The sequence below is a fragment of the Pleurodeles waltl genome, chromosome 10 (assembly GCF_031143425.1).
Source record: "Pleurodeles waltl isolate 20211129_DDA chromosome 10, aPleWal1.hap1.20221129, whole genome shotgun sequence".
Taxonomy (NCBI): domain Eukaryota; kingdom Metazoa; phylum Chordata; class Amphibia; order Caudata; family Salamandridae; genus Pleurodeles; species Pleurodeles waltl.
Window position 1 is genome coordinate 18801860 of NC_090449.1, and position 72089 is coordinate 18873948.

Genomic DNA, 72089 nt, shown 5'->3' on the forward strand with positions numbered 1-72089 from the left:
CTTTCTTTCTGGTGGAGTGTTGCTTCGGTTTAATAGGCAGATCTCTTTTAGCTTTAACATAGCAGGTTTGAATACACTTTACTATCCATCTGGCAATGCCTTGTTTGGATATTTGATTCCCTGCATGAGGTTTTTGAAAAGCTACAAACAATTGTTTTGTGAAATTGTTTGGTTCTATCAATGTAATACATTAGTGCTCTTTTGATGTCTAATGTATGTCATGCCCTTTCTGCTACAGAGTCTGGTTGTGGGGAAAAAAACAATAGTGGGAGTTCCACAGTTTGATTTAGGTGGAACGGTGATATAACTTTTGGTAAAAATTTGGGATTTGTGCGTAGAACCACTATGTTTGTGTATTTGTATAAAGGGTTCTTGTATGGTAGATGCTTGTATTTCACTTACTCTAAGAGATGTGATAGCTATTAGGAAGGCTACTTTCCATGTTAAGTATTGCATCTCACAAGAGTGCATGGGTTCAAATGGTGGACCCATGAGTCGTGTTAATACAATATTGAAGTTCCATGAAGGAACTGGTGGTGTTCTTGGGGGAAATTCTTTTTAGACCCTCCATAAATGCTTTTATGACTGGGATTCTAAAAAGTGATGTTGAATGTGTAATTTGCAGATAGGTAGAAATTGCTGTGAGATGTATCTTAATGGATGAAAAAGCTAGCTTAGATTTTTGTAAGTGTAATAAGTAGCTTACAATGTTTTTTGTGGACATATTTAGTGGTTGAATTGGATTATTATGACAGTAATAAACAAATCTTTTCCATAGCAATGTCTTGTAGTAGGTTTTCTAGCTTGTTTAATGACCTCCATACATTCTTGTGTAAGGTCTAGATGTCCAAATTCTAAGACTTCAGGAGCCAGATTGAGCGATGCTGGATTCGGGGTCTGATCTGTTTGTGTTGAGTTAATAGATCTGGTATGTTTGGTAGTTTGATATGAGGTACTACTGACAGATCTAGTAGTGTTGTCGTGCCCAAGTTGGTGCTATTAGTATTCGTTTGAGTTTGTTTTGACTCAATTTGTTTACTAGATACGGAAGGAGAGGGGGGGAAAAGTGTAAGCAAATATCCATGACCAACTCATCCATAACGCATTGCCCTTGGAGTGAGGGTGTGGGTACCTGGACGCGAAGTTTTGGCATTTTGCGTTTGCTTTTGTTGCGAATAGGTCTATTTGCGGTGTTCCCCAGTTTTGAAAGTAAGTCTGCAGTATCTGGGGATGAATTTCCCATTCGTGGATCTGTTGGTGATCGACTGAGATAGTCAGCCAACTGGTTTTGAATTCCTGGTATGTACTGTGCTATTAGGCGAATGTGATTGTGAATCACCCAATGCCAAAATTTTTGTGCTTAGAGACACAGCTGTGATGTGTGTCTCCCAGTTTGTTTAGGTAATACATTGTTGTCATGTTGTCTGTTTTGACAAGAATGTGTTTGTGGGCTATTAACGGTTGAAATGCTTTCAATGCTAGAAACACTGCTAGTAGTTCTAGTTGATTTATATGAAGCTGTCTTTGTTGAGTGTCCCATTGTCCCTGGATGCTGTGCCGGCTGAGGTGGGCTCCCCACCCTACCATGGAAGCATCTGTTGTGATCACGTATTGAGGCACTGGGTCTTGGAAAGGCCACCCTTGGTTTAAATTTATAGGATTCCACCATTGAAGCGGGGAGTGTGTTTGGCCGTCTATCAACACTAGATCTTGAAGTTGACCCTGTGCTTGTGTCCATTGTGTTGCTAGGCACTGTTGTAAGGGCCACATGTGTAATCTTGCGTTTGGGACAATGGCTATGCATGAAGACATCATGCCTAGAAGTTTCATCACAAACCTTACTTGATATTGGTTTGGGTGCATGTTTAGTATTACGTTTTGGAATGCTTGTACCCTTTGTGGACTTGGAGTGGCAATTCCTTTTTGTGTGTTCATTGTTGCTCCTAAGTATTGTTGTATTTGACACGGTTGTAAGTGTGATTTTAGGTAGTTTATTGAGAACCCTAGCTTGTGAAGAGTTTCTATGACGTATTTTGTGTGTTGACACTGTTTGAGTGCTGGTTTTTATTAACCAATCGTCTAGGTACGGGAATACGTGTATGTGCAGCTACTACCGCAAGGCATTTTATAAATACTCTTGGTGCTGTTATCCCGAATGGTAACACTTTGAATTGGTAATGTACTCCTTGGATTACAAACCTTAAGTATTTCCTGTGGGAAGGATGTATGAGTATATGGAAGTAAGCATCCTTGAGGTCTAATGTTGACATGTAGTCTTGTTTGAGCAAGGGAATCACATCTTGAAGTGTCACCATGTGAAAGTGATCTGATTTGATGTAAAGATTTAATGTTCCAAGATCTAAGATGGGTCTGTGTTTTGTCCTTTTTTTAGTATTAGAAAATACAGGGAGTAAACACCTGTTCCTTTCTGATGGTTGGGTACTAGTTCTATTGCTTCTTTTCGTAACAACGCTAGTTGTAATAGATCCAAGTGCTGCTTGGACATGTGTGCTTTTGGAGGCACATTTGGTGGTAATTGTAGGAATTCTATGCAATAACCATGTTGGATAATGGCTAGGACCCACGAGTCCGAAGTTATGTCTACCCAATTTTTGTAATAATCTGTGAGTCTCCCCCCAGTGTTGGGGATTTGGGACATTGGAGTCACTGTTTAGTTTGTGGGGTTTTTGGGCTTTGGAATTTCCCTCTTGTTTTAGGGAACTGTCCACCCCTATATTGTCCCCGAAAGCCTCCTCTTTGGTATTGGCCCTGGTATGTGGGTCTGGCCTGTGAGGTTGAAGGTTCTGTGCTTTGGGCCCAAAACCCCCCTCTAAAGTATGGCTTCCTAAAGTGCCTCTGCTCTGTGGGGAGTAGAGCGCGCCCATGGCCTTGGCCGTGTCTTTCTTCAGCTTTTCTATAGCTGTATCCACCTCGGGCCAAACAACTGTTGTCCATTAAAAGGCATATTCAGCACAGCCTGCTGGATCTCTGGCTTAAATCCGGAGGTGCGCAGCTATGCGTGTCTCCGAATGGTGATCGCTGTGTTACTGTTCTGGCGTCTGTGTCCGCTGCGTCCATAGCCAATCTTATTTGGTTGTTGGAGATACTTTGGCCCTCCTCAACCACTTGTTGTGCACGCTTCTGAAACTCTTTGGGTAGCTGTTCAATGAAATGTTGCATTTCGTCCCAATGAGCTCTGTCATATCTTGCCAATAATGCCTGTGAATTGGCAGTGCGACATTGATTGGCTGCTTGTGCTGCAACTCTTTTCCCTGCTGCATCGAACTTTCAACTTTGTCGGGTGGTGGTGCATCCCCAGAAGTCTGAGTTTGCCCTTTTCCGGGCTGCTGCTACTACCACAGAGTCAGGTGTTAGTTGTTGCGTGATATACACAGGGTCCATAGGGGGAGGTTTGTACTTCTCCACCTTAGGTGTGATGGCTCTGCCTTTGACTGGGTCTTGAAACACCTGTTTCGCGTGTTTTAACATGCATGGTAACATAGGCAGACTCTGGTATTGGCTATGTGTTGATGACAGGGTATTGAATAAGAAGTCATCCTCTATAGGTTCAGAATGCAGTGCTACGTTGTAAAAAGTAGCTGATCTGGAAAACACCTGCATGTAAGCAGTAGTCTTCTGGTGGTGATGGTCTTGCCGGGTAGCAATCCGGACTATTGTCAGATACTGGTGCATCGTATCGATACCATGCATCTGGGTCATCTTGGCTCATCCCTGTGTGCGTTGGTGATTGCATCATTGGGGGTGTTGCCATTGGGGACAGTTGCAGTGAGTGCTGTGGAGAAAAACGTGGTGGAGTTTTCTTTAGCCTCTTTTGCTTTTGGCTGTTTTTCAGTTTCCTGGAAAGCGAGTTTCCGTTTCATTTTAATTGGGAGAAGAGTTCCTATTTTCCCTGTGTCCTTTTGTATATGGAGCCTTCTTTGTGTATAGTCTGGCTCTCCCGCTTCTAGTTCTTGTCCAAACTTATGGCCTTGTAGTTGTAATGAAAGTCCTTGTTCTTCGGTACAGGAGCTTTGTTTCGGCTCAGAGGCTGGATGTTTTGGCACCGAAACCTTTTCAGCAGTCTTTTTCGGCTCTGAAGCCACCTTTTTTGGTTTCGGTGTGCCGATATCTCGGTGCAGAGTTTGGTCGGAGCCAGTATCTCGGTGCAGAGTATACTCTGTGCCGGTATCTCGACCGGAGTCAGATGTCTTCAGCATGTGTGTGCCCTTTTTCAGTGCTGATGCTTGGTCACTGTGCTTACAGGTTAAGCCATGGCCTGTCGCCGGTGGCGTCCCCTGGGCTTTCATTATTTTTGTGTGAGTTTTGGCCAGGGCTGTTTTACTCACGGTTTGTTGCCTCGCCGGCTGCTCACTCTCTGGCTCGTCTGAGTCCGAATCAGGAATGGAGAATGTCTCCTCGTCGACGTCTGGGTGTCCAGCCGGTGTCGACGCCATTTGAAGCCTTCGAGCTCTCCGGTCCCATAGCGTTTTCTTCGACCGAAATGCCCGACAGGCCTCGCAGGTATCCTCTGTGTTCAGGGGACAAACAAATTACAAACCAAATGCTGGTCTGTATAAGGATACTTAGCGTGGCATTCGGGCCGACCAGGCCCTGCCAGGGAATGAAAACCCTGAAGGGCTACCGGAGCTCTTTTCTTCGGTGCCGATGTGCTCTTACTAAACAGATACCAAGCGCAAACAATACCATCAAATTTTCCGATAGTTAACTAACTTTTCCGAACCGAAACACTGAGCAAAGAGGAACACATCCGAACCCGATGGCGGAAAGAAAACAATCTAAGATGGAGTTGACGCCCATGCGCAATGGAGCCAAAATGGGAGGAGTCCCTCGATCTTGTGACTCGAAAGACTTCTTTGAAGAAAACAACTTGTAACACTCCGAGCCCAACACTAGATGGCAGGATAATGCACAGCATGTGTATCTGCAGCTACACATGCCAATGAATATATATATATATATATATATATGGAAAATGTCACTTACCCAGTGTACATCTGTTCGTGGCATGAGACGCTGCAGATTCACATGCTTTGCACATCCCGCCATCTAGTGTTGGGCTCGGAGTGTTACAAGTTGTTTTCTTCGAAGAAGTCTGAGTCACGAGATCGAGGGACTCCTCCCCTTTCGGCTCCATTGCGCATGGGCGTCGACTCCATCTTAGATTGTTTTCCCAGCAAAGGGTGAGGTTGGAGTTGTGTATTATAGTAATAGGGCCCATGCAATGGAGTAAACATGTATGTACATGATGTAGTGATATATTTACAAATGTTCAAGATCAACTTCGAAACTGCTACAGGCTCCACGGGAGGCAGGTGGGCGCATGTGAATCTGCAGCGTCTCATGCCACGAACAGATGTACACTGGGTAAGTGACATTTTCCGTTCAATGGCATGTGTAGCTGCAGATACACATGCTTTTCATAGACTAGTAAGCAGTTATCTCACCAAAAGCGGTGGTTCAGCCTGTAGGAGTTGAAGTTGTTTGAAACAAAGTTCGTAGTACTGCTTGTCCTACTGTGGCTTGTTGTGCTGTTAACACATCCACGCAGTAGTGCTTGGTAAACGTATGAGGCATAGACCATGTGGCTGCCTTACAAATTTCAGTCATTGGAATGTTTCCTAGAAAGGCCATGGTAGCACCTTTCTTTCTAGTTGAGTGTGCCCTCAGTGTAATAGGCAGTTCTCTTTTTGCTTTGAGATAACAGGTTTGAATGCATTTAACTATCCATCTAGCAATGCCTTGTTTTGAAATTGGATTTCCTGTATGAGGTTTTTGGAAAGCAACAAATAATTGTTTTCCGAATTAGTTTTGTTCTGTCAATGTAGTACATGAACGCTCTTTTGATGTCTAATGTATGTAGTGCTCTTTCAGCTGCAGAATCTGGCTGTGGGAAGACCACTGGTAATTCTGTTTGATTCAAGAGGAACGGTGATATGACTTTTGGTAAAAAATTGGGATTGGTCCGTAGAACTACTTTATGCTTGTGTATTTGAATAAATGGTTCTTGTATGGTAAATGCTTGGATTTCACTGACTCTTCTTAGAGATGTGATGGCAATTAGAAATGCAACTTTCCATGTTAAATATTGCATTTCACATGAGTGCATGGGTTCAAATGGTGGCCCCATGAGTCGTGTTAAGACAATGTTGAGGTTCCATGAAGGAACTGGTGGTGTTCTTGGTGGTATAATTCTTTTTAGGCCTTTCATAAAGGCTTTTATGACTGGTATCCTAAACAGTGAAGTTGAGTAGGTAATTTGCAGGTAAGCTGAAATTGCGGTAAGATGTATCTTAATGGATGAAAAAGCTAGTTTTGACTTTTGCAAATGTAGCAAGTAGCTTACGATGTCTGTAGCAGATGCGTGTAAGGGTTGAATTTGATTATTATGGCAATAATAAACAAACCTTTTCCACTTATTTGCAGAGCAATGTCTAGTGGTTGGTTTTCTAGCTCGTTTTATGACTTCCATACATTCCTGTGTAAGGTCTAAGTGTCCGAACTCTAAGACTTCAGGAGCCAAATTGCTAGATTCAGCGATGCTGGATTGGGGTGTCTGGTCTGTTGATTGTGTTGAGTTAACAGATCTGGTCTGTTTGATATGAGGCACTACTGAGAGGTCCAGTAGTGTTGTGTACCAAGGTTGTCTTGCCCAAGTTGGTGCTATGAGTAGGAGTTTGTTTTGACTCAACTTGTTTACTAGATATGGAAGGAGAGGGGGGGAAAAGCATATGCAAATATCCCTGACCAACTCATCCATAACACATTGCCCAGAGACTGATCTTGTGGGTACCTGGATGCGAAGTTTCGGCATTTTGCGTTTTCTTTTGTTGAAAACAGGTCTATTTGTGGTGTGCCCCAATTTTGGAAGTAAGTGTGTAGTACTTGGGGGTGAATCTCCCATTCGTGGATTTGTTGGTGATCCCGAGAGAGATTGTCTACTAATTGATTCTGTATCCCTGGAATGAACTGTGCTATTAGGCGAATGTGGTTGTGTATCGCCCAATGCCATATTTTCTGTGTCAGGAGACACAACTGTGTTGAGTGTGTTCCTCCGTTTGTTTAGGTAATCCATTGTTGTCATGTTGTCCGTTTTGACAAGAATGTGTTTGTGGCTTATTGGTTGAAATTCTTTTAATGCTAGAAATACTGCCAATAGTTCTAAGTGATTTATGTGAAACTGTTTTTGCCGAGAGTCCCATTGTCCAAGAATGCTGTGTTGATTGAGGTGTGCTCCCCACGCTATCATGGAGGCATCTGCAGTTATTACGTATTGAGGCACTGGGTCTTGAAAAGGCCACCCTTGGTTTAAATTTACATTGTTACACCATTGAAGCGAGGTGTATGTTTGGCGGTCTATCAACACTAGATCTAGAAGTTGACCCTGTGCCTGTGACCATTGTGATGCTAGGCACTGCTGTAAGGGCCGCATGTGCAATCTGGCGTTTGGGACAATGGCTATGCAGGAGGACATCATGCCTAGTAGTTTCATTACTCTTTTGACTTGTATTCTTTGGTTTGATACATGACCTGTATTACATTGCGAAATGCTTGTACTCTTAGTGGACTTGGAGTGGCAACCGCTTTTGCTGTGTCGATTGTTGCCCCCAAGTATTGCTGTGTTTGACACAGCTGAAGGTGTGACTTTCTAGTCCTAGAAGATCCATGTGTTTTGACAGTGTGTTTTCGTGGGAACGTTTTGGAGGGAATCTGAGAAATTCTATGCAATAACCATGCTGGATAATTGCCAGTACCAAAGTGTCTGTTATCTCCTCCCAATGTTAGTAAAAATTGCTTTGTCCACCTCCGGCCCAAACCACTGCTGTCCATTAAAAGGCATATTCAGCACGGCTTGTTGTATTTCCGGCTTGAATCCAGACGTACGCAACCATGCGTGTCTCCTTATTGTTACTGCAGTATTTACTGTCCTTGCAGCTGTATCTGCTGCATCCATTGCTGACCGTAACTGATTATTTGAGATACTTTGTCCTTCCTCCACCACTTGTTGTGCCCTTTTCTGGAACTCTTTGGGTAAGTGTTCCATGAAATGCTGCATTTCGTCCCAATGAGCCCCATCATATCTTGCCAGAAGTGCTTGTGAGTTGGCAATGTGCCATTGGTTTGCTGCTTGTGCTGCAACCCTTTTCCCTGCAGTGTCAAATTTGCGACTCTTCTTGTCTGGAGGTGGTGCGTCTCCCGAGGTGTGAGAGTTTCTCTTGCGAGCTGCCCCTACTACCACAGAGTCTGGTGTTAATTGCTGCGTGATACACAGGGTCTGTAGGTGGTGGCTTGTACTTTTTCTCCACCCTTGGAGTTATGGCCCTGCCCTTCACAGGCTCCTGAAACACCTGTTTGGAGTGTTTTAGCATTCCAGGTAGCATAGGTAAGCTCTGGTATTGGCTATGAGTGGAGGATAGTGTATTAAACAAAAAGTCATCTTCTATCGGTTTTGCATGCAAGGTGAGATTATGAAAAGCCGCTGCCCTTGAGACCATCTGCGTGTAGGATGTACTGTCCTCAGGTGGGGACGGTCTCACTGGGTAACAGTCTGGGCTGTTATCCGATACTGGCGCATCTAGAGGTCCCATGTGTTGGGATCGTCCTGACTAATTGCAGTATGCGTTGGGGATTGCATCAGTGGTGGAGTGACTACCGGTGATGTAAGCATTGATGGTGGTGGAGATGGTGGCGGAGTTGTCTGTCTTGCCACCTTTGCCTGTGGTTGCTGGTCCTTTTCTTGAAAGGCAAGTCTTCTTTTCATTTTAATTGGGGGAAGAGTGCTTATCTTGCCTGTGTTCTTTTGAATATGGAGCCTTCTTTGAGTGTAGTCTGGCTCCATGGATTCTAGTTCTTGTCCGAACTTATGTCCTTGCATTTGGAAGGACAATCCCTTTTCCTCTGTGTAGGAACCTGATTTCGGTTCCGAGGTTGGATGTTTTGGAATGGAAACCTTTTCGGCAGCCTTTTTCGGCTCCGACAACACTATTTTCGGCGTCGTGATCTCTCGGTGCCGACCCATTTCGGTGCCGCTGCCTCGGTGCTGAACTTGCTCAGAGCCGCTGTCTCGGGCTCGAGATTGCTGTGTGCCGGTATCTCGACCGGAGTCTGATGACAACACAAGCGTGCCCTTTTTCGGTGCCTATGATCGGTCGCCTATTTTACGGGTTAAGCCATGGCCTGTTGGCCGTGGCATCCCCTGGGCTTTTGTGGTTCTCTCGTGAGTTTTATGTTTAGACGTCTTACTCACGGTTTTAGGCGTTTCTTCGGGATCGAGCTAGTCTGAGTCAGACTCCTGGATGGAGAAGCTTTCCTCTTCCTCCTCCAAATGCCTTTGTCCTGTCGGCGCAGACGCCATTTGCAGTCTTCGCTCTTCGGTCTCTTAATGTCTTTCTCGACCGAAGCGCTCGACAGGCTTCACAAGTATCTTCTTTGTGTTCTGGAGACAAACACAAGTTACAGACCAGGTGCTGATCTGTATATGGATACATGTTGTGACATTTTGGGCAGAAGCGGAATGGGGTCCGTTCCATCAGCCTTGGAGACACGTGGCCGGGCCGACCAGGCCCCGACGGGGGAAATAAAAAAAAACCCCGAAGGGCCACCGGAGCTCTTCAAAAGTCGGTGTCGATCTGTAGTAACTAACCCGATCCCGAACGCAAACAATACCGCCAAATTTTCCGAGATTCTAACTAACCGAACTGAAACACGGAGCGAAAAGGAACACGTCCTAACCCAATAGCAGAAAAAAAAAAAAAAAAAAACAGATGGAGTCGACGCCCATGCGCAATGGAGCCGAAAGGGGAGGAGTCCCTCGATCTCGTGACTCAAAAGACTTCTTCGAAGAAAACAACTTGTAACACTCAGAGCCCAACACTAGATGGCGGGATGTGCAAAGCATGTGTACCTGCAGCTACACATGCCATTGAATGAACACACACACACACACAAACATACACATTTTTGACTAGTCAGCATCTTGTGGCCAACTTACAACTAAATCATAATTTTCTGTGGGCTGGATTTAGCCATTATACAGTACAAATACCACACCCAACATTCATCCCTTCATACTGCTTGCTGACGCACACATTTTCATTGCCTTTCAGCCATTCATCCCCTTTGTCCCATAAGTTTGCATCAATTTTAAGATCAGTTTCTTGTTGTATACACCCACAGCCGTATTACTGTACACCACTTTTAGCCATGCTAAATTGAAGCCACACTGTTGTACAACATAGCTAAGACATTGGCAACACCAGTAGTTCATACATGCCAACGTTTTACAAGAGTAAAGTGGGAGATTCCAGATAATTCGTCTGAAAATGCATGCCCTCCTTTGGCTTCTTCTGGAGCAGAGTTAATTTCAACTGGGAGACAGCCAGAAATCATAATTTTATGCTACCATAAAAAAAAAAAATTTTGGAGGACCATGTCTGAATCTAGTCTATTTGCATGTATGGTAGTTCTCATATTGGAGAGACCAATTGGCTTTGCCAGTGCTTGTTCTCAAAGACTCTGGTCATTTTAAGAAAACCACAAAGGACAATGTGGATATGTGCCAAAGCAGATTTCACAGTACTAGACTAGAAGGTCTAAGCAAAATAAGCCCAAAATGCCCGTTAAGCAGCACTGCATCACACAAGAAGTCCACAAAGCAAATTAGGGTATTCACTATTTTGGTTTAATGGCAAGTGCAAAATTAAGTGCAGCAACATTGTGTGGTCCGTAAAACATTGGTTGTTGAACATGGATCCGACAAATTACTTCAGAGCAAGAGGCTGCAACGTTTTTTTTTTAAAGATAAAGACAGTGAACACTAGCTAGTTGTTCCTACTACCAATAACCGTCAAGTAATACCCCGATTTTCCTTCTGTTACAGGGGCATCAGCATGATCACCTTTGGAGGCAGGTTCGAAGCACCTTTGCCATTGTTCATGAAGGCATGAGGAACATGTAAACTCCTGTAGAGGGGAAGAGACCAGCGCAAGCGACAATGTCACCATTTAAGCTACTGGTATGTAAGACTCGTTACAACAGCTTTTTAGCCCCCTGCCAATGAGTTCTCAGGTAGGAAATCTAATGTGGCTGCCACATAAGGGCAATTTATTGAACCCATAAGACATTACCCCCAAAAGTGTACGGTGTCAAGAAAGCGCAACATTCTTGCTAAGGTTCCCCTATTTCTTGATTTAGCCTTAATGTACAAATGGCTTTGGAATGGTCAGTATTCAATCTAAGTGCTTGTGTAGGCTTGAAAGCAGAAAGAACTGGCAGCAAGTGCTACATTGCTCTGTATTCACATTAGCCAGGAACCAATGAAGTAATACTTAAGTTTTTGATTAACTTATACGATTGCCTACAGTAGGAGAACTATTTGGACGCCATTTACAAGGGGGGAGGGGGAAGAGTGTCTTCAATAATTGCCTTCTACCAGCCACTACTGGCATACTAAATGCCTCCTTCCTTAACACCTAATTACAAGACTTCAGTTTGCAAAGGTAGACTTCACAGCTTCAACTATGCATTTGGCGCTGATGCCAAACATGTCCAAGAGTTCATTAGGCTTCCCACTTCGTGGCACACGGTTCACACCAAGTTGCTGAACAAGGATTCCAGGCTCTCCAGAAACCACTGCAGACACAGCCTCCCCAATGCCGCCTAAAACGAAAGAGCAAGTGTTAAAGGGTATCCTGAACTTTGTGCTTCCCAAATCAAATGTTTAAGTCAAACATGTTGAAAATGAGCACACAAATAGATTGTCTTGTGGAGCCACACTTACAAACCCAACCAAGTAAAGGTTCTGAACTCTAGTCTGCGAGATTCAGATGTTAAATTACGTGCAAAGTGAAAGCCAATGTGCCCCCACTAAGAAATTAGATCGAATAGCTGCACAATCTCATTAAAAATAGTACAGAAAATGCCTAGACCCTTCTGGGTCATTACTTGGGTAGACAGACATGATGTTGTCCACTATAGCATTAGCGTAGTCCCTTCTATCCGGTCACCTGAAAGAGTGCAGTAAAGCAAGTATATTTACAGGTGACAGAAGGCACCTACCTTCTCTGTAGTGATCTTCCACAGTGATGATTCGACCTCCTGTGGCTCTGGCACTAGATATTATGGTGGCAGCATCTAACGGCTTGATGGTGAAAGGGTCGACCACACGCACATTAGTACCTATAGGGAGGGAGAAAAAAATAAAAATGAATTAAAAAAAAATTAAGGGATATGGGATTGCAGGTGCATCCTTCATTGCACAGCATAAAGTGTTGTGCTGTGTTTACATAACATTTCTAAAGTGAAATTAAGCAGCCCTTTTTAAAGTGAGGCACACTGTAAACCCAAGTAAAAGTACAGGGGAGTTTCTCACAATAGGGTGACATTTTGGAACTGGACGCAATGCTGCCGGAGGGACTCACCAGGAACTGCCATGGACTGCTGCGCTGACCTTTGGTCACTTTAAGGAACTGCCAAATGCCTGCATTCACCTTGTGCTGGCCTGCTGCTGGGCCCTGTCGCACTGTGCTCCTTTTTGGTACTGTTGGCAAGGCAAGCCCAAACAAGGGCCACAAATAAGGAGACCTACGGTGCAGGGGACCACCGGCAAGGCTTCCCACGGTCTCAGGGAAGAGAGATATGGGCAAGCCAGCACAAGGTGAATGCAGGCAGTTCCTCAAAGTGACCAAGCAGGTCACAGGTCAGTGCAGCAGCAGTCCATGGCAGTTCCTGGTGAGTCCCTCCGGCAGCAATGTGTCCAGTTCCAAAATGTCACCCAATTGTGAGGAAAACTACTCTGAAACCCACTGTAAACCAGAGTATAAGTACAAAGGGAAGGGGAGAGGAGGTTCCCGCCAGTTACAACTGGTTCTGGAGGTGTCCTCTCCTGTACAGGCTACAAACAGTTTTTTTTGGGGGGGGGGGGGGGGGGGGGGGGGGGGGGGCGCGCGGGGCGCTAAACAACCCTGTGCACAGGCTGTCTGAAAAGTATGCACAAAGCCCAACTGTCACTCTGCCCAGACACGGATTGGAGTCGAGCTGCTAAACACCAGTGTCATAAAAGAGAAATGCTCACTGTCTAGAAGTGGCATTTCTGTACAAACACACCATCAAGCAGCATTTTTTACTACCATACCAAACATGCCTACGCTACCCCTCATAAATTAGACAGTACCCCTTACACATAAGGCAGGGCATTTCCAATGCAATCCTATGAAAAGGCAGCACTCACAGCAGTAAGAAGACAGATAGGCTGTCACTACCAGGACAGGCCACATTCCTAGGCACGTCCTGCCTTCTACATACATGGCACCCTGCCCATAGGGCTAGCTAGGGCCTACCTTAGGGGTGACTTACATGTAGTAAAAGGGGAGTTCTGAGCCTGGCAAGTAAATTTAGATGCCAGGTCCCTGTGGCAGAAAACTGTACACAGGCCCTGCACTTGCAAGCTTGAGACCAGGTGGGGCAAGCAGCACTGCAGGCCCACTAGTAGAATTTAGTTTACAGGCCCTGGATATAGGGATACCACATTAAAAGGGACTTCTAGGTAAAGTAAGCATGGCAATTAGGTATAAGCCAACCATACCAAGTGTAAAAGGGGGAGCACATGCACTTCATCACTGAAAGAGTGCTTAGCCATAACATCAGCCAACAAGGCTGAGAAAATTAAAGAGGAAAAAAGGCTAAAGGTTTGGGGTAATGACCCTGTAAAAGGGCCAGGTCCAACAGTGTGGCTTTAGCTATTCAGATGCTGTGCCTACTCCTGCCATCTAGTGTTGGGCCTGGATGGTTTCAAGTTGTTTTTTCTGTGGTCTCTTGAAACAGGAGGTACTGAGACTCCTCTTGCTGGCAAGGCACACAGTCATCTACTCCATAGTTACTGTTTCTTTCTGACGTCTGGTTTGGATGAGTTTTCTGGTTCACAGTCATGGTGCTCTTTTTGGTTAACACTTGTTCCTTCCTCCATCAGTATTGTAGTCGATCAAGTCTCACTCTTTCTCCATCTCGTGTCAACGTTTGACTTTGCTAGAGCACGATTTGGGTTGACTATGGCTCCCTCTAGGGCCTATGCCTTCAGGGGGTCTACGCCTGTCTCAGTTGCAGCTCTCCACCATGCCGGGACAGTGATGGAACAGACACCCTCACAGTAACGTCCTCACACAGATTCTTGTACTAGGTCAAACCACTGGGCCACCAATGCATTTTGCCCAATGGTAGGCACCAACAGTCACCTTTTAATGTACAACCCCCCACCTCCGGCACCTAGGAAATCAGGGGAACCAGCCACTTCACAGCAGACCACACCTGCATTGGCTCAACCTTCAGTACTTACTGCTTCCACTTCTGTAGTGAGAGCTAAACCACCTCTGGGGCGGAAACACTCAGCAACAACCATTAAGTCCAGCACTGTGGAACCCATTATACACAGACTTAGAGGGGATGGATGTTTAAAGACATGGTTAACCCTCCAAACATCCACTGTCCTGCCAAACCCACTGAAACAGTGGAAGGAAGTGGACAAGGCTACTAGCTCCTCACCCTTCACACATACATCCATCCATCAGCCCACCCTCTTCCTTCACCTTCCTGCATGCTTCTCCAGGGGATTCACTTTGTCAGTACGCCTCAAGGGTTCTCATTCTGTACAGGTGGTTGGGGTGGGCTACACTGGGCTCGCCTCTGCAGGAGAGGCCATTGGACTCCAATGTAGAACTGCATTGGGGTGCAATTAGGTCTGCCTCCTTCCATAAGTTGGATCTTCAGATTTTGGAAACACTTCCTTTTTGAAACACTCACCTCCACCCACCACTCCCATAATTTCCCACGCTCCGCCACAAAAGACATATTTCAAAGCCTAGTACGTAGAGTCATATCTCCTAGGGTTGACAAAAAGTACAAGGCCTCTCCTACTGACCCCATTTGCATTTGTGGCCAGCTCACACCTGACGACTTAGATGGTCACCACAGCCCATAGGAGGGCTAGCTCTCAGGCTCATGCTGATACCCCTCCACCAAACAAGGATTACAAGCACATAGATGCTGTCGGAACAAGAATAGCGGCACCATCAGCCAAACACACTCCTTGCCAATTCCATCAGGCTATTCTCCAGGCAGGACCGCACCCACTAGGATGAAAAGGAGCTCCTCCATCTTCCAGAGAATCACAGGAAGAGATAATGAGATGGTCTGAGGGGAAACAAATTTCCAAGACCTCTATACATTGTGCATTGGATGCAGCAGACACTACCACCAGGAGTGAATGCTGGTCTCCTCCTGCAAAAGGTATGCTTGGCTTCACATTTCAGAATTCAAACTGGAGGTTCAGCAGCGCCTGCTCCACATGCTGTTTGCTGGACAGTATCTACTCTGTCCACATGTAGACCAAACATTAAACCCTTCAGGGAGTGAACCAGGGGGTATTGAACATTATCCGGCATCATTACCTGAAGCTCATTTCCATGCCTTCCACCGTGCTACCTCGCAACCACAAACTCTAAACCAAAGGTTATTCAGGGAAAGGTCCAAGCATTACAAAACCTGTCTATCATCACCAGGAAACAGTATTAACACTCTGGATCAGTGGTCCTGGGACATGACTTATTAAATTAATATTGACATTAATAAAGTGCATATTAAGAAGCAAAACTGAAAGTCAAAATGTTCTGTAAATGTGAAGGAATTTGGAAGCTAAAAATGTAATGCTTGACAGCGCAGCCTGATGGCTATGCCCAAGGCTAAAACCTCAGTGTCCAGACTGCACTTCATCGGTTTGGTGACATCCAGTCACTGACAGACTTGGTAAAAGGCTTCGTCCAAGAGGCTGATCACCTGGATTTTTGCCAGTTCCCACAATATTTGGTCATTACTCTTCTCTGGAGGCAGTCTGTGTTAGCTATACAGAGGGCGAGAATGCCAGGCTTTACAGTCTATAGTGTAAAGTTTTTTTGGCTATCGGGAGTTACTGGGGGCAAGGGCATTCAAATTTAGCTTTGAGAAAGAAGCGGACTACCAGACTTTCCAGTAAAGAGTGGTGATAGAAAATGTGATTCACCCAGGGTAGAATAGTGTCCTGCTAACCATCTGGACTAGAAGTGAAGTGGTTAGTCTATAAAACCTTGGGGGAGGGGGGGGGGGGGGGGGGGGGGGAAGAATACATGCCACCGCATTAAATGGAAACAGGGCTTCTGCTACAGAGATCACATGATCTGTCACAATATTGGATATTGCCTCCACAAAAGGAGACAAATAAGGCCTCCGCTGCCTTTTGTACTATGAAAGTGAATGCAAGGGGGATTACGCTGAACGCTGCCCAGAGGGAAGCAGGACTTTCACAACTGGTACTAGAGGTGTGGGGCAGGCAAGCGATGAGCAGATCAGCCTCTGAATCATAGGAGCCTAGATACTCATCTAGGCAGGGGTGGAGAGTAGAAGTGCATTTAAGGTGTCATTAAGAGAAGCAATATGATATTGAACACATCACACTGGTGTAATATCAGCATTCCATCACTTTGGAAACTTCAAACTTACACCTGTACCCACAACATAATGGAGCAAAAAGCATTCCTGCCCCCCCCCCCCCAAAAAAAAAAAAAACCACACACACAACCAGTGGGAATTCATATTAATCCACGTCACCAACCTTGCTTGGCAAGCTCATCAGCAGCTGCCAGGGCCTCATGCAAAGTGACTCCAGCTCCAATGATGGTAACTCTGTCGGTGTCACTTGATCGGACAACCTGTAGGAGAAATAAGTCAGCTACACGTTAGGGACCTGCTGGCAGAGCAGCTTCAGAATGTCCAAGTCAGCTATTTATCTGCCACCCATGCAAATAATCTCTACCAGATTGTGAATGAGCCGATGCAACTGGCATAGGCTCAATGTTTGTTCCCTGTAAGGAAATGCCTCCTTGGCATGGTTACCCCTGACTTTTTGCCTTTGCTGATGCCAAGTTATGATTTGCAAGTGTGCTGGGACCCTGCTAACCAGGCCCCAGCACCAGTGTTTTCCCTAAACTGTACCTTTGTCGCCACAATTGGCTCAGAGTGCCATGCCAAACTCACTGCCTGTGGCATAGTTAAGTCTCCTGTCTAGCAGGCCTTACAGCCCTAAGGCAGGGTGCACTATACCACAGGTGAGGGCATAGGTGCATGAGCACTAAGCCCCTACAGGGTCTAAGCAAAACCTTAGACATTGTAAGTGCAGGGTAGCCTTAAGAGTATATGGTCTGGGAGTCTGTCAAAAACGAACAACTCCACAGCATTATAATGGCTACACTGAAAACTGGGAAGTTTGGTATCAAACTTCTCAGCACAATAAATGCACACTGATGCCAGTGTGCACTTTATTGTAAAATACACCCAGAGGGCATCTTAGAGATGCCCCCTGAAAACATACCCGACTTCCAGTGTGGGCTGACCAGTTTTTGCCAGCCTGCCACACCAGACATGTTGCTGGCCACATGGGAAGAGTGCCTTGGTCATTCTGTGGCCAGGAATGAAGCCTGTACTGGCTGGAGGTGCTTCTCACCTCCCACTGCAGGAACTGTAACACCTGTCAGTGAGCCTCAAAGGCTCACCCCCTTTGTTACAGCACCACATAGCATCCCAGCTAGTGGAGATGCCCGCCCCTCCGGGCGCTGCCCCCCCCACTTTTGACGGCAAGGCTGGAGGAGATGAGGAAAACAAGGAGTCACCCACCAGTCAGGACTGCCCCTAAGGTGTCCTGAGCTGAGGTGACCCTTACTTTTAGAAATCCTCCATCTTGTGGGTGGAGGATTCCCCCAATAGGATTAGGGATGTGCCCCTTCCCGCAGGGAGGAGGCACAAAGAGGGTGTAGCCACCCTCAAGGACAGTAGCCATTGGCTACTGCCCTCCCAGACAAACACCCCTAAATTCAGTATTTAGGGGGCCCCAGAACCGAGGAAGATAGATTCCTGCAACCTAATGATGAAGGACTGCTGACCTGAAGCACTGCAGTGAAGACTGAGACAACAACTGATTTGGCCCCAGCCCCACCGGCCTGTCTCCCTACTTCGACGAAAACTGCAACAGCGACGCATCCAACAGGGACCAGCGACCTCTGAAGCCTCAGAGGACTGCCCTGCAGCCAAAGGGCCAAGAAGCTCCCGAGAAGAGCAGCCCTGTTCAACAAACTGCAACTTTCTGCAACAAAGAAGCAACTTTAAAGACTGTTTCCTGCCGGAAGCGTGAGACTTTCCACTCTGCACCAGACACCCCCCCAGCTCGACCTGCAGAAAACTAACACTACAGGGAGGACTCCCCAGCAACTGCGAGCCCGTGAGTAGCCAGAGTTGACCCCCCTGAGCCCCCACAGCGACCCCGGCAGTGGAAATCCAGAGGCTCCCCATGACCGCAACAAGGGACCCAACGCCTGGAACCAACACTGCACCCGCAGCCCCCAGGACCTGAAGGAACCAAAGTCCAGTACAGGAGCGACCCCCAGGCGACCCTCTGCCTAGCCCAGGTGGTGGCTACCCCGAGGAGCGCCCCCCCCGGTGCCTGCATCGTTGGAGACCCCCGGGTCCCCCCATTGCTTTCAATACAAAACCAGACGCCTGTTTGCACTCTGCACCCGGCCGCCCCTGTGCCACTGAGGGTGTACTTTCTGTGCCTGCTTGTGTGTTTCCTCCCCCCCCCCCGGTCTGCCCTCCGAGGACACAGGTGCTTACCTGCTGGCAGACTGTAACCGGGGGGACCCCTGTTTCCATTGAAGCCTATGTGCTTTGGGCACCTCTTTGACCTCTGCACCTGACCAGCCTTGAGCTGCTGGTGTGGGGTCTTTGGGGTTGCCTTGAACCCTCAACAGTGGGCTATCTTGGACCCAACTTTGAGACTTGTAAGTGTTTTACTTACCTCCCCCCAGGAACTTGATTTTTACATTGTGTCCACTTTTAAAATAGCTTGCCATTTTTGTCAAAACTGTACATGGTATTGTGATTATTCAAAGTTCCTAGAATACCTGAGTGAAATACCTTTGATTTGAAGTATTACTTGTAAATCTTTAACCTGTGGTTCTTAAAATAAACTAAGAATATATTTCTATATATAAAAACCTATTGGCCTGGAATGGTCTTCGAGTGTGTGTTCCTCATTTATTGTCTGTGTGTACAACAAATGCTTAATACTACCCTCTGATAAGCCTACTGCTTGAACACACTACCACAAAATAGAGCATTAGAATTATCTTTTTGCCACTATCTTACCTCTAAGGGGAACCCTTGGACTGTGCACACTATTTCTTACTTTGAAATAGTATATACAGCGCCAACTTCCTACATTCCCTTAAAGATTTATACACAAGCATCCTATTGCAATTCCTCTAGAGCCGTGTATTAGCAATGCTGAAGACTGTGCTGCATTACAAAAAAAAAAATATATATATATATATATATTTTTTTTTTAATGCTGTAACCAAAGTTAGCCGCCCCTCCCCAAAACTAGGCAAACTATTTCCGAGACCTGTTGAGTCGGAAGTCAGTGAATCCAATTACAATGCTACCTGACAATACCTACACAAGGTCATCATTGCATCGACCTAAGATCTTGCAAAACGTGCAGGAGTTGGTGCGCAAGTCAATTCAAGTCAAATGTCTTTAGTGCGGATGCTATATTAATTTCTTCAGTCATCTCATGATTACACACACAAGCCAAGCATACCACTATAAGAGAAAAAAGGAGCATAACTGATTGATTCAGTGACTGCCAGATGACAGCATGCTTATTTAAGATCCCTGTATTTTAGGCACAGGTGCCTTTTATATACCCACCTTTGCTTGTCCAATTTCAAATTTCTCTTCAGGGGAATAGATGACTGCAGTCTCGGGGCGGCTCGTTCGGATGAAGCAGATACCCTGGGATAAAAGTACAGGGTGAAACCAATTGCTTTTGTGAACAAGGCCTGTTATTTTAGGCTAAGACACCTATCAAATACAAAATGGTTACCTTGGTATTGGCAGCAAGAACAACGGCATGCTCTGTGGAAACTGCATCACTGGGGTAGAACACAGTGCACGTTGGGACAGCCCGGAACATTGCCAAGTCTTCTAGTGCCATCTGAGAGGGTCCATCCTCACCTGAAAGAAACCAAGCAGGTCCTAATAAGGGAAGACTACTCCTTCACCTACGTAGCCTCCCCCCCCCCCCCCCAAAGAGGTATAATCCCAGAGTAGACATTCAGAGTGTCGACTACTTCTTTCTCCCCACTCAACTTCCACTTCCCAGTCAAACAGCATTGACCAAAGCAGCTTGGTCTCAGAAGACCAACAGCTCCATAAAGAGGTTTACATCCACCTATAATGATTGTTCGCGGCACCTTCCAATCACCCCCCCTTAAGAGAAAGAAAAAAAAATAATTAAAAAAAAACAACAACAAAAAAAAAACAAAGAAGTGTGCCTTATCTGCTCAAGATTTTCACTTAACTTACCAATAGACACACCACAGTGAGAGCCACAGAGATTAACATTGGACTGAGAGATTGCACCCATGCGGATCTGGTCGTATGCTCTTGAGAAGAAGGCTGCAAAAGTGCTGGCAAATGCAACGGTGCGACTGCGGGTGGCACAACCCATTGCTACACTCACCTGGGGAGAAGGGCACAAGATAATCTCTATAATGAAGTGCCGAGCAGAACTAAAGATCAATGTGTGCACACTACATCTTTCAGAAGGTGTAAAGGTCGAAGTGTTTCAAGTTAAGCTACTTACTGGCTAGCACAGTAAATCACAAAGCAAAGTCTTTCACACCTCCCACAGAGCCTTGCAATTTAAACATGAATTAATAGTACTTTTAAGCAACCCTTTTAAACTTAGTACGCTCACAAACAGATCTAAGCAGCTCATTTTAAGTTACTCAAAAATCCAATCCTTCGAAAGGCCAAAACAATTAGGACTGCCCATTCTGTGCAGCATTAAGAAAACACAATTATAAAATATTTGTTCAAAAATAGTGGTGTACGTTTCAGACTGCCACATTTTCATTTTAATGAAGTAGGCCCCTTTGATAAATTAAAACTAGAGTGCGTGACTGGATCGTAACTAATCTTCAGAGAATGAAGGCCTCAACCCTTTAGGCAGAATTCCTCAGTTTTCCATGGTCTCATGACCAGTGGAGCTTCACTGGCTATTCAACAAAACCATTCAGGCAATTAAAATGGACTTTGAAGCTACTCATTGGCAGCATGAAACTATATATGGAAGTATCTAATAGGCAACAACCTCGAAGGACTTTTTTTTTTTCGGGGGAAGGGGGTGGGAAGACTGTTGGTCAGCCATGAAATGCACTGTCATGTCAGCCAAGGAGCGGCTATTTATGTCGACAGCTGAATCCTCTTTTGGGATTCAATCAATGCAGTCTCCCCTCCTGCTTTCAAGGGATGATGAGGGGGCAAGAACACTTGGAGGGCAATAGTCTTCCTAACACGGAAAGGTGTTACTTCTTTCAACAGAAATGTAGCTCGAGTTCTCAACTCCAGTTTATCAGGGGGGAAAAAAAAGAAAAAAAATTAGGTCTAAAGTAGCTGGATCAAGAGTGAGCTGCCCTAACTCATACAACTAGCCCATGTAATATTGCAACCAGAAATGTTTTAAGGATCAAAATGTGTAGCAGCATCTGCATTAACTACGGAAAGAGGAAAGGGGGGGGGTGGGGGGGGGGGGGGGGAACCACCACAACGATTAGCCTTTAACGGTGCCTAAGACAAGCCTACACAGGGCAAACGAGAAGGCAAACAATAAAACATCCAACAACTGGCCTGTAATTGGTCCATTTGGCAGTTAGCGCACCAATCCATAAACTTGCCCAAAGACCTGGTGTACAGAGTTTCATGGAAGGGAGTCTTGTTGCCAAGATCACCTTGTGAGTGAGAGGAAAAGGAATATACTGCTGCGGGTCTGTCTCCATGCATGGAGGTGCAGTTTACACAGGCCCAGATGAAAGACTGCCTGGCTGTGACAGAAAATCCCCTGAAGCAGCAGCTTGCTCGGAGACGGACGCTCAGACTTTCCACATGTCACGCTCCAATCAAGAGCCACTATGACTTGGACCTGGTTGTTCCTAACCTTCAGAAGTCAAGCGGGCAGGTGCAGGAAGGCATACAGGAGTCCAGAGAAGCACTCGAGGGAATGAGTTAGAGCCTTCTTCGGAACTCCACTATGGAAAAACTAGACATTGGGCGTTCGGTGGTGGTAAAGAGAGACTGTATTCCCCATTCCTGAAAGTTGTCCTGCACCATCTTCAGTTTTATCTGAAGATGCTCAATGTCACAAATAGCAGCTGAGTTGGTCTGCCCTAGCGTGGTTTATGACCAGAGAAATGTCCTGATATAGCCACTTCCAGAGGTGGAGTCTCCCAGCACAGGCAGGAGCAAAGGTCCAACCCTGCCCTGCTTGTTGCAGTACCACATGGCAGTGATGTGGTCTGAGATCTTTTACTAGACTGAAGGTTGGTAGGAGGGCTTTCAAACACCAAGTGACTTGCCCACCATTAACAGCCTGGTCTCAGGCAGAACCCAGACTCCACATCAGGGCCCTACAATCTCCACCTCACCCAGATGGCCTCTCCGAAGCAAGAGATGCATGAATCACAACAGTACGATCTGTCTGGAGGTGTAGTAAGGTAAGGGGCTGCCATGGCTCAGCCACCACTGCAGGGCTTTTCCAGTCTCCTACAAAACCTGGATGGGATCAGAGGTTCTCCCTCGTGTGGTGCCCACAAGGACTTCAGATCCCAGTGCAGAGCCCACATGTGCCATCTAGCATGTCAGACAAAAACTGACAGACCGAGTAGCCTCAGTCATCCTCATTAAGATCTAGGGCACAGGCTGAAATAGAGATGGGGGTGCAGGCAAAAAATAGATTATTCTGCGACATTTTGAAACTGCATCTACCTCTTGGGGTGAAGCACACAGCTGTCTTTTTAATTAAAAAGAAGGATTTGCTAGATAGGGGCTCATGTCACCCAATTTTGCTTATTAATTCAGATTCTAAATACACACCTTATTTCAAATCATCGTGCTTGCATTACTACTGCACTTGTGACCCTATGCAATATGGTTTAATACCCTCAAAAGAGATAGCCCTCAGCCTGGCTACAGCGACACATGAGGTTGCAGGGAAGTGAGCCAGGCCTGCCCGAATGATCCTGTTGGACACTGAAAAAGGTGTTAATGAAAATGTCACTTACCCAGTGTACATCTGTTCGTGGCATCAGTCGCTGAAGATTCACATGTTGTGCATAGCCCGCCATCTGGTGTTGGGTCGGAGTGTTACAAGTTGTTTTTCTTCGAAGAAGTCTTTCGAGTCACGGGACCGAGTGACTCCTCCTTTTGTCTCCATTGCGCATGGGCGTCGACTCCATCTTCGATTGTTTTCCCCGCAGAGGGTGAGGTAGGAGTTGTGTTGTAGTAATAGTGCCCATGCAATGGAGTGACTAAGTATGTACCTATTTAAGGTTTAAATAATATATTTACAAATGTACAAAGCTTAAGCTAACTTCCGAACTGCTACAGGCTCCCGGGGAGGCAGGTGGGCACATGTGAATCTTCAGCGACTGATGCCACGAACAGATGTACACTGGGTAAGTGACATTTTCAGTTCGATGGCATCTGTCGCTGTAGATACACATGTTGTGCATAGACTAGTCAGCAGTTATCTCCCCAAAAGCGGTGGCTCAGCCTGTAGGAGTGGAAGTAGTTTGAAATAAGGTTCTTAACACGGCTTGACCTACTGTGGCTTGTTGTGCGGATAGCACGTCTACACAGTAGTGCTTGGTGAACGTGTGAGGCGTAGACCATGTGGCTGCCTTACATATTTCGTGCATTGGAATATTTCCTAGAAAGGCCATGGTGGCACCTTTCTTTCTGGTTGAGTGTGCCTTTGGTGTAATGGGCAGCTGTCGTTTTGCTTTAAGGTAGCAGATTTGGATGCACTTAACTATCCATCTGGCTATACCTTGTTTTGATATTGGGTTTCCTGCATGAGGTTTTTGAAATGCAATAAATAGCTGTTTAGTTTTTCTGATGTTCTTTGTTCTGTCAATGTAGTACATTAATGCTCTTTTGACATCTAATGTATGTAGTGCCCTCTCAGCTACGGAATCTGGCTGTGGGAAGAATACTGGTAGTTCTACCGTTTGATTTAGGTGGAATGGTGAAATAACCTTCGGTAAAAATTTAGGATTAGTCCTTAGGACTACCTTATTTTTGTGTAGTTGGATAAAAGGTTCTTGTATTGTAAACGCCTGAATTTCACTTACTCTTCTTAGAGATGTGATGGCGATGAGAAATGCAACTTTCCAGGTTAGGAATTGTATTTCGCAAGAATGCATAGGTTCAAAGGGTGGACCCATGAGTCTTAAGATGTTGAGGTTCCATGAAGGAACAGGTGGTGTCCTTGGTGGTATAATTCTTTTGAGGCCTTCCATAAACGCTTTAATGACAGGTATCCTAAATAGTGAGGTTGAATGGGTAATCTGCAGGTATGCAGATATTGCTGCGAGGTGTATTTTAATGGAAGAGAAGGCCAGGTTCGATTTTTGTAAGTATCCCACTACATCCTTTGGAGATGCGTGTAATGGTTGAATTTGATTCTGATGGCAGTAGCAAACAAACCTTTTCCATTTGCTTGCATAGCAGTGTCTAGTGGATGGTCTTCTAGCTTGCTTTATGACGTCCATACATTCTTGTGTGAGGTTTAAGTGTCCGAATTCTAGGATTTCAGGAGCCAGATTGCTAGATTCAGCGATGCTGGGTTTGGATGCCTGATCTGTTGTTTGTGTTGTGTTAACAGATCTGGCCTGTTGGGCAACTTGACGTGGGGTACTACTGATAGGTCTAGCAGTGTTGTGTACCAAGGTTGCCTTGCCCATGTTGGTGCTATTAGTATGAGTTTGAGTTTGTTTTGACTCAATTTGTTTACTAGATATGGAAGGAGAGGGGGAAAAGCGTACGCAAATATCCCTGACCAGTTCATCCATAGGGCATTGCCTTGAGACTGCCTGTGTGGGTATCTGGATGCAAAGTTTTGGCATTTTGCGTTCTCCTTTGTTGCAAATAAGTCTATTTGAGGTGTTCCCCAAAGTTTGAAGTAAGTGTTTAGAATTTGGGGGTGAATTTCCCATTCGTGGACCGGTTGGTGATCGAGAGAGATTGTCTGCAAGTTGATTCTGGATCCCTGGAATAAACTGTGCTATTAGGCGAACGTGGTTGTGAATTGCCCAGCGCCATATCTTTTGTGCTAGAAGGCTCAGCTGCGGTGAGTGTGTCCCCCCCGTTTGTTTAGATAATACATTGTTGTCATGTTGTCTGTTTTGACAAGAATGTACTTGTGAGTTATGATTGGTTGGAATACTTTTAGTGCTTGAAAAACTGCTAGCAGTTCCAGGTGATTTATGTGCAGTTTTGTTTGATGTACGTCCCATTGTCCTTGTATGCTGTGTTGATCGAGGTGTGCTCCCCACCCCGTCATGGAAGCATCTGTCGTGATTACGTATTGTGGCACTGGGTCTTGGAAAGGCCGCCCTTTGTTTAAATTTATACTGTTCCACCATAGAAGCGAGAGGTATGTTTGGCGGTCTATCAACACCAGATCTAGAAGGTGACCCTGTGCTTGTGACCATTGCGATGCTAGGCACTGTTGTAAGGGCCTCATGTGCAGTCTTGCGTTCGGGACAATGGCTATGCAGGAGGACATCATGCCTAGGAGTTGTAATATCATTTTTGCTTGTATTCTGTGTTGGGTACATGCGTTGTATGATCTTGTTGAAATTTTGAATTCTCTGTGGACTTGGAGTGGCTAATCCTTTTGTTGTGTCTATTATGGCTCCTAGGTATTGTTGTACTTTGCACGGCAGAATGTGTGATTTTGCATAGTTGATGGTGAAACCGAGTTTGTAGAGGTATTGTATGACCTGATTTGTGTGGTGTGAGCACCTTGTCAGTGAGTTGGTCTTGGTTAGCCAGTCGTCTAGATACGGGAATACGTGTATTTGCTGCCTTCTGATGTGTGCAGCCACTACTGCTAGACATTTTGTAAAGACTCTTGGCGCGGTTGTTAAACCAAACAGCAATACTTTGAATTGGTAATGTATTCCTTTGAATACAAACCTGAGGTATTTCCTGTGCGACTGATGTATTGATATGTGGAAATACGCGTCTTTGAGATCTAAGGTGGTCATGTAGTCCTGTTGCTTTAGCAATGGTAACACCTCTTGTAGCGTGACCATGTGAAAGTGTTCTGATTTGATGTAGGTGTTTAGTGTTCTGAGGTCTAGGATTGGTCTCAGTGTTTTGTCCTTTTTTGGTATTAGGAAGTACAGTGAATAAACTCCTGTGTTTGTGTTTCTGGTACTAGTTCTATTGCAATAATGCTTGAACTTCTGTTTCCAGAAGGTCTGAATGTTGTTTTGATAAATTCTGTGCTTTTGGTGGTATGTTTGGAGGGATTTGTAGAAATTCTATGCAATAACCATGTTGGATAATTGCTAAGACCCAAGTGTCTGTAGTTATTTCCTCCCATGCTTGGTAATACGGACCTATTCTTCCCCCCACTGGTGTTGTGTGGAGGGGATGAGTGACATGTGAGTCACTGCTTGGTTGCAGGGGTTTTGGGGCTTTGAAATGTTCCCCTATTCCTAGGGAATTGTCCTCTGTATTGGCCCGAAAGCCTCCCCTCTGGTACTGTCCCTGGTAGCTGGACGGTATTGTCTGTGAGGTGCTGGCTTGTGTGGCCTGACCCCAAAACCCCCCTCTAAAGGTTGTCTTGCGGAAGGTGCTGTAAGTGCCTCTGCTCTGCGGGGAGTAGTGCGCGCCCATGGCTTTAGCAGTGTCAGTGTCCTTTTTCAGTTTCTCAATTGCCGTGTCCACCTCTGGTCCGAACAGTTGTTTTTCCAGTGAATGGCATATTGAGCACTGCCTGCTGGATCTCTGGTTTAAAAACCAGGCGTTCGTAGCCATGCGTGCCTTCTTATAGTCACAGATGTGTTAATTGTTCTCGCAGCTGTGTCCGCTGCGTCCATCGAGGAGCGTATCTCATTATTAGATATGTTCTGTCCTTCCTCAACCACCTGCTTCGCCCTCTTTTGCAGTTCCTTGGTTAGATGCTCAATGAGGTGTTGCATCTCGTCCCAATGGGCTCTGTCATAGCACGCAATTGTGCTTGGGAGTTAGCGATGCGCCACTGGTTTGCAGCCTGTACTGAGACTCTTTCCGGCTGCATCGAACTTGCGGCTCTATCTGGGGGTGGTGCATCCCCAGATGTGTGGGAGTTGGCTCTCTTGCGAGCTGCTCCTACTACGACGGAATCTGGCGGCAGCTGTGTGGTGATGAAAACAGGGTCTGTGGGAGGCGCTTTATATTTCTTTTCCACCCTTGGTGTTATTGCCCTACTCTTGACCGGCTCCTTGAAGACTTCCTTTGCGTGCCGAAGCATTCCTGGGAGCATAGGCAAGCTTTGGTAGGAGCTGTGGGTGGAGGAGAGGGTGTTGAATAAGAAGTCATCCTCGACTGGTTCTGAGTGGAGGTTTACGTTGTGGAACTCTGCCGCTCTAGCCACCACTTGTGAATAAGCCGTGCTGTCTTCTGGTGGTGAGGGCTTTGTGGGATACGCCTCTGGACTGTTGTCTGACACTGGGGCGTCGTATAAGTCCCAAGCGTCTTGGTCCTGGTCACCTTGGCTCGCGGTGGTGTGAGCCGGGGAATGCGAGGGAGTTTGTGCTGGTGAAACGTTAGTTACAGGTGGAGGAGAGGGTGGCGGAGTTACCTTTTTCACCATTTTTGTTTGTGGTGCTTGGTCTGTTTGAAACTCCAGTCTCCTTTTTCTCCTAATTGGGGGAAGGGTGCTTATTTTCCCTATTCCTTCCTGTATGAAAATACGTTTCTGCGTATGGTCCACTTCGGTGGATTGCAACTCTTCCTCAAATCTATGCTTTCCCATCTGAGAGGACAGTGATTGCTCCTCTGAATAGGAACCGGTAACTGGGTCGGTTGCGGCTCGTTTTGGCAGCGAAACCCTGTCTGTACTCTTTTTCGGCTCAGAGGTGACTTTTTTCTTTTTTGGAGTCGAAACCTCTCGGCGTCGATCTTCCTCGGTGCCACTGTCTCGGCGTCGAGACGTTTCGGCACCGCTATCTCGGCGTCGATCCTTTTCAGCAGCACTGTCTCGGTCACGAGCAGGCTGCGTGCCGGTGTCTCGACTGGAGTCGGATGATCTCGGCACTGTTTTGGCCTTTTTCGGTGCCGACGGTCGGTCACCGAATTTATGGGTCGAGCCATGGCCTGGTGGCAGTGGCGTCCCCTGGGCCTTGTCACTTTTCTTGTGTGTTGCCTTAGACGTCTTACTCACAGTTCTTTGATCGTCGAATTCCCCGGAGTCCGATTCGTGGATCGAGAAGGCTTCTTCCTCCTCTTGTTCCTCGAACTCTCGGTGTGCTGTCGGCGTGGACGCCATCTGAAGTCTTCTGGCTCGACGGTCACGGAGTGTCTTTCGGGACCAGAACGCACGACAGGCCTCGCAAGTCTCTTCACTGTGCTCAGGCGACAGGCACAGGTTACAGACCAAATGTTGGTCTGAATACGGGTATTTGTTGTGGCATTTGGGACAGAAACGAAACGGGGTCCGTTCCATCTGCGTTGTCTGACACGCGGTCGGGCCGACCAGGCCCCGACGGGGGATCGAAAGCTACCCCGAAGGGCGCCGGAGCTCTTCAAACTTCGATGCGGTGTCGATTCTATCTAAGCCGATCCCGAACGCAACAATACAGACGTAATCTTCCGATAGTTAGCTAACTTTCCGTTCCGAAACTCGGAGCGACAGGAACACGTCCGAACCCGATGGCGGAAAGAAAACAATCGAAGATTGAGTCGACGCCCATGCGCAATGGAGACAAAAGGAGGAGTCACTCGGTCCTGTGACTCGAAAGACTTCTTTGAAGAAAAACAACTTTTAACACTCCGACCCAACACCAGATGGCGGGCTATGCACAACATGTGTATCTACAGCGACAGATGCCATCGAACACATGGTTTCCTGGTGGTTTTTGTGGGCCGTTATGACACATGGACATTGAGTCACAATGTAAGTCTTACCAGAGGCTTATGCTTCTCAAAAACTTCTTTAATGTGCATGGGATACTGGTTAGATAATATCCCTATAAACCATGGAACAAAGCAAGGCTGCCCTCCATCTACATTTAGCAACATATATTCAAGCCTAAGACTTTTAATATCATTACCCTCATTAACGTTACATAGTCTTTAGGTAAGAATTTTTGCCTATGCAGACATAGCTATACTATCCTCATCCTGCTACAAGAGTGACTGAGAGACAGACTCACAATCCAGTCACGTATCTGGTAACAAGTTAATCATAAAAGGTCAAGTCCAGCATCATACGATTACCTCTGTCAAATCAGCTATTTACTAGATTGTTCTGGTGTCTACAAGCCTGATCGATATAATCATCCTCAACTACGAAACAGTATGCAACATATATTGGAACAATCAGGAAACGGGACATTTTACCTGGGTCCAAAGAGGCAACATAATTAAAATGATTGCCCCATTTTGTGTATTCTTGTGTATCCACCCAAAGTTTTTTTTTAGAAGGTTGAGGCTAGCTGGAAATATGTATCTTACAGTACAAGAAGCCTCTATGAGCTATTAATTTCTTACAATTACCTTAGCTCTGATGTAATATCACTTTCAAATCTTTGGCTACATCATTTCCTCTTATCTTTCGAATATCAGCATTTCTGGACCATTCTGAGTTGTCCTTATTGGGCCTGCTTCCAGAATATAGTTATTAACAAGTTAATGTAATTTTGAAAGTCTTGATAGCTACAGCTTTCATGCACACCAGCTCTATAATACTTAATGTATACTACAAGATCTGGGAGGCCGTTAGGTCACTTTTTAACTTCAAGATTAAATCAATACACATTGACTACATCCCCGAATTCCCCAGTGTTCGTACATGAGCTACTTAAGCCGATGGCAAGAATTAAAACATGTCAAGAAACCAGAGATGTAGTATGCTTTCATTACAAGACCTACAAAGTTCTGACAATACATTTTACAGTCGAGGGACGTACTGCAGCATCTTTCCCAGAGTAATGAATTTCTGGGTTGTTGTATAAAACACATAAGGGAGTTTATTTCCCTCTACCAGTTTGAGGAATAGTAAGAAGCATAATTTTGACCATCTGGTTGCCAAGTGAACTAGAAATATGGCTAGAACTAGCTTACAGGGTGACAGTAAAGCTAGTACTCAGCACAACTTACTCAATAGTTCACGATTTAAATGCTGCAGTTTTCTAGTACTTCATGATTTATACTACACCTCTTACAGAATTGTATACATGGTGTCCGACTGTTTCTGCTGTAGCACCATTAATGCAGATGCTACCCACATTCTTGCCACTTGTCCTAGAATTATACTGTATTGTTATCTTGTCAAATGATTAGCTTACTAAATACTCAGCTCTTAATTTTTTTAGGGGGGCACTCTTTCCCATTTTAAGACTTTGAATCCCATGTGTTTCAAAAGGAACCGCAGGATTAAGAAGAAGTTTCTCGGTTATTCAAAGTAGTCTGCAATGTCTAAGAATCTGGGATTTTTTTTTTTTAGCTGGATGGTCTCTATCCTGGGTATCCTCAAGAAATGAGGAATTGAAAATGTCACTTACCCAGTGTACATCTGTTCGTGGCATCAGTCGCAGTAGATTCGCATGTTTTGCAATAGCTCGCCATCTGGTGTTGGGCCGGAGTGTTACAAGTTGTTTTTCTTCGAAGAAGTCTTTCGAGTCACGGGACCGAGTGACTCCTCCTTTTGTCTCCATTGCGCATGGGCGTCGACTCCATCTTCGATTGTTTTTCCCCGCAGAGGGTGAGGTAGGAGTTGAATTGTAGTAATAGTGCCCATGCAATGGAGTGACTAAGTATGCACCTATTTAAGGTTGAGATGATACATATATAAATAGTTGAAGGTAACTTCCAAACTGCTACAGGCTCCCGGGGAGGCGGGTGGGCACATGCGAATCTACTGCGACTGATGCCACGAACAGATGTACACTGGGTAAGTGACATTTTCAGTTCGATGGCATCTGTCGCTGTAGATACGCATGTTTTGCATAGACTAGTAAGCAGTTATCTCCCCAAAAGCGGTGGATCAGCCTGTAAGAGTGGAAGTAGTCTGAAATAATGTTCTTAATACGGCTTGACCTACTGTGGCTTGTTGTGCGGATAACACGTCTACACAGTAGTGCTTGGTGAATGTGTGAGGCGTAGACCATGTGGCTGCCTTACATATTTCTTGCATTGGGATGTTTCCTAGAAAGGCCATGGTAGCACCTTTCTTTCTGGTTGTGTGCCCTTGGTGTAATGGGCAGCTGTCGTTTAGCTTTAAGGTAGCAGATTTGGATGCATTTAACTATCCATCTGGCTATACCTTGTTTTGATATTGGGTTTCCTGCATGAGGTTTTTGAAATGCAATAAATAGTTGTTTAGTCTTTCTGATGTTTTTTGTTCTGTCAATGTAATACATCAATGCTCTTTTGACATCTAATGTATGTAGTGCCCTTTCAGCTACGGTATCTGGCTGTGGAAAGAACACTGGAAGTTCCACTGTTTGATTTAGATGGAACGGTGAAATAACCTTTGGCAAAAATTTAGGATTGGTCCTTAGGACGACCTTATTCTTGTGTAGTTGTATAAAAGGTTCCTGTATTGTAAACGCCTGAATCTCGCTTACTCTTCTTAGGGAAGTGATGGCGATGAGAAATGCCACCTTCCAGGTTAGGAACTGTATTTCGCAGGAGTGCCTGGGTTCAAAAGGTGGACCCATAAGTCTAGTTAGGACAACATTTAGGTTCCATGAAGGAACAGGTGGTGTTCTTGGTGGTATAATTCTCCTAAGGCCCTCCATGAATGCTTTAATGAATGGTATCTTATATAGGGAAGTTGAATAGGTAGTCTGCAGGTATGCAGATATTGCTGCAAGGTGTATTTTAATGGAAGAGAAAGCCAGGTTAGATTTTTGTAAGTGAAGCAAGTAACCCACTACATGTTCTGGAGTTGTGTGTAATGGTTGTATTTGAATAATATGGCAGTAGCAAACAAACCTCTTCCATTTACTTGCATAGCAGTGCCTGGTGGATGGCCTTCTGGCTTGTTTTATGACTTACAACTTACCCAAGAATGTATGGAAGTGCCCGAATTCTAGGATTTCAGGAGCCAGATTGCTAGATTCAGCGATGCTGGATCTGGGTGTCTGATCTTTTGGTTGTGCTGTGTCAACAGATCTGGCCTGTTGGGCAATTTGATGCAGGGTACTACTGATAGGTCTAGCAGCGTTGTGTACCAGGGTTGCCTTGCCCAAGTTGGTGCTATTAATATGAGTTTGAGTTTGTTTTGACTGAGTTTGTTTACCAGGTAAGGAAGGAGAGGGAGAGGAGGAAAAGCGTAAGCAAATATCCCTGACCAGTTCATCCATAGGGCATTGCCTTGGGACTGTTTGTGTGGGTATCTGGATGCGAAGTTTTGGCATTTTGCGTTCTCCTTTGTCGCAAACAAGTCTGAGGTGTTCCCCAGAGTTTGAAATAAGTGTTCAGAATTTAGGGGTGAATTTCCCATTCGTGGACCTGTTGGTGATCGAGAGAGATTGTCTGCGAGTTGATTTTGGATCCCTGGTATAAATTGTGCTATTAGGCGAATTTGGTTGTGAATTGCCCAACGCCAAATCTTTTGTGCTAGCAGGCTTAACTGCGTGGAGTGCGTCCCCCCTTGCTTGTTTAGATAATACATTGTTGTCATGTTGTCTGTTTTGACGAGAATGTATTTGTGAACTATTATTGGTTGGAAAGCTTTTAGTGCTTGAAAAACTGCTAGAAGTTCTAGGTGATTTATATGCAGTTTTGTTTGATGTACGTTCCATTGTCCTTGTATGCTGTGTTGATCGAGGTGTGCTCCCCACCCTGTCATGGAAGCATCTGTTGTTATTACATATTGTGGCACTGGGTCTTGGAAAGGCCGCCCTTTGTTTAAATTTATGTTGTTCCACCACAGAAGCGAGAGGTAAGTTTGGCGGTCTATTAACACCAGATCTAGAAGGTGACCCTGTGCTTGTGACCATTGTGATGCTAGGCACTGTTGTAAGGGCCTCATGTGCAGTCTTGCGTTTGGGACAATGGCTATGCATGAAGACATCATCCCTAGGAGTTGTAGTACCATCTTTGCTTGTATCCTTTGTGTTGGATACATGCGTTGTATGATGGTGTTGAAATTTTGAATTCTTTGGGGACTTGGAGTGGCTACTCCTTTTGATGTGTCTATTTATGGCTCCCAGGTATTGTTGTACCTTGCGCGGCAGAATTTTGGATTTTGTGAAATTGACGGTGAACCCTAGTTTGAAGAGGGTTTGTATGATATGATTTGTGTGATTTGAGCACTCTATTAACGAATGGGCCTTGATTAGCCAGTCGTCTAGATATGGGAACACATGTATTTGCTGCCGTCTTGTGTGCAGCGACTACCGCTAGACATTTGGTAAAGACTCTTGGTGCGGTTGTTAATCCGAAAGGCAGTACCTTGAATTGGTAATGTATTCCCTTGAATACAAACCTTAGGTATTTCCTGTGCGATGGGTGTATTGGTATATGGAAATAAGCATCCTTGAGGTCTAAAGTTGCCATGTAGTCGTGTAGTTTTAGCAATGGCAATACTTCTTGTAGTGTGACCATGTGAAAGTGGTCTGATTTGATGAAAGTGTTCACTACTCTGAGGTCTAGGATTGGTCTCAGCGTTTTGTCCTTCTTTGGTATCAGAAAGTACAGTGAGTAAACTCCTGTGTTTATTTGTGTGTGTGGCACTAATTTGATTGCATTCTTTTGCAATAGTGCCTGCACTTCTATCTCCAGGAGATTGGAATGGTGTGTTGTCAAATTTTGTGCTTTTGGTGGTATGTTTGGAGGGAATTGTAGAAATTCTATGCAATAACCATGATGGATAATTGCTAGAACCCAAGTGTCTGTAGTGATTTCCTCCCATGCTTTGTAATAATGACTTATTCTTCCCCCCCACTGGTGTTGTGTGGAGGGGGTGAGTGACATGTGAGTCACTGTTTAGTAGTAGGGGTTTTGGGGCTCTGAAATCTTACTCTATTCCTAGGGAATTGCCCTCCTCTATATTGTCCCCGAAAACCTCCTCTATACTGTCCCTGGTAACTGGACGGTGTTGCTTGTGAGGTGCTGGCTTGTGTGCTCTGACCCCGAAACCCCCCCCCTCGAAAGGGTGTTTTACAGAATGTGCTGTAATTGCCTCTGCTCTGCGGGGAGTAGAGTGCGCCCATGGCTTTGGCAGTGTCCGTATCTTTTTTGAGTTTCTCAATCGCTGTGTCCACTTCTGGACCGAACAGTTCTTTTTCGTTAAAAGGCATATTGAGAACTGCTTGTTGAATCTCTGGTTTAAATCCAGACGTTCGGAGCCATGCATGCCTTCTGATAGTTACAGATGTATTAATTGTCCGTGCAGCTGTATCTGCAGCGTCCATGGAGGAGCGGATCTGGTTGTTGGAAATGGTCTGTCCCTCCTCAACCACTTGTTTTGCCCTATTTTGTAAGTCCTTGGGCAGATGTTCAATGGGATGTTGCATCTCGTCCCAGTGGGCTCTGTCATAGCGCGCAAGTAGTGCCTGGGAGTTCGCGATGCGCCACTGGTTTGCAGCTTGTGCTGCGACTCTCTTACCAGCTGCATCGAACTTGCGGCTTTCTTTATCTGGGGGTGGTGCATCTCCAGATGTGTGGGAGTTGGCCCTTTTCCTAGCTGCTCCTACAACGACAGTCTGGTGGCAGCTGTGTAGTGATGAAAACCGGGTCTGTAGGAGGCGCCTTATACTTTTTTTCCACCCTTGGTGTGATAGCCCTACTTTTGACCGGCTCCTTAAAGATTTCTTTTGCGTGCCGGAGCATACCAGGGAGCATAGGCAGGCTTTGGTATGAGCTGTGGGTGGAGGAGTGTGTGTTGAATAAAAAATCATCCTCGACCTGTTCTGAGTGGAGGCTTACGTTGTGAAATTGTGCTGCTCTAGCCACCACTTGAGAATACGCGGTGCTGTCCTCTGGTGGAGATGGCTTCGTAGGGTATGCCTCCGGACTGTTATCCGACACTGGGGCGTCGTATAGGTCCCATGCGTCTTGATCTTGGTCACCCTGGCTTATGGTGGTGTGAGCTGGGGAGTGTGATGGAGTTTGTGCTGGTGAGACGTTAATCACGGGTGGAGGAGAGGGTGGTGGGGTAACTCTTTTCACCACTTTTGGTTGTGGTGTCTGTTCAGTTTGGAACTCCAACCTTCTCTTTCTTCTAATGGGGGGGAAGGGTGCTTATTTTTCCTGTCCCCTGCTGTATGAAAATACGCTTTTGCGTATGGTCCACATCAGTTGATTGTAGCTCTTCCTCAAACCTATGCTTTTGCATTTGGGAGGTTAGCGAGTGCTCTTCTGTATAAGAGCCTGAAGCTGGGTCGCTTGCAGTTTGTTTCGGCACCGAAACCCTGTCTGCGTGTTTTTTCGGCTCCGAGGTGACTTTTCTTTTTCGGGGCCGAAACCTCTCGGCGTCGATCTTCTTCGGTGCCGCTGTCTCGGCGTCGAGCCGTGTCCACACCGGCATCTCGGTGTCGAGGCTTGTCTCCAGCACTTTCTCGGTCCCGAGAAGGCTGCGTGCCGGTGTCTCGACCGGAGTCGGACGATCTCGGCACTGTTTGGGCCTTTTTCGGTGCCGACGGTCAGTCACCGAATTTATGGGTGGAGCCATGGCCTGATGGCAGTGGCGTCCCCTGGGCCTTGTAAATCTTCCTGTGTGGTTTTCGACGTCTTACTCACGGTTTGTGTATCGTCGAATCCTTCGGAGTCTGAGTCTTGGATCGAGAAGGTACCTTCCTCTTCTTGTTCCTCGAACTCTCGGTGGGCTGTCGGCGCGGACGCCATCTGAAGTCTTCTGGCTCAACGGTCTCGGAGTGTTTTTCGGGACCGGAACGCACGACAGGCCTCGCAGGTGTCTTCACTGTGCTCAGGTGACAGGCACAGGTTACAGACCAAGTGTTGGTCTGTATAGGGGTATTTATTGTGGCATTTGGGGCAGAAACGGAACGGGGTCCGTTCCATCGGCGTTCTTCAGCACACGGTCGGGCCGACCAGGCCCCGACGGGGGATCGAAAAACTACCCCGAAGGGCACCGGAGCTCTTCGATGCGGTGTTGAATCTAACTACGCCGATCCCGAACGCAACAATACCGACGAAAATCTTCCGAAATTAGCTATCTTTCCGTTCCGAAACTCGGAGCGACAGGAACACGTCCGAACCCGATGGCGGAAAAAAAAAAACAATCGAAGATGGAGTCGACGCCCATGCGCAATGGAGACAAAAGGAGGAGTCACTCGGTCCCGTGACTCGAAAGACTTCTTCGAAGAAAAACAACTTGTAACACTCCGGCCCAACACCAGATGGTGAGCTATTGCAAAACATGCGTATCTACAGCGACAGATGCCATCGAACATAAGGTTTTGGTATACGGTTACCTACATTTAATGTAGGACACATGTATATTTATTATCTGTTTAGGAGAACTTATGCTCCTGGGATAAAAAAAAAAAAAAAAGAGAATGCTTCAGTAACAAAGGAGTTGAGAGCGTTCCACTAGCTCCCAGTTTAAAAAAAAAAAAAAAACTAATAATTTAGATACTGCTTCGAGGCCCTACAACAGTCACAAAACCATTTATAACAATGAAAAAGGTTACTAGTCGGGATTCTTGTTCACATGGTACCTGCCCTCTTAGACTTGCGTTTGCCTGCTGGATCAAGGTACCCATTTTCAGGTAATCCAAAATTGTTAGTCACTCCTTGGCACTGACCCCATCCATAACTTGGAATGGGCTCTTTATGCATAGAAAGACCTAACCCTCTTTAGACGCGCGACTACGACCCTCATTTGAAACTATTAAACTGGGCCCTAGATGGGTGACAGATTAAAATGTATTTTCCACACTCGCCTGTTAAGCTCTTTATTGCCTCCGAAACTTCCTTCTGGGAGTTGCAGACAGTGCTCTATAAACTGAGTAACTAATCAAGTAGAAGGCATATCCAGAATGCACTGATCTAGAGAGGGGGGGGGGGGGGGGGGGGGGGAATACTGAATATGCTGTAAAAGTAGCTTTCTTGGCCGGTTTCACTAAACTCAGCAGTGGGGACAGACTACTACATTTTCCTGTAATTTGAACAAAGCTGCCTTTCCCAGCATATTAAACGAACCCAGTCCATCTCAACAGTCTAATGCTTAGGTGCTTAAAAACACAGGTATTCTGCAAATTGGATTTTGTGCCACATCAGAACCTGAACTACAAATTCCAGCTGCCACAAAACAAATCCAGGTTACTTCAACAAAAGAATCAGATTACCTTTGATTGGTGCATATGTGATCATCTCTCCTCACAGACAGGAATATTTCATACATGTCACGCTGTAAATGGGATTCCTAGGAACTGACAGGCTTGTCAATTAAATAGCTTCAACGCCACTTACCATGTTTTGTTCAGCAATGAAGCATTCAATGTAGCGATCAGGGTGGTCCTTCTTGAATATCTCAGAAAAAGTGGAATTCTTAGTATCGCCATCCAGTGCAATGACACGATTATTGGCATGACCTAGTTTAGCCAATGCCAAGCCATACGCTTTTCGGGTCGCAATCTGTGGACGAAAGAAGGGTATGTCAGTAAGGACCACTGAAAATAGAGCCTGGCTCTGGGAGGTGAGCTGGCCACACCATGCTGTCAGCAACCAGGCAAATCACGTCCACCAACCTTGTCTCCCACTTTGTAGCTCGGTGGAGAGGGCATCCTGATGCCATCAATGACAACGCTGGGAGCGTCCTCCGCTGGTAGCTCTGGGCAGAGCCTGCTGGCATTCTTGATTTCATTCTGAATGGCCTCAATCATTGCCTCCACCTTGTCCTTCGGCATGGGCTTACCATGCCAATTGTCTTCGTTTTCAACTCCTGACAGAAAAGGACAGAGCCACATCAATAGTCAACATGCTGTGCAAGACTAGGTTTCATATTAGTCTGCTACAAAACGTAAATGCCTTCTAAAACCCACACAATGTTCACGCAGAGGCCACAAAGAGCTAGTTAGAAGCGTTACACATTCCGTGACTCGGCATACAAAGCCTAAAGGTGCTCCATTTCCTACACCAGCACCAGGCCAGATTCAGAAACACACATGCGTGTTAAATACAGCTTGTAGCGGTACAAAGCCACTTGCTGGCACCGTACACCATCACGTCACAGGGCCACAACATAAAACGCCATATTGGGGTAGCATCAGAATGGACACCACACACACCAACCTGCAATCCCCTTCCCTTTATACGTTTTGGCAATGATCGCTGTTGGCTTGTCTTTCACGTGGGATGCCTGCCAGAGAGCATGGCACAGCTCCGCTACATCATGGCCATCAACAACGTAAGCATTCCACCTACCAAGCAGAAATATTAGTAAAGTCAGGCAGGCGAGGGCAACTTTTATAAGGTGCACGTTTGTGGGTAGTTTTAAGATAAGTAATATAATGCAATGTCAATACCCAAATGCTTCACAACGCTTCTTGTAAATGTCAGTCTGATGCTGGAGCGGCGCAGCCTCACTCTGGCCCAAGCGATTGACATCAAAGATAGCGACCAGGTTGTCCAACTTGTAGTGAGAGGCAAAGGCTAAGGCTTCCCACACAGCTCCCTCTGACGATTCCCCATCACCCAGCAAACAGTAAACTCGGTAGCTGGAAAATGAAATGGGTTCTGGTCACCAGATCATTACAGTCCCAGGCAATCAGTGCAGGTATAAAAAGCCAAAACCCTCTTTAAAGCAAAAGAGGAAATGATCACCAGGAGAGTTTAATTATATAGAATAGCAGCTTTCTATCTATGCAGGATAAGAGACATGCCAGATAAAGAGTCGGGTTTAATCACATTAATACTACAACGTTAACAGATTTTAATATGATTTAAAATTAGGTGGGCCAAAAGACTTACAAATTGTGATTTGGATTATTTTTCTCTTCACCTGATGAAGAGACATCGAGAGCTGCTGTGCGTAAAAAAAAAAAAAACTATCAACTGTTAGGAAAAACGTATTGGTCGGATGACTGCGAATGCCTTTATGCCATTAAGGTGTTTAATAGAAGCCCTAGCTCAACCCAGACGTTAACTACCTTGTACCTCCCCATAATCCGCTGATGTGTACATTACAAATACAAGTCAATTTGAAAAGCAGCCTGCCTCACCTGGCCTTGTCAAAGTATTTCCCAGTGTAGGCCATGCCGCACGCCGCTCCCAGGCCTTGTCCCAGGGAACCAGTTGCCACATCTACAAAAGGGAGTTTCTACGACAAGGCGGGGAAGAAAGTTATTAACAAGCATCTCTTGTATTTCGACTTGTTACAAGTACAACGCAGCAACAAAGAGGTCAGAGGTGACAAGGTGCAACAAAAAATACTGGGTACTATTGCAATGTTTTTCTGCACGGTGGATTCATTAATAGGTCAGACCCACGATTGTGCAGAAGTATCAGAAATTACCTATATATTTTGTGAGTCCCAATAACACAAAACGTCATTTCAGCACAATGCGCCCCCAATGTGCAAGTATACAATTTTAAATTTTGGCTTTGGAAGGTATGCACTTTAAATAGTTAAGTGCAGAAAAGGACCCCATAAACCTTCGCTGACTTGCCAACTCCCAGACCAATGCAAACCACAAACTAAAACTCCCCCCCAGCCCCCCCTTATCGTCCTAGCAAATACTCATCCATAATCTCACAGGGGTGGGGTGTCCTTCCAGGTCAGAGTCGATCTTCCTCAAATTAAGCAGTTCTGATTCATTAATGTAACCAGCTTCCACCCAGGCAGCATACAGGATGGGAGCAGCATGGCCCTGGGTAGGGAAAAATAAAAGTTAAATTAAGACACACACACACACACACACTATCAGACCCGGTTGATTCATGCATATTTCAACCTCATCAGCCCCCTTAAACACACAACTCCAAACAGGTCAGTGTTGGCTATTACTACTTATGGCCGCTCTGCTATGAGGCAAAAGAGGTGGGGGAGGGAGAAGAAAAGGGAGAAAACACCCACACACACTAGCGCTAAGACCCACCCTTCTCAAAAGGCTGCAAGAAGTTTGCACTCCAATATAAGACAATGTCCTGGAGTATTCACGACAAAGCATCCATTCAACCACCAGAATTGCTCGTCATCTAGTCATCTAGTTATTTGTAGTGAGCCAGAGAAACTGCAGTAATCTGGGAGCAGGGACCAGTTTAGTTCGTCATTTTACCAGAGTCCAGTAGTATGTACTGGTCGCTTAAGCAACATCTTCCCAATTAGTTTTGCTTGGCCACTGACCTGAAGACTAAGCTTCCCTCGTGTTAATTAGCACAGGAATAGTTACTGCCAGAGGCCAGTGCTTTAATGCAGAAAAATCAGTTCAATGCGATTTTATCGCAAACATTAATAATCTAGATTGATCACATGGTGATCAACAGCAGGATCCCAACTTACTATCTAAATTTTATTTTTTTTCCCCCTTACATTATTGAATTGATAGGATACCATTTTTTACTGCGAATCAGATCTCTAAAAAAAAAAAAAAAAAAAAAAAAAAAAAAAAAAAAAGAGGAAGGCAAAATGAATCTGTTTTAACTCACCCGTTGATAAACCCATATTTGTTTTTCTACTTTCCACTACATTTAATACTCAAGAGCATCTTTCATAAAGTTTCCTTTGGTAAAGCAATGAGATTTTCCATCCCGAGGTTACTGCATGGGGATATCAGTCCCTCAAATTACAAATAATGGAAATTGAATCATTTACTGTGGCAACGGAAGACTTGACAATAAAAGGAATTAACTTAATTGCTTGCAGCCAGTAGCAGCTGCCAAAAGAGTGAGAAAGCAAGCCTGGATCAGGGACACCGAAAGGAACTAACAGTGGTTACTAATCTCTGGTGAGCACCCACTTAAAAGAAAATCCGAAATATTAGTAGATCAAGACGTTACACGCAAAATGCAAATGTTTTAAAATTTGCAGCTAAAAATTCTGTATCATTTACTTTTATTGTTGGGAACACCACACGAACAGCAGACAGAACATATTATGCACTATTGGCAGCCTCAATTGAAGCACTGGTATTTAAAAAAAAAAAAAAAAAAAAAACACAAAAAAAAAAAAACATTCAGAGCAGAGATGAATGTATCATATGACAGACTAGCATATCGTTCAGTCGTAAATACAAAACCACATTTTGAAAAGCTCTAACCTTCCCATTAAAGTTTCTATTTTCGTGAATGCAAGGACTTCATAAGAACATAGTAGCATTCCTCCAATGGTGGACTAATTAAACAGAAACCAGCTGGCAACAAAAACTAATTTATAATTTGGCACCCTGCGAGAGAAATTCAAGACTGAACTTAAAAGTTTGAAATACAATTGACTAAACTGGTCGGAACACCTATGCTTACTGACGTTCATGGAAATGCTACCACGGTACGGTCAGGTTAAGTAGAGTAAATCGGAGGCTATTTGGTAACTGCCGCCAGACCCACTCAGGGGAGAAACACTATCCACCTTAGACCTAGGAACGCAAGTGCCTTGAAGTTGTGGGCTCCTTAACCAATATTACTTTACCAAGTTGTAAAACTGAAGGAAAAGTCGAAGGGGTTAAAAAAAAAAAAAAAAAAAAAAAAATAGGGAGGAGGTTGAAAATGGCATGAACCCAAAATGCATTATGCTGACTGCAGTGAGCAATCAAAGGATTTCTAAAACGCACAACTCACCCGTTAGGGTCTCAAGGTGCTGGGGGGGGGGGGGGGGGGGGGGGGGGGGAAGAAGAGGAGGAAGCTACTGGTCGTAAAGCCATGTCTTGAGGAGTTTTCTGAATGTCAAGAGGTTTTTAGTCTGGCAAAGGTGGAGTGGTAGGGAGTTCCAGGTCTTGGCGGCTATGTGAGAGAAGGATCTTCCTCCAGCGGCGGATGGAGGCGAGGGAAAGGCTGGTGGAGCGAAGATTGCGGGTGAGGGTGTAGCAGGTGAGTGTCGTTGAGGTAGGCAGGACCTGTGTCGTGGAGGGCTTTGTGTGCGTGGATGAGGAGTTTGAAGGTGATACTCTTTGATACTGGTAGCCAATGTAGGTCTCTGAGGTGGGGGAGATGTGGTTGCGGCGTGGGACATCAAAAATGAGGCGGGCAGATGCGCTCTGGATTCTTTGCAGCTTTGTTTGTTGTTCCTGCATATAGGGCATTTCCGTAGTCCAACCGGCTGCTGACCAGGGCCTGGCCGACAGTTTTTGGTTTTGACGGAGATCCACTTGAATATCTTGCAGAGAGTGTTGTAGCAGGAAGAGGAACATTGACCTGCTGAGTCATGCTGAGTGTGGGGTCCAAGATAAATCCCAGGTTGTGAGCGTGGGTGGTGGGTGAGGGTGCGGAGCCTAGGGAGGTGGGCCACCAGGAGTCGTTCCATGCTGAGGGGTTGGTGCCAAAGATGAGGATTTCTGTCTTGTCTGTGTTTAACTTGAGGTGGCTCGATTCCATCCAGCTGGCGGCGGCGTGAAGTCCGTTGTGGAGGTTGTTCTTTGCAGTTGTAGGGTCTTTCATGAGGGAGAGGATGAGCTGAGTGTTGTCTGCGTAGGAAACTATGTTGAGGGTTTGTGTGATGCTGGCGAGTGGGGCCATGTAAACATTGAAGAGCGTGGGGCTGAGCGATGATCCTTGGGGGACGCCACAGATGATTCTGGAGGCTTCTGACAGGAACTGTGGGAGGCGGACTCTCTGGGTTCTGCCTGCGAGAAATAACGAGATCCAGTCGAGTGCCTCATTGAGGATTCCAGCGTTGTGGAGGCGTGTGCGGAGAGTGTTATGACATACTGTATCGAAGGCTGCAGAGAGGTCCAGGAGGATGAGTGCTGCTGTTTCTCCTTTGTCGAGCATGGTCCTGATGTCATCTGTGGCAGCAATGAGTGCTGTCTCGGTGCTGTGGTTTTTGCGGAATCCGGATTGGGAGGTGTCGAGTGCCTTGCTGTCTTCCAGGAACCGGGATAATTGACTGTTCAATTTTTTTTCGAAGACCTTGGCTGGGAAGGGGAGGAGGGAGATCGGCCGGTAGTTCTCGGGATTGTCTGGGTCTTCCTTATTCAGCAGGGCATTGACTTATACGTGCTTCCATCTTTCTGGGAAGGTGGCTGACTCGAAAGCTGTTGATGGTGTTGCAGAGGTGGGGAGCGATGATGTTTGCTTTATTGAAGATATTGTGTGGGCAGGGGTCCGATGGTGATCCGGAGTGGATTGAGGCCATGGTGTTGGCGGGGTCTTCTATGTTGACGGGGGTCCAGGAGGTGGGTGTTGCTTGGGGGCGTTGGGTTCGTGAGTGTCTGTAGTCAGCTGGTGGGTCTGGAGATAGAAGAAATCCACAACAGCTTCAATCTTCGACAGAAGTGGGTTGCAGAACTCCTGTGATGGCGGAGGTTCGTTGGAGCAGGTCCTGGGAGTGGAGAGCTCTTTGATGATGCCGAAGAGCTCTTTACTGTTGCGAGCGTTGGTGTCAATGCGGTTTTTGAAGTGGGTCCTTTTGGTGGTGCGGATCACTTGGTGATGTTTGCGTATGACACAGGTCTGTGCTGGAGGAAGGGCCTTAAAGCAACCTACCTATATTGAAAGTGTTTGCTCTGTAGCCACATTGCCTTTAGGGCAAAACTGGAAATTAAGATTTGTCTGCATTTAAAATTATGGCATAAAAAGCTAAAATCATTAGAATACTTGGTACCATAGAAGAGGTAGGAGAAGGCTTCCCAAGGTGCTTCATCCATGCTGGACGCATGCAGACCCATCCGTGCCTGGATGAGGCTGCGTCACCTCTAACATCTGCACCTTCATCAACTATGGGCAAACGTAAAGTCTACTATTATTCAAAAGTTCCCCCTGCAAGTGTGAGCCAATCATTTCCTTTCTCACGTCAGCAGCGAGGGCCTTGAAAGAGGAAATTGTTGGCACAAAAAAAAAAAAAAAAAAAAAAAAAAAAAAAAAGCCTTACAGTGGAAAAATTGTACAGAAATATCACGACTTGCTCCAATGTTTTAGACCCTGTGCTTTCACAGCCAAGATGTTCAGAGGCTAAAAGAAGCATTTTACTGCCTCCTTGTAGATAATGGCAATTCCGCCACCTCTGGCGGTGCCTCTATCCAACCTGTCTATCGAGTAGCCATGGGGGCGCACCAGGGCTGCAGCCTGAGACGGCCCCTCAGTAAGCCATGTTTCGGTTAGAAACAGGGCCACTGGAGACAGTTCACTCAGGAGAAGGCACATGTCTAATTTATGGGCAGACCGGGACTGACAGTTAACCAGAAGGAGCAGGCTGGCAGCCCTGTCCAGGTCAGATGGAGCGGTCACTGGATCAATCTGGGGAGACCAATGGCAGATCCTGGTAGACACCTATTTATGTGATTTTTATGCCTAGAGGGTAATACGGACCCAGTCCTCCTTTTGGGTGCATAAAAAGGTGTCTGGACATATAGCCTTGAGACTCAGGAAAACTGGTAAGCCTAAGCTGGGAGGCAAGAGGTGGATCGATCACAGTTGCTCCAAGGAACATTACAAACTTAAGGTAGCCCTGAAAAGAAAACCCAGAGATAGGATTGTGGTCTCCCCTTTGTAGAAAGGTATAAACTAGCCCTCCAAAGAGGAAAAAAAAAAAAAAGGAAGGAGGACAGAGAGGAGGCATGGTCTTAATTACTCCAGACAGAGGTACTAAGAATAGTTCTAGTTTTTTGGGAGATTAACCGTAATTTATTTTTTTGGGGTATGAATAACTGTTTTGGACTGTTGGAATGAACTGGGTTGAAAAACACCAGACATGGGTCTCATTTTAGGGGTGCATACGGATGCAGGGCTTTAGACTCCCCAGCAAACAGCCTGATATTTTGGGGGGGGGGGGGGTGGGGGGTGTTGCTTGCTGCCCAGTGATAAGGCTCCTGGCAGATTCATTCAAGGATGAAAAAAAATCCTCGCCCAATTGAGGAACACCACTAGTCAGCCTGGCCTCCCAGAGTCTTGGTCGAAATCTCTAATAATTCCTGTATTTAACAAGGGTGCTAGATCAGATCCCATGTGTTACAGGCCCACATCATAAATTGATTCAGTGTTCAAAGTCATAGGGAGCGTGATCCTTGCCGGGTTAGCCTCCTGACTGGAGGAAAAAGTTGTCGTCAATCCTGCAATATGTGTTTCGACTAAGTCTAGGAACTCTTGATCAATGCCTCAACGTACGTTTGATCACAGAAAAACATACAGCAATCAAGGGAGGCATGTTACACCTTGCTTTCGTGGATTTAACATCAGCCTTTGACAGGTTAAAACTCTGGCCCCTGCTCTTGGACCTGGGAATGACCTGTGAGGTAGTGAAACTTCTGCATTAAGATGTATTGGCCTCAGCGAGGTACAACATGAATGGGAGCCTGTCATCATTCACTGTAAATTGGGGCATTAGACAAGGCTGTATTTTAGCTCACTTTTTTTTACTCTGTATATTAGCAAGCTGTGTCCCAAGTTATGTGCAACAGACACCAATATCCCATTCATGTTCTCAAATTTATTTTCCCACCTTACTATATGCGGATGATGCTGTGCTAGTGGCCTGAACAGGGGTAGGGTTGCAACATCTCCTAGATTGCTTTGTGGACTTCATGAACTCACTTGACCTAAGTGCCAACTACACAAAATCGCTTGTGATTATAGGCCCAAAATAGAACAAGAGCTTGAAGAAATGGTTTGGGTTGGGGGTAGGGTTGAGCTCACCAGGATCAATGCCTTTTCATACCTGGATGTTTTTTTTATGTTAAGGGCTCTTGCTCTGCATTAAGGAGGGTAAAGAGAAATGCCATACTAAAGCTGTTAACCGTTTTTGACTTTGCCATAAGATGGTTCTCCAAGCCCACCCAGGCACTCCTAAAGGGGTATTGTTCGAACTGTATTTCACTTAGTAGTTACAGATGTGATAATTGGGGAGACAAACCCATGCCTGAAACGCAGGTTGTAGAGAATGAGTTTCAGACTCAGCAGTCCCCCAGTCTAAAGCCTCTTATTGTTCATGGCGACTTATGGCTAGGTCTCTGGTCTCTTGGCCCAGGTGGTTCAGACTAATCTGAAACTCAGTTCAAACCACATTGTTCTTAAGGATGGTCTAGCACTAGAGAACGGTAAAATTATCTTGTGACAGACAACTGTCTTTGCTTAGTCGTGGACAGGCTGAATCGCCCCGAGTTGTTTAGCTCCCCTGTACAGCTTACCATACATGAGCTGGTTTGGGGAGGGAGCGCGCGTAACACACAACTTTAACCCTGGAACAAGCTTAAAGAGAAGCTAACAAACTACGGAAACCCCTGTTCCGGGCACATTTTATTAGAATGCGGGACCTGCGATTTAACCCTACCTATATATAGTGGCCACTCCTCTACATCGGTTCCTTTTTAGTAGAGTTACACGGAACCTTCGGCACCGTTTCTTAGCCGATCCGCTTGGTTGGAATTAAGTAACCAACTTGGGACCTTGTAGCTGTGAAACTGCTCACCTCAAGATACTACACACTTTTGTTGTGTTCTGTGATCATTTTAGGGCTCCGAGTAAAAAGTATATTTTCCCACTGTTAGGAGGGATAGGTTTTGTGCGGGTTAGACCGGGTCCTTTTATTTATTTTTAAATTTGACAAGTGTTAACGAGTTTGTTTTCGTGTAGCCAGCATTTTAGCAGGGGCTTTGTGATCAAGAAGGAAACGTTCAGCCCTGATGGATCGTCAGTCTTAATGACTTGGATATCTAACTGGAATAAGAGGTGCACTTTATACTTTTGTTAGAGTGGATTTTATGGATTCTGTTTAGTTGCGTCGCCGTTATTAGTGAACATTTAGATACTTTTAACGCACGATGTAATTTTTTTTTTAATGATTTTAGGTAATCAAAGAATAATTGACTGAAGTACCCAAAAAGAAATATCAACAAATTCAATTACATGCAATTCCATCATAAATCCATAGTAAGATAAAAATGCTGTTTGCAATACATGCATCAATACCAAACATTAGTAAAATATATGAAAGGAAGAAAAACGTATGGGAGTAGGAAAATAAGCTATAGATGGAGAAAAAGTAGAAAGGACAGGAGGAAAAAAAAAAAAAAAAAAAAAAAAAAAAAAAAAAAAGGAGGGAAGAGGCAGGAAGCTGGATCATTCAGGCAAAGCCCAAGTCCATTAATGCTGGAGGGGGGAGGAAATGAGACTCGAAACGGGTCTAATGATGGGTATCCATAAAGAGAGCGTAGCCCCAACTACCCACACAAAGACCATGCATGCGATACACGAGCTGGAGATAGAACGCACCAGAGGGGCAGTGAGTAGTGGCAACCAAAGCGCCGCTCTCTCGTGCGGACAGACACAGCGGGTCCCCCTGCAGTGGCTCCTTCAGCCTCTTGCACCCAGGGGTTCCCTAAATACTGCACCCCCACTGGTCCTCCAGCCTGTTCCTTCTGCCCTCCCCACCGAACCACAGATCTGGGGCCCGGCAGAGCGCCGGGTATCGTGTGCCCAAACTACTAGACCACAGAATATACTGGACATGTGTGGTGCGAGTACTAAGTACCAGAACCAGGAGCATGAAACTGAGCACGTTCACAAGGCAATTCGATCTCGGTCAGAAACCCTTGGGTTTTCGTGAAGTAGAGGTGTGCTGTACTCGGGCTAAAGTGTGTACAGGCCGCTAGGTTAACCCGGGCACCTAGCACCAGAGCTTAATTTGTGTTGGTGTTTATGGGCAGCTGCACTTATTTCCTAGACACCCGCACCTGTCAAGGTATTAAAGTCAACGGGGGTGGTGGGTGTCTATTCTGCCGCTGAATTCAGCGCAGTGTTTATTTAAACCGGATAAATCTAGCAAGGCTGGCTCTGGCACTCGGTAGAAGAGTTGGTGGTGCCAGCTGGAGTGGACTGCTAGGAGGTGCCTTGCGCCCTGGCACTGCTGTCGGGGAATTTGGGGGGGGGGGCGCTCCTGCCATTTTAGTTACAGGAGACCTGAGAAGGTACTTAAGACGCGGACACGTGGGACAGCGATGCGTGCGGGACCCCGCGATTTTGTCCTGGGGCCCCTGTCCCCATCTCACCTTGGACAGCACGAAGCGGTCGTTGCTGGCGCCGGCCGGGTCCGCGGCCTTGTACTTCATGGTGTGGAAGAAGAGGACGGACATGACCTCCGCGGCGCTGCAGCAGGACGTGGGGTGCCTAAGAGGAAAGAGACAGTGAGAACCGAGGGGCGCCTGGAAGCCTCACACCCCAGCCACGGCTCGCGCCCCACCTCTAGGCGCCTTGCACACGCGGCACGCGCCTCGCCCCACCCACGGCACGCGCCGTGCACAGCCGAGGACCACACTTTTATAAGTTCTATAAAGCGCCTTGTGTAGCAGGTTGGGTACTTCCGAGCACTGTGGAGGGTACAAAAGAATCATGCGTGGAGGGTCCCATGTGCGCATGCTTTGGCCTCCTAGCTATGGTCATGAAAATCTTGAGACCCCTAAAACAGCATGTATATGTATATCAACCTATTAAAAAAACTACAACCTTAATCGAAGAGCAGATTTACGCCAGAGAAGAGACACCGCGTAGAACTGTACAAGCCTAGCGTAAATCTGACCCGGTGAACAAAATGCAGAACAGAGGTGACCTGTCCCCCGGCCCCCGCGCTGCAGCGGGAAGGCAGATACAGCTCCTGATTGAAGGAAGAGCTGTTCCCTGGCAGCCGCCCAGAGGTCTGGCTAATGGGCTCAGAGCCATGAGCACGTGATTCTTGCGGCCTCACATCGCCATCAGCACTGACCGTATTACTACATAACACGATGTGTAAGTCATGTGCGCCATTCCCGGCAACACCCCACATGGCCGATGGCTCGCCTCCCCGCAAGACTAACACCCACGTGCACTAGCCACCGCGAGGGTACAGGTGATCGGTGCACCTCTCCCGCCCCCAGATATGTGCGCCCCTCATTCCCAAGGCTGAAAACCACGTGCACTCACCACCGCGAGCCCATAAGGGTACAAGGGATTGGTGCCCCCCACCACCCCACCTAGACACGTACGCCCCTCACCCAGAGTTGGAGGCACAGGTGGCCCGGATGGAGTGCACCCGGAGCCGGTTGGCCAAGTCCCTCAGGCCCTGCAGGCGCTGCTCCTCCGGCTGCTGGTAGGAGGCCATGCTGTGTGTGGTCAGGCGGGAGGATGCTGAAGACCGGCGTGCGCTGCTGCCTCCTTGCCTCCGGGACCAGAGAAGACCTTTAACACCCGCCCCCAGGAAGTGACTTCAGCCGGAGAGGGCGGGAGATACGGGAGGAGAGGGATGGTCTTCACCGGGAAGGAGATAAACGTGGTCAGACCAGCCAACGAGACAGTGGGGCTCTACGGAGATGGGCGTGAGAGGGTGTGTCTCAGAGGTGCAGGTGATTGGCTAGAGGGCTGCCATCACTCCACAGACACGTGACTAACTCTCAGCAAGCGTGAAAGATCTACAGCATGGTTACTCTCTCCCATGTGAGGTGCAGGCCGCCCTCACCACCAGTGCTTTTAATGGATATATATATAAGCGCAGGTAGGCATTCTTACATAGATGCCACATTTCCCAGGTCCATGCGTGACGAGCTACGTCAGGAAATGTTTTTATTTGAATTATGGGACTTTTGGTCCTGGTTTTATAATAGCATTTGAAAAAACACAATTTCTAGAGTTTATAGAAAAAGCCCGGACTGGAGCAGCTCAACAAGTATGGACCCGGGAAACACGGCACGGCCGTACCATCCCAGAGTACCAGCATACTATTTATTTATTTAATGTTTTTCAATAGCTCATACCAGGCCCAAGGGCGTCAGGGCGTTTAACATCAAACAACATATGTAAAAGGAAGTCCCGCTGAAGAGAAACGTTCATGCGAAGTTACCCCGCTTGTACCAAGTATAAAAGCTCTTGTATTGGAGATGCAAGCGACTTTAGTAGCTGTCAATTTTCCCAGGTCCATGCTTCATGAGCTGCTCCAGGCCAAGTTTTCGCTTGGATAAGAAGTACAAAGCACCTGAAGATGCCCCAGAATGCTTGACTGGTCACCCCCATCCAGATTTGGTGGTCACACAAGCAGCACAGAGAAGATCCCAAAATCCTTCTGCTAAAATTTCTGCACCTTCCGACAAAGAGAGCAGACAATTAGACAACATCGGTAAGAGATTTTCATCAATGTCTAGTCTTACTATAAGAGTGGCTAACTCCCTGGCAGTATTAGCCAGATATGATAGATAATTATGGGCAGAGATCGCCCCATATCTTGATCAGTTGCCGGAGGACATTAAATCGGAAGCTAAAAAGATGTTGCATGAGGGAGAACGCACATCGGCGGAGATAATTGTGCAATGGACATAGCCACTACTGCGTTTCGTCAACTTGCAGGTTCGGCTGTCCTACGAAGGTAAGGTTGGTTAAAGGCCACATCATTCTACCTGGAAGTGCAGAATAAGATCCTGGATCTTCCTTTTGATGGTCAAGCACTGTTTGGCAAGCATATTGACGAGGCATTGCAGTCAATTAAATCTGACACAGACACGGCAAGATCTTGGGGGACACTCCAGTTTCTGAGGCCTTCCTTTCGAGAGGGCGTGGAATGCCTTCATATAGGGGAGGCTACCAGCAACTCAGATATCCGTTGTTTCCTTCCTCCTCTCAGCAATTTTGTCAACATTAGACTCAAAAACAGCCGCCACAAGCGGCGTACAGCAGGTCTGCCTCCAGGGGGGCTGAGCAGAAAGGAAAACACCAAATGTACTCTCTCTTATCAGCTATAGTTTGGTGTGAAAAACACAGCTTGGTCTATCTTGTGGAAAAACACAGCTTGGAAAAACACAGCTCATCTGCAATGTTTCAACTGCAATGTCTAACCCCACGTTAAAGCCAATAGGCAGCTAACCTAAATATCAAATGTAATGTCTTATGCCATGTTAAAGCCAATAGGCAGCTGACCTGAAAACAGAATGTAATGGCTAACTCCATGTTAAAGCCAATAGGCAGCTAAACTGAACACAACATGTAATGTGCTACTGGTGAACATTGAGCAACCAATGTGCGCAGTGGTGAAACACAAAGTCATTGGTCAAAACACAATTAATAGCATCACATCTTGTAAGTGAAGCCTCTCATCTTACTAAGAATATCTCCGCATCTGCTAACAATAAACAACAAACAAATCTTACATCTGAATCCTCAATCAGTGCGGTTATCAGCCTGGCTCCTGAGCAATGTGAGTTTGCAAATCTAAACATTCCGCAGGCATGCAGGGATATTCTGTCCAAGGCCAGAGCAGTTAGCACCAACAAGACTTACTCATGTAAGTGGAAAAGGTTTTGTTTGTGGTGTCATCAGCAACAAATTGATCCTCTTTCTTCATCTCCGGAACATATATTACCTTATTTGCTACATTCAGTGCACCCAGGGCTTGCGCATTCCTCCATAAAGGTTCACCTGGCGGCGATAGACGCTCAGACTCTTCACCTTCATTATGGTCCTGTAGGTTGATTAAACAATTTCTGAAAGGGCTTTTGAGAGTGTTTCCACCATTCAGACCTTTTCCTCCCTCTTGGAATTTAAATATTGTTCTCGTGCAACTTATGAAGCAGCCTTTTGAGCCAATCCATAGAGCTTCTACGAAATTCCTTTCCTGGAAAGTCACCCTCCTTGTTGCCCTGACATCAACCAGGCGAGTCAGTGAGATACAAGCACTTTCCATACAGAAGCCGTTTTAACAGATTAAAAAGGATAGAATAATCTTGTGCACTAATCCGCATTTTATTCCAAAGGACACTTCAGATTTTTATTTGAATGAGTACTTAGTTTTCAGGATCTTCTTTCCAAATCCTACAACTCCAGCGGAAAGAGCATTACACTCTTTAGACATTAAAAGATGTATTAAATTCTATTTAGACAGGACTAAACCATTTTGCAAAACCAACCAACTATTTGTGGCTTTCAACACAACCAGACGGGGCCAACTGCTCTTTAAACTGAGCATAGCTAGATAGATCTCCTCAGCAATTCAATTTTGCCATCAGGCGGCGGGCATACCACTGCAAACATCTGTCTGTGTGCACTCATCGCGGGCAGTTTCCTCTTCAGCAGCGCTGTTTGCAGGTGTACCATTTCAAGACATTTGTAGAGCAGCAACTTGGAAGAGCTGCCATACGTTTACTAGAGATTACTGCTTGGAGGCATTATCTCAAGGAGACGTAGCGGTGGGACAAGCAGTCCTCAGGAATCTTTTCCAGTGAAGGCGAGCTACATCTTTCATCCCACATCCTAATTTCAGGTATGCACATTGCCTATAACAAAGACGTCTGAGATGCATGCTAAATCCTCATGACAGTGTTGCCTATAATGTTTAGATTTTTTTTCTATGTATCGGTGTATTCTAACATGCTATTAATGTTTTGAACAAGATAGGTGCGTAATACAATGTGCATCAATACTGTTTACTACTCTGATTCAAGCATAGATTCACATGTGACCCGCCCGCCTCCCCGGAGAAGCTCACTTTTACCTTTCTTTTCTCTTTTACATCTTATTCGCACTTCTGCTTAGTAAAATCTGAGGTGCTGGAGATTCCCTCACGAAGGTTCTAAAGGGTAGTGTCACCTGATTGGTGGACACTGAAGTTTGGTCCCTTTTCTTAAAATGACTCTGATAGAGGGTTAAACTGAGGGGCCTAAGGGCCTTTAGGTTTAAACCTATGTTGATACTACTTGGTTAAATATACCGGGGCTCCCATCTCGACGATGGGGAATAATTCAAGCATGTGAATCTATGAAAGATTCCAATACTGGAGAACTAAAGTTATCAAGAAGTAACTAATTTTCTTCTTGTTCAAAGAGTAAAAGGAGAGGAATAAAACCTTGGTGAGGAGGCTATGTCTGTCTTGTCCATGGCTTTGAGGGGAGGAAATAGAAGTCAAAGAATTGATGTTGTATTTGAGGGGAAGAACTCGGGCACCAGTTAGAGAGCATCTCCTCTCCCAGATTGTCAGACAGTGGAGGAAATTCCTAAGCCACATAAGGAAAAAAACAACTCTCATCACATTTCTTGTTAACGAATGGAGGACACCAGAGTATTTTGTAAAACTTGAGAATAAAACACTGTTCGTGAACTGTGAAGATACATGCTACAAAATCACATCTGAAAGGAGCCACGAAGTGCCCAATCTTAACAGTACACATAATGAAGCAGATGGTGGTTTGTTGCTACATGCCGCACACACTGCTAATGAGATTTATGAGGCAGTAATGATAAGCTCAGAGGACACTGAAGTGTTTATAATGTGGGATTCCATGACAGAATCATGGCTACATTGTTTCTGAAATTTGGTACGAAACTATGCATGCGAGTCCTTGACATTGGGAAAATAGCTCTAACTCTTGGTGAAAATGTTTGTCGAGCTATGATAGGTCTCCATACGTTTACAGGATGTGACACAATAAGCGCATATGCGGTAAGTGCATTCAAAATCCTGTCTGCCAACAGACATACACAGGAAACATTTTCACAGCTCGGAGACGAATGGGATCTTTCTGAAGAACTAATGGACAAATTGGAACAATTCTTGTGCTTGCTGTGTGTACCAAAATCTTCTGGGTCATCACATGAATGACTTGAGAAAATCACCTATTCTGCGCAAAGCTGGGTGAGATAGACAGTCATCAACGTCCACCTTGCTGGGACTGTCTAAAGAAACATGCCAAACATGCAAATTATGAAGTCACTCTAAGCAAGCGATGTCTTCTGAATGATCCGCAGGCACCTAGTCCAATTGGGAGAGGGTGGAAGGTGGAAAAACACGAGGAAGCAGAGCAGATGGCAGTGGACTGGATGGAGGGGCAGCCAGCACCTCAGACTGTGTTATATCCACTAGCTTGCAACTGCATTCAGAACTGCAAACTGCCAACATGTGTCTGCTGTCTAAATGACTGAAAGTGCACTGATATGTGCGGACTTCCTGCCTGGTAAAAACAAACAGATACGGAGAATGATGACACATGATCAAAAGAAGAAAATAATCACCACAAATGTAAATGATAAAATTGTGTTTATGTTCACTCAATACATAGATTGCCTATGTAAGATGTGACACTATTATTATTTGAAATTGTAAGTGAAAATGATGCATACAACCTATATCAATATATGAGGAATACGATTACGTTTTATTATTATTTTAAGGACTATATTGCACGTCGCCGCCTTTCTCCTCGGGCTGCAGGCGTGGGTGACCGTGATGAACCCTCACCGCTTCTGGAGTCCCGCCGCCTCCGCCTGATGAAGTGAGGCCTCCCCTGGGCCCGTATCCCACCCAAGCCTGCCCGCACCGCTAGGATCCTTGGGAATTCTGAAAGGGAACAAGAAGTGGGGACGGACTACATGCCCCAGGCTGCCCTGCCCTGACGGCCGCATATTAACGAGCGACCACAGCCCCTGCAGCGCGGGTGAAAGCACTATTGTCCCGCAGCAAGGGAGAAAGCTGGAACAAGGAATGGGGGGATGGATTACATGCCCGAGGCTGCTGTGTCCTGAAAGCCACATATTAATGAGCACCACTGACCCACAGTGCGGGTGAAAGCACTACTGTCCCGCAGCACGGGAGAAAGCTGGAACAAGGAGTGGGTGACGGACTATATGTCCCAGGTTGCCCTGCCCTGATGGCAGTGTATTAACAAGAGCCACTGACCTGCAGCGTGGGTCACGCTCAAGGAAGGACTGTTCACCGGCACCAGGGGGCGGGGCCAAGTCCCCCTTTAAACTGATCAGCGCGCCCGCTTCGCGGGTCACGTTCAAGGAAGGACTGTTCACCGGCACCAGGGGGCGTGGCCAAGTCCCCCTTTAAACTGATCAGCGCACCCGGGCGTAGCCCGGCCCAAGGGCGGGCCTGTCCTTCACCTGTCAGCGCCCGGAAGAGGCCGGGCTGGGCCACATCTCTTAATTTTTGTTTTTCGTGTTGTGCTTCTCAGCGGTGCTGAGTGAGTTTTTTTTTTACTATTTAGCATGGGAAAGCGTAAGGTCCGCTCGAGCCCGACCCAGCTTTAGCCAAGTCCAAAACCTCTAAATCCAATAGAGCAACGCAAATCCATTCTAATTGTGTCTCTAAAGAAATTGACAACTTAATTGAGGAAGTGGAATCTATCTTTAAGGAAAAAGAGGGCAATGCTCGCAAGAGACTGAAACCAGGATCTTTACTCCCGTTTTTAACAACAGGCCCTAACATTTCTACCGATGCTCAGCCTTCGAAAATTTCAGCCCAATTCTCTGTTCCTTCCAGTTCGACTTATTTGGCCAATTCTTCATCTTCTCCTGGTTTTGGTTCCAATTTGGATGCAACTTCTTCCAACCCCATCCTCAATGGGATTCCCTGTGCAAATCGGTTTTCTGTCCTGGACCAACCAGAATTGGCGGGTGCCAAACAGTCTTTGCCTCCTGTGCTTCCTAACCCCAATTGTGATCCTCCCAGCGAAGATGTTTTAACAATGGTTTCTAACCTAAAACGTGAAGTTGGGGAACTGAAGGGTCTACTGTTTGAGGTCCTCAAACTCCTCAAAAAACCTGATTTAACCCCTCAGTGTATTTCGTTCCCAGTGCCTGCTCAAGCTCCTCGCCCTTCGGTTCCTGTTGCCCTGCCAGTAGATTTTCCACTGCTACGGGAAGTTGACAAGGGTCCTAGTTATAGGCCTCATCACGGAAACTATTCGGCCGCATTTCCAGCGAATTCGTTATCTTCTTCTTCTAACCTTGACCAATCTGTGGCCCATTCTACTTACGTGTCCTATCAAAATTGTATCAACATGTGTAATGTCCCCCAACTTACACCTCATATGAGGGAAGACACTTCTTCTCTTATTAACAAGGTGTCGTATTGGATTCGCCACACTAGGGGCTGTGGCTCCATCATCCACGCTGTTATTGTTTTTGCCTCACGTGTGCGAGGTTGTCCTGGTGGGCGGGACACCATTAAACTCAATCTTGTCAGCCCCGCTTTAGTCAAGGGGCTTTTGCAGATGGAAGCTCGCAGCCTGCTAAGAACGGACTCTGATATATTTTTTAGAGAAAGCTTGCCTGCTATGGACACAAGATCTTGTCCTCTCGTCTACCTAGGGTTAAGACAATTCCTCGCAATGTTCCTGTTTCTGTTGCCCCCCCCCGGCTTGTCGTCTTTCCCCGGTGATGGGGCTGCCATGGTCTGCAATATCAAAGGTGCTAACACTCGAGACCCCGTTTTTCCAGGGGACACATCAGATGTGGATTGACTACGCCATCCTAATTCCTGCAAACACAGCGTTCCATACCCCCAGGCAGTGCCACTTTCAAGATCTTCACTCGGCTTGGGTGCTAACACTATAGGGGCTCCATCTTGCATTATTAATGCGACTTCCAATCCAGCTCCTGATGCTGACTTTTGCATGCCTGTTTGTAGCACCATACCAGGGAAACTACTGTCTTGGAACGTGGCTGGCATTAAGAGTAAATTATCTGATCCGGAGTGGGGGGCTTAGGTTGAATCCTTTTCCATCTGTATGTTTCAGGAAACTTGGTCTACGGATTGCGTGTACAGGCAAGGCTATTGCTGTTTTACCAAAAAGGCGATCCAATCCCCTCGGGGAAGGGCGATTGGGGGACTATGTACCTGGGTCATGCTAACTGAGGTGGGCAGGGTAAAGGAAATTGCTGTCGACCCTTGCGACATTCTAGCAATAGCAATATGGCCAAACTTAGGTACTCCTGTGTTATGCATTAATATTTATAACAGACCAGGTCCCTCTAACTACCAGTCTGACACTATTCATCTGCTGCATAATCTTCTATCTGAACTCCATTTTAAATATTGTGTTTTTATTGCAGGTGATCCTAATGTTTAAATTGAATTTGACTCAGCCTTCGCTGAGTCTATCCAGGCTGAAGATGAAGTGTGGAATGTTCCCCCGCTTTTAATCCAATCAGCGTCATGTACTCCTCCCCCCAGGGTGTCGCAGATAATAGATCTTGCAGTAACATATGGCCTTCGCTTCGGTAGTGGTCGATTTCCAAATGACAATCCTGTCAGACCTACCTTTTTCAGAGGCTCCTACAGCAGTATTCTGGATTACGTCATTTTTGATCTACGAGTCTGGCATTTTATAATTAAGGTAGAGGTGGGTTCTCGGTGTACTAGTGACCATGCCCCTTTACAAATTGTATACAATGCAACTCTTTTTAAAGGGCACGCTTCGCCTCATGTTCCGGATGCTTCCAAAGATTTGCTAGAATTATCCAGCAATAGGCGCGTGGTGAGATGGCCTTCGTTTTTGAAATCCAATCTGCATAATGATAAGCTCCGCGCCTTAGTTTCCTGCCACCAGCTCTTTGATGACTTTACTGTATTATCTCCCTCAGAAGTTATGTCTTCTCATGTGGCTCTTTTTGCAGATCTCAAGGAGCTTTTTACAAAATCTCCTTCAACCCAAAGGAAACCTTCTGTACCTAACTGAAAATGGTTTGATAAGGAGTGCCGGGAGGCCAAGAGCCTTCTGTCTAAAGCTTTAAAGCTAAAGAGCCGGGACGCCATCATACATGCGAGAAAAAACTATGTTTCTACTTGCAAGTTATCTAAACTTAAATATGAGGAAAACCTATGGGAGTGCTTGGCAGAGGCGGCCAGTGCTCGCAATGCTTTTCTTTTCTGGACTCTGGTTTCACGTAGAGATCCCGCCCTTTCATTTATTCCAGAATGCCTGATTGATGGAGAAACTTGGCTCTCCCATTTTGGGGAACTGTATGGGGCTTGCCCGGATTCGGATAATACTCCTACTGATTCATTATTGTGTCTTCCTACTGTGCCGCCCTTTACCCTAAAAGAAACAGAGCTGGCAATTTGTGCCCAAAGAATAGGGAAGGCTCCTGGCTCAGACGGTATTCCTTCGGATCTGTATAAATCAGACTTATCCGCATGGACCCGGTATATCAATAGGGTATCGAACATTGTTCTGACAACTCGATCTTACCCGGACTCGTGGAAGGTGGCAATTATTGTCCCCATTCACAAAAAAGGAGATAAGAGCTCCCCAGGAAATTATAGACCCATCAGCCTATTAGACAACTTGCAAAAAATATTTTCTTTCCAGCTGCTATCCAGATTAAAATACTGGATAACGAAAAACCAGGTTTTAAGCCATCTTCAGGCTGGATTTAGGGACAAGGTCAGCACCATCGATCAGGTCTTCCGATTCACTACCATCAAGTGGAAGATCGTAGACGCAGATCAAGGCCATCTATTTGTGGCCTTTGGTGATTTGAAATCTGCGTTCGACCTTGTCCCGCGCACCAAGCTCTGGGAGGTCCTGAGCAATACTGGAGTTCCGGGTTCTATGATCAACATTATTAAAGATCTTTATTCTGACAACTATGCCAAAGTTCGCTGGGGTTCGGCAGGCGATCTGACCCCAGCTTTTCCAACAGCCCGAGGTGTGAGGCAGGGGTGCGTTCTTGCGCCTACCCTGTTCCTACTGTTTATTAATGCATGTATTCCATACCTCTCAGATTGCCATGGCGATGCCCCAAGCTTGGGTGGGCAGAAGTTCCCTGGTCTTCTGTTTGCGGATGACACCCTGTTACTCTCACGAACTGCCACGGGCCTTTCCTGATTGCTCTCTCAATTCACAGAGTTTTGTAAGGACCAGGGGTTGGAAATCAACTCAGCAAAAACAAAATATATGGTCTTTGGGGATAATAGGTGTAAAATGAAGAGGCCGGTATACCTAGAAGGTGCTCCCCTGGAAAGAGTGGGCACCTTCGACTACTTAGGTATTAAATTGGAAGACTCACATCTTTGGCATGCTCACCGCCAGAAATCTTAACTGTGCCTGAAGCAAAGGGCGGGTGGCATCGTAAGATTTGCCTCTAGATCTCCCAAATTTGCAATGTCTCCCGCCCTTGAAATTTACAAATCTCAAGCCGGGAGGGGGGGGGGCTATATGGTGCCGAACTTTGGGGCCATTGCAACCTTGTGAATTTGGCAAGGGCAGAAAATCAATTCTTGAAAATGTTGCTAAAAGTTCCCTCCAGTACTCCATCTCTGCCCATCCGAATGGATCTAAACCTTTTTTCTATCTCGCAGATTGCCGCTTTAAGGCCCCTGTTATTCTGGATCCGGCTTTGGTCAACAGACGCCCTTTTTCCATTTCGCTGCAGTCTTATTAAATTGGTGGGCTGTAATTGTATCATCAAAACCAAATGGTGTGCTTATGTCAAACAGTCCTTAATTCACCTTGGCCTAGGTTCCTATTGGTTGGATCCATCCTCCATTCCTAAAAATGCTGTGCAGTTACTGAAGGATGCTTTTTGGCACAATGTCCGGATTGTGCAATTTACCAAGATTGTCCCGTTGTCTATGTCTGATAGTTATTTATCAGTCAAATGCCATTATGAATTTGAGCCCTTCATGGACGTAGCACTATCTCCATTCTCACAAGCTCTTTTTATTAGATTCAGAATAGGGTCTCTCCCTTTGTGTTCTTTAACGTACAAATGGTCTAGTTCCATCAATAGATCCAAGTTCTGTCCGGTGGGTTGTAAAAGTGAAGAGTCTGTCTCACATGTTCTTTTTCATTGCCATGCATACCATAAACAAAGAGCTCTTTGGATCATCCCGCTTTGTAAATACATAGGTGTCAGGTCCTATCTTCATGCTGAGAGAATTTTAAAATCTGACTCATCTGTCCCGATAGTTTTATCAGTGGCAAAATTTCTCGAATCACTCTGGCGTTTTAGATTAGCAATTTTAAAGAATAAGACTGGGTAGCTAACCATTAGATTTATTTATGTATATTTATTGACCCTTGATGTTTGATTTTAGTACTCAATTTTCAGTATAAAGACATTGTCTCACTATACTACTGAGTATTTATGGACCTAGGGAATTGGTTCCTTGTTGAATGGAACCTTCTATTATTAGGAGACATATTCTCTGATTATCTTGTTTGGATCTTAACTTTTCTCAACTTTTTAAATTTTTCATTGTGTTTATATTTTTAGTGTTTTCTCTCTCTTAAAAACTCAATGTATGTATTGTACTTTTGTGGTATGTTTTTACTTACCGAAATAAAGTTAAATGATGATGACTATATTGGTATTATTACAACAATAATTATTATTTTCAAATTATATTGAATTTAACCAATCTGGTGGAATATGTGTTTTCCACATATTATGATGGATGCATCTGCTATCAAAAATATAAAAACATTATTTTCAGCTATGGTTGCTAATCCGTTAATATCGGTCAAAAGGCAAAGAGTGATGACTTGCTATCACATATTTACCATCTCTAGGCATCCATACCTTGTAAAAAATCATATTAGAACCCTCCCCCTGAGTGCTACCAATGGCTTAAATTTGAGGTCCTGGCTCATGGCCTATATACCATGTGCACACATCATGCTTGATAATATGGTTATTAGGAAAGCTCTTCTAAATAAATAACTTTCCTTTGGTTCCCATCTTTATATCACGGTTAAATGCTTTGAGATTCATGGATGTTTTCTACAAGAGACTGGAAAAACATTCTACACCCATTCTTCTTCCAGGCTGATACCTTCAAGGAAAGAAACTTACACAATCTGAGAGTACACACGCCCCGTCTGCCACCCATGCCAACGTCTACACATACCACGGCTAGAGGGAAATACTACAAGGCGCGGCTGGCTGCCTCACAGAAGTTAATTCCTTTTATCCACTCAGTGCCATGCTGTCTATCTCTTGTTACTCTCAGGGCTGGGAGTCCACCTGCTTTGCACGTCAAGCATTCCCAGCTCATTCTTGTCAGTCTATTAACATGCCAGAGGCTGGCAGGATGCCTGGAACTCAGCTTTAGCAGGGACTGGCACTTAAACCATCACTCACAGTGGCCTTTTGGTACCCATGACACTGCCTATCCTCTCCTGTAGTCTCAGATCAGAGAGCCTTCCTCAATTGCTGTATCTTTCTTTTCTTGCCCAAGCCCTTCAGTAGCGAATCAAGTCTGAGTGGCTAGTTGTAGGACGAGTTTGGTCAACCCTTTGATGTCACTGGCAGTCAAATGACCTTAATGCCACCACACTAACTTTAGTGTTATGGTGGAGTTACATCCATGCTAGTACCATGTACAAATTGATATGTCTAATACCCAAAGACATGCACACAGCAGAGGGGTTCCTCTGGCCTGACTCCCACCAGATGCCTTGGTGTGTTAAAACCCACTACTTTCTGTCGGAAATCTCACCTAAACTCAAGACTCAAGAGATGTTATTAAGGGAGAAGATGTGGCATAATGGTCAGAGCTAGCGAACTTAGAGCTGGGGAATGAGGTTGGAGTCTCAGTACCAGCTCAACATCCTGTGATTCTGGGCAAATCACTTAATCTCCCTGTGCCTACCAAAAATAAATGTGTTCTTCTGTAATGTAAATGATGCTCACATAAAAGCGCTCCAGTACCTTCGGATCGAGTTTATGCTATATAAATCTGTAAAAAAAAAAAAAAAAAGACTTGGGCTCTGTCCACAGGCCCCGCTCTTCCCACCCCTAGGGAGCCAGCTCTGTTCTGCAGAGTCTTACCCTGATGACTTTGGATAATAAACTAATTTTTTATTTTTAACGTGGGTTATGTGTGAGTCTATTACAGTCACTTTGCAGAGGTCTGTTCTGTTTGTATGTTTAATGCAACATCCATAAACAAGATTTCTTTTAGATCAAAACAGGACCTCATATATGAAAAAATGGGCGGATGAGAGGGTGTCACAGAGATTATTTGAGTAACATTAGTGAGCTGCTGCTGTGTTATTATATTGTAAACACACAGCTCTATCCCTGAATATTAGATGTAAACACATTTAGAATTTGTGCCTGTGTGCTGTCAGTGACCTGGCCAAAGAGAGTATGAAAGAGCTGAAATTGGATCACAAATTCAAAGCTGTTCCGCACATGGGCCCCCAGAATACGTTTGGCCCAGGGCCCCTAAAATCCTAAAGATGCTCCTGCAAGACTCAGCTGAGCGTGGAGGTGGTAGGCAGGAGTGGGCACCCATTTTTTTTTTGACACGAGCGTAGCTTTACACAGTTCCCAAACTGCGGTATCAAATTAGTCCTTATAGTTTCCGCATTTACCTTCCCTTCATACCCCTGCACTTTGAACTCATTGGGACTGATTCAGAGTTGGGAGATTTCGGAGAGGGATACCACGCCACGCATTACCAGTACACCACAGGGTGTCTCCTTGTCTGATTCTGCAAAGGAGTAGAATTAATTACTGGCTGAAACCGAGGAGCTCGCTCTTCACCCTGATTGATAGTCGTACAGAACGCACGGATGCGTGCAACAAAACATGCCGCAGATAACATCATTACATTTCTTTCGCTCTCTCACATCTCCTGTTCTCAAATTATGTGAAGCATGAACTGAAGATCACATTTTTGTATGCAAGAACATAGCTGCGTGCAGTGCTTAATTTGTGCTTGTTGTTTCCTGTGCGGGGCACCAGCACTTCTTTTTGAGGGCCGGCACTTCTTTTTCTGCCTCAAGCATTTACTGCAAGCAAAAGACACATATGGGAAAGACGGAGGAAAAGAAAAACAAAAAACCGTCACAAAGGAAGAAAGCAGAAAGCTTCAACAGTGAGCTGAGGGGGCAGGGAGTGGTTTTAAATGGGTTGAAGAGACCAGAGATAGCTTCAGGATTACGCTGCCTCAGTATGCTGTGCTCGCACATTTAATTGCAGCAGCTGCGCGTTTAAGAGGAGGGCTTTGGGCACCGGAACGTTTCTGTTTACAAATTAAGCACTGCCTGCGTGACTTTTCTTCACAGGTGACACAGGACCTACACCTAACTGTACTGATATAACACAGACCTAATTGTTAACATCAGCAGAACACTTTTCAGGAAACCTTGTTCCAATCACAGTGGGAGCATCTCAAACATAGTGTATACACACAGGATACTTGTGGTGTATGGGATCCACTTAAAACTGCCTTTTGTCTGCCGGTCTTTCAACTCCATCCGCAAGATTTTGAAGCCTGTGTTGTGGCCATAGCTATTTCCTTACCTGTAGTGCCTAACTTCTTCTTCTGAGGTTACCAGGTCAAGGGCGGCAAGGCATTAAGCCCTCATTATGACATTGGCGGCAAATGCCACCTACCGCCACGGCAACAGCTGCCAAAATACCGTCGCTGTGGTTCTCTTCCAGGGGATCCTCATCAATAGTCATAAACATTGAATATTCCCGCCCTTGTGCGGGGACCCCGGAGCATATATAAAATATACACATATTATACATGTGCAACAAACAGTCATGCAGGCTATCATGTTAAAAACAGGCTAAAATGCTTTATATCTATGAAGTTTTTTTTTTTTTTTTTTTTATATATTAAAGACTACAATAGAGCATAAATATGTACCCAAGCTCCTAAAACTAGGCTTAGGGAAGTAAGCAGTAGCAAACTCTAGAGAACAAATAGAAAAAACTGCATTGAAAAACAATGAAGCATTCTTAGCCAATAGGCTGCATGCAGGTTAACACAGGAGAACCATAAAAACTTTGGCACCGTGCCTTTAAGACCCTGAGCACCTCCAGTATCCCACCATGCCTCAGGGGTGAAGGAAAGGTGACAGTTCTTTTTTCCGGCTTCTTCTGAGAGGATCCTGGAGCATTGAGCTCTCAGTTTTTCTGAGTTTTTCTCAGAAAAATTCTTTAAAAAAGCGTTTTTTCACTTTTCACTCGACAAATAACATCTTTGTCTGAGCTAGGAAGGTTTTTTCTGACAGAAAAATGCCTTCACTTTTTGTCAAATGCCCTGCTTGTGGGAAGAAGAAGGCCCAGTCAGATCCCCACTCTCTGTGCATAGTGTGCCTGCCTCAGAGTCACTGCCCTGACCCTTGTAAGTACTGCAAGAACATGTCCAGGAGGACTCTGAAAGACAGAGAGAAGATCCGGCTACATGGGCTTCAGGAGAGGCAAAGAACATCGTCCTCCTCACTTCCCAGACAGCCAGAAGGCCATTCTCAGGAGAGAATGGCCCGGTTGACGTCAGCAGGTAGGAAAGTACCTGTTTGTTCACCGTCGACGTCGTTGCTACCACCGTCTCACCGGCATAGATCGCCGTCGACGGCGACACACCCGACATCGAAGGGAACGGCGTCGAGGGAACATCAGCGCAGGGGCAGGTCTCCGTCGACGGCAGCCCGCCGATCGACGTCGAGCCATCGCCGGCGTGCCCGATCGCCGCCAAAGGCTGTGTGCCCCACGACGTCAGGACACACGACGTCGAAATCACCACGACGGCACGAGAGCCATCCGCCGTCGACCTCCCATCGCTCCACGTCGAGGCACACAACGGCGAGCAGGTCGAGGTCCAAGGATCGCCGTTCGGTGTCAAGGCACTCTGCGTCGAGGCGCTCAACGTCGAGGCACTCAACGTCGAGGCAAGAGCAACCGGCTGGGCGCCCTTCGACGTCGAAACAAACATCGACGTCGACTCAGGTTTTACCTGTCCCACAGGGAGCAGAACATCGCCCCACGCCAGACAAGGCGCCATCTCCAGTGGTCTCCATACCGAGCGACTCTTCTCGGTCAAGAGCGGCATCATCTGGGCATGTCTCGCCCATCAATCTATCGCCGAGATGGCTGGAGAGCCTCAACAGACCAGGGGCCTCCCCAGATTCGCAATATTCGCGAATGTATTCACCTACTGCCTCCCTGCCAAGAACGCCATCACCGACAGCCAGGGCAGAACAGGCTCGTTCTGCTCCTCGCCAACCGACCGCGAGGCCTAGACGCTCTGCTACAGCGTCTCGCAGCAGGTCTCGCTCCCAACGAAGATCCAGGTCTCGGTCAAGAAGAAGATCACCCTCTTGGTCTTCATCAGGTTCATCTGTCGGGCGTTACTCACCCACCCTGACAGATTCACCTCCTGCTAGAGTCTCACCGGTGGATGATATTACCACATTCAACGAGGTGCTGCTAAGAGGAGCGCAAAAACTCAACATAGAGGTTCCAGAACCATCTACCTCCTCATCGGTCATCTTTGAGACTCTACAACAGAGATCAGCGTCGAAAAAGTTGCTGCCTCTAGTGCCTGGTTTGTTGCAGCCAACCATGGACACTTTTCTGGCCCCAGCCTCGCTTAAGTCTGCCCCGGCTAGGATTCTCAAAAAATACATGGCTCCAGAGCAGGACCCTTTGTTCCTCAGGAAGGATCCGCCACCGGACTCGGTTATAATAGCTGCCGCCCGAAAGACCCACTCGGTGGCATCTTCAACCACGGTACCCCCGGATATAGAGAGCAGGCATCTAGACTCTCTGGGGAGAAAGATATGCGGGACGGCGGCTTCGGCAATGAAGGTCTCCAGTGCGTCTGCGCTCCTGGGCAGGTATGATCGTTCTCTGTGGGACTCCCACAGTAGATTTACAGAAAAATTGCCCAGAGAGGACAGACAAGATTTCCAGCAGATACTACAAGAAGGATGCCTGGTATCCAACCAGGTTATCAGCGCGGCAGCAGATGGGGCGGATTTGGCTGCTCATGGGTACGCACATGGTATCTGTGCAAGGAGATCTTCCTGGCTGAGGCTCACTGGTTTGAAACAGGAAGCACAACAACGCATCCTGAATCTTCCCTTTGCCGGGAACTCTCTATTCGGTGCCCATGCAGACGAAGAGATGGCCCGCATGAAGACCGAGGTGGATACCATGAGGGCGGTGGGCCTCGAAAGAAAGAAAGATTTCAGGCGGAGGTACAGGCCGTATGACAGGCGCCCTTTCCAGCAGAGGGTTCAAACCCCTCATTGGTCGCAAAGGTCACAGCAACGACAGGGACGCCCTCTTTTTCAACGGAGAAACACAAGGGAGCGAGGGTCAAGTAGACCTCAACAGTCCACTCCGAAAGCACCCACCAAGCAATGAAATCTCGCTTCCCTCGACACTGTACACCACTCCGGTGGGGGGAAGTATTACGGCTTATCTTCACGAGTGGCACTCTATCACAAGAGACAAATGGGTGCTCAATATTGTCGAACATGGCTATTCTCTTCTTTTCAAACAGCCTCCACCACGCTTGCCACCAACCAAAAACAATCCATCTCATCTCAGCTTGCTACGCAAGGAGGCTCTCGCCCTCCTAAAAAAGAATGCCATAGAAAAGGTTCCACCTGCACACAGAGGACAGGGAGTCTACTCCCGTTACTTTCTGGTGGCGAAGAAGGGTCGAGAGGGCGTTTTCAGGCCAATTCTGGACCTACGGCTGCTGAACAAATACATAAGGAAGCAGAAGTTCAGAATGCTAGCGCTTCACCAGATTTTCCCTCAACTGCATCAGGGAGACTGGATGTGCTCCATCGACCTGCAGGATGCGTACTTTCACATCCCAATAGCTCCCAAACATCGAAAATTCCTGCGCTTCCGAGTAGCGTTCCAGCATTACCAGTTCAGAGTTCTAGCCTTTGGCCTGAAATCTGCCCCAAGAGTTTTCTCAAAATGTATGGCAGTGGTGGCGGCGCATCTTCGAAGACAAAGGATATACATATATCCGTACCTAGACGACTGGCTACTCAAGGCTTCTTCTCCGGAGCAGGCGAGAAGCCATCGGAACATTGTACTAGGAGTTTGCGAAGCTCTAGGTCTTCAGGTCAATTACCAGAAGTCAACCTTGATTCCAACACAGAATCTACACTACCTAGGAGCTATCATAAACACAGAACTCCAAAAAGTGTATCCTTCGGAAGAACGACTATCCTCAATAGACAGGAAGTGCCAGGACCTGTTGAGAGCCAACGCACCTACGGCACGTCAGGTGACATCGCTGCTGGGCTCCATGGCATCGTGCATTTTTATTGTCCCAAATGCCAGACTCCACATGAGACCCCTCCAAGAGGCATTGGAGACCAACTGGAGCCAAAGAACAGGTCGCTGGGAGGACACGGTGCAGCTACCGGCGGTAGCACTTCAGTCATTGAGATGGTGGATGCACAGACCTCACCTGTCAGTGGGTGCTCCGTTTCACCAGGTGCTTCCATCCGACACCCTAGTAACGGATGCGTCTCTCCAGGGTTGGGGGGGCTCATCTGGGTCCTTTTCAAGCACAGGGTCTGTGGTCAGACAAGGAAAAGCAGTACCACATCAATCTGCTAGAACTCAGAGCGGTCCATCTGGCTCTCAAGTCTTTCATACCGCTAATTCAGGGGAAAACTCTCTTGATACAGACGGACAATACAACCACGATGTATTACTTGAGCAAACAAGGGGGAACGAGGTCCCTACCCCTATCGCGAGAGTCCCAAGCGATATGGCATTGGCTCCTGGCCAGAGGAATGTCAATTACAGCAGTTCATCTGCCAGGTCAGCAAAACGTGGAAGCAGATTTTCTGAGCAGACACCTGGAGGACGTTCACGATTGGGTCCTACACGACGAAGTCGCAGAATACATCTTCGCGCAATGGGGTCGGCCTCAACTGGATCTCTTCGCAGACGAAGTAAACAAGAAATGCCCAGACTTCGCATCCAAGTTCTACCATCCGGGATCGCAAGGGAATGCCCTGTTGATCGACTGGTCAGGGATATTTCTCTACGCTTTTCCGCTGATTCCCCTCATTCCGGCAGTGATCAGCAAACTTTACAGATCGAGGACCAGAATGATTCTTATAGTGCCACAATGGCCCCGACAATTCTGGTACACGGATCTCCTCAACCTGTCGGAAAAACCTCACAGGAGGCTGCCGTGCAGACCGGCTCTTCTGACCAGAATGGAGGGCAGGATTCTACATCCCAACCTACCCTCTCTGAGCTTAACAGCATGGCTCCTGAATTTCTGCAGTATGGGCACCTAGGGCTCTCGCAGGAGTGCATGAACATCTTGAAAGAGTCCAAACGGCCTTCCATGCGGCGTTCTTACGCTTTTAAGTGGAAGAGATTCTACATATGGTGCTGTCAGCAAGGCCATAATCCCATACGGGCGCAGGAGGAGGTCATACTGTCCTATTTGCTTCATCTAGCGAAGGCCGGTCTGCAGGTATCATCTATTAAGGTACATTTGTCTGCTATTACGGCCTATCGCAAGTCGCCTTCTCAAGAATCCTTCTTTACAAAACCTGTAGTCAAGGATTTCTTAGAAGGTTTGAAGAAAGTTTTTGCGCCAATTCGGAGACCTTCTCCTCCATGGGAACTGAACGTAGTCCTGGCAAAACTTATGGGCCCTCCTTTCGAGCCTATACATAAGGCCTCTTTACAACACCTTACGTGGAAGACGGCTTTTCTAGTGGCCATTACTTCAGCGAGGAGGGTCAGTGAAATCCAGGCCTTGTCTTCAAAAGAACCGTACACGGTTTTTCATGACAATAGAGTGGTTCTACGAACTCGCCCATCTTTCCTTCCGAAGGTGGTGTCAGAATTCCATATCAATCAGACCATATCTTTACCGACGTTCTTTCCCAATCCGGAGACTCCGGCAGAGAAAGCATTGCACCCATTAGACTTGAAAAGAGTGCTGAAATTTAATCTGGACAAGACAAAATCGATTAGACACTCTAACCGCTTGTTTGTAAACTATGGTCATTTAAGAACAGGAGAGGCAGCATCTAAGCGAACAATATCAAGATGGATAGTTTCTTGTATTGTTAATACTTACCAGCTAGCTAATAAACAATTACTAGCGCGGCCTAGAGCGCATTCCACTAGGGGGAAAGCGGCTACTGCTGCTCTCCGTAACAATGTTCCGATATCTGAGATTTGTAAGGCTGCTACATGGAAGTCTGTCCATACGTTTACAAGACATTACTGCTTAGACTCCGATGCAAGAGCGGATGCCCAAGTGGGGCAGGGCTCTCTAAGAAATCTGTTTGCGTAAGACATATTTATTCCTGTACTTCTATCGGACAGTCCGCTGGGTTTAGGGATGGGCTTGCTAATCTATTCAATGTTTATGACTATTGATGAGGATCCCCTGGAAGAGAAGGATAAGTTACTTACCTGTAAATCCTAGTTCTCTTCCAGGGGTATCCTCATCAAAGTCATAAACAACCCACCCTCCTCCCCGGACGCACGTCTCCTAGAAGTGCAGGACAGACTGCGTTTGGAATCAGTTATACAAATTGTCACCGTAAAAAGAACTGACCTAACTGTGAACCAACTTTCACCTTTCCTTCACCCCTGAGGCATGGTGGGATACTGGAGGTGCTCAGGGTCTTAAAGGCACGGTGCCAAAGTTTTTATGGTTCTCCTGTGTTAACCTGCATGCAGCCTATTGGCTAAGAATGCTTCATTGTTTTTCAATGCAGTTTTTTCTATTGTTTCTCTAGAATTTGCTACTGCTTACTTCCCTAAGCCTAGTTTTAGGAGCTTGGGTACATATTTATGCTCTATTGTAGTCTTTAATATATTTAAAAAAAAAAAAAAAAACTTCATAGAAATAAAGCATTTTAGCCTGTTTTTAACATGATAGCCTGCATGACTGTTTGTTGCACATGTATAATATGTGTATATTTTATATATGCTCCGGGGTCCCCGCACAAGGGCGGGAATATTCAATGTTTATGACTTTGATGAGGATACCCCTGGAAGAGAACTAGGATTTACAGGTAAGTAACTTATCCTTACCGACCATCCATGGAATTATGACCGTAGTGGGAATTCTGCCAGAAGGCTGGCGGTATTCCAGCGACTGTCATGGCGGTGGACGGCGGTAAGATGGTGCTGCTGCCAGCAGCAGCGCCACGCCAGCAAAACACCGCCTACCGTATCATGTTCCATGATACGGCCTGGCGGTGTTTTGCTGGCAGCAGCGCTGCGTCCCGTCTTCTGTCGGAGGACCTCCTGCAAGCAGGTAAGTCAGGTTCTCTCGTAGGGGATTTCCATGTATATATATATATATCATAAGCACTGAATAGTTCCGCGCGCCTGCGGGGACCCCGGAGCACTGTTGTGTAGTATATTCTTAAGTGCAATCATCAGCTCCTTGACAAAAAAGGTCTGTGAAAAACACTTAAGAATTACAATGTGCAGCCTATGTGAACAGCTACACAAGCCAAAATTGTTAGAAGAAAAAACAGTTGTAGTGTAAATTTCACGTTTAAACCTCTATTTATTCTATAAATACATAAATAAATACATTCTCATATTTTATTTACACCTCTCATGAGAATAAAACAATGTAGGGCAGTGTAGCCCATAGGCTGCCATTATACAGAATGAAAATAGAGCTGTGCCTTTAAGAAAGTAAAGTCTTCCTGTTTCCCATCATGCACAGCAAAAGGCAGTTGCCTCAGTTCTTTTTTGGAGGCTATTAACCGGACATGAAGAAAAACAAAACATTTGTTGGAGTACCAACCTCCATAATATTCATGTTCTATGTCAACTCCACCGGGGAGGAGGGAGGGTTGCTTATGACTATCATGGAAATACCCCTACGAGAGAACTGGAGTTACAGGTAAGAAACCATTCCTTCTCTCGTAGGGGATTTCCATGTATAGTCATAAGCTAAAAGAGGGCCATAGACTGCTTGTACTTCTGCTGCTCCATCCGCAGGGATATGGGATGGGCTTGCTAATCTATTCAGTGTTTATGACTATTGTTGAGGATCCCCTGGAACAGAAGGATAAGTTGCTTACCTGTAAATCCTAGTTCTCTTCCAGGGGTATCCTCATCAAAGTCATAAACAACCCACCCTCCTCCCCGGACGTGAATCTGGAGGTACAGCAGTACTCATTTGTCTAATCCATTTCTTCTTATGACCGTAAAAAAGTACTGACCTAATTGTGAACCAACTGTCACCCCACTCTCACCTCTGAGGCATGGTGGAATATTGGAGGTGCTCAGGGCCTTAAAGGCATGGTGTCAGTTTTTTGGTTCTGTTGTGTTAACCTGCATGCAGCCTATTGACTAATAATGCTCCTTTATTTTCAATGTCGTTTTTTTTCTTTTACAGTGAATTGTTTATACTTTCTATGCTCTCTTCTTTGATTGCAGAAAGGTTTTGCCTTTAATTGAAGAGTTTAAAATAAAAATAAAAACTTCACTAAAAATAAAGCATTTTTAGCCTGTTTCTCGACATAGACTGCATTATTGTTTACACATGTATATATTTGCATTAAAAGTATCTACTAGAATATTACTTTTCATATACATTTAATACATACACAAGTGTGTTTATATATGCTCCGGGGTCCCCCACATGGGTGGGAATATACAGTGTTTATGACTTTGATGAGGATACCCTTGGAAGAGAACTAGGATTTACAGGTAAGTAACTTATCCTTATTCCTCATCGTACCAGACCCTCCCTACGCCTCAAGTATTTTCACCCAGAGATTTTAGCTGTTATCTGGAGACTTCTAGTCACAGATTCCTTACCTTAGAATTATTCCCAGTTGTCAGACTGGATCTGGAAAATTTTTAATGAGCAGTACCTCTGCGCTTCCGTAGGTTACATTGTTGAGGTTCCCGTGTTGTCAACGTTCGCAGTGCCCATATACGCGTCACCTAGGTGCACTGATATCAGTTCTTTTCTCTAGGTGCACTGATGTCAGTTCTTTTTTTCTGCACAAGTCAGTTTAGAGCCAGAGAAGACCTACTCTGTAGTCATTTTTTGACTAACTTTTTTTGCCGTTTTGTTGACTATTTTTTTAGGCCTTTTCCTCCTGGTGTGGTAGGGATGTTACTTAGGAAAGCCTGCTTCAATCCCTGTGGCGCCTGTCATCGATTGATGTCAGTGATTGACCCAAACGTATACGCCTGTGGTTGCTTGAGTGTGACCACGACCTGAAGGCCTGCACCAGTTGCTGCACCATGAACCCATAGCCATTGAGATCGCTATCCTTCAAGCTTCTGGAGGCTCGATGCATGACGCCACAACAATCCAGATCCTGGTTTGAGAGGAAGGGTGC

General features: G+C 46.0%; 1 protein-coding gene across 1 annotated transcript; it reads right to left on the bottom strand.

Moving 5' to 3' along the window:
• Positions 1 to 10677: 10677 nt before the first annotated feature.
• TKTL1 (transketolase like 1) lies at positions 10678 to 49547 on the bottom strand. Its single transcript, XM_069209455.1, has 14 exons — positions 49239 to 49547; positions 48261 to 48378; positions 39882 to 39995; positions 39348 to 39445; positions 38652 to 38843; positions 38419 to 38546; positions 37875 to 38068; positions 37597 to 37761; positions 20461 to 20617; positions 19979 to 20109; positions 19804 to 19887; positions 16655 to 16751; positions 12076 to 12195; positions 10678 to 11676 (listed from the first exon to the last, which is right to left on the bottom strand). Exons 1-14 carry the CDS (start codon positions 49343 to 49345, stop codon positions 11504 to 11506), a joined length of 1878 nt encoding a protein of 625 aa, XP_069065556.1. The 5' UTR covers positions 49346 to 49547; the 3' UTR covers positions 10678 to 11503.
• Between the last annotated feature and the right edge of the window lie 22542 nt (positions 49548 to 72089).

Coding starts and splice junctions, on each gene's coding strand:
- TKTL1 (XM_069209455.1), bottom strand. CDS start 49,345: ATGGCCTCCTACCAGCAGCCGGAGGAGCAGCGCCTGCAGGGCCTGAGG. Junction 19,888..19,978: donor TTCTTGCTGCCAATACCAAG/GTAACCATTTTG, acceptor CTTTTATCCCAG/GGTATCTGCTTCATCCGAAC. Junction 16,752..19,803: donor TTGAAATTGGACAAGCAAAG/GTGGGTATATAA, acceptor TTTCTCCTACAG/GTTGTCCGATCAAGTGACAC.